Here is a 71,425-nt window from a genome sequence, read left to right on the forward strand (position 1 = left end):
TGATCTCGCTGGACTCTTTCCCTGCTCTTACTTCTCTGGGTCAGTTATGGCAATGCTACCTTCTTCCTCACCTTAGGCTCTCTCACCCCTTGATCTTCACCCCTGGATGGTGCCAGATTTGCTTTTTCCACTCTTGTTCCCAGGTGGCCAAGCACTGCCAGAGGAAGATACAGAACTGGATAGACAAATTTACACTGTCAAATCTTAACTGTGTCTCGCTGCTGCTATATTAATTTTTCCTGCAATCCTAAGATCAAACTCCACCTTGTCCCGCCCCCCCCCCCCAGCAACTATTTGACTTTGTCCTTTGTTTTCAAGTCTCCAATCCCAGTTTATTCTCCAGCTTTTACACTCAGTGTGTGGGTTGAGTTCTTGATTTTATTCTCACTTTTATCTACCCACCTACCTCCCTCCCTCTCTCTATGGGGAAGTAATTGGGGTTAAAGGACTTGCCTAGGGTCACACAGCTAGTAAGTGTCTGAGGTTAGATTTGAACTCAGGTCCTCCTGACTCTTGGACTGGTGCTCTATCCACTGCTTCACCTAGCTGCCACCTTAATCTATATTGACTAAGCAGAAAATCACTGAAGATTCATATCTTCTGTCCAGCCTCGTATGGATGGCTCATCCTCCTGATGGTATTCATATTCTCTCCCAAAAAGGGATTCCAACCCCTCTGCCTTACAAATGAAGAAACTCAGACAGAAAGCAGTTAAGTGATTTATCCAAGGTCTAATAAGCGGCAAAACTGGAATCTGAACTCACCTCCCGTGACTCCAACTTACGTGTATTTTTTCATTGCAACCTACTGTCTGAGACAGTTCTGGAAAAAAGGACTAGGGACTTCCCTACTTCCTTCTGCTCTTTCCCCTAACTTCATATCTCTTGATCCCTAGGAGGAAAAGATGAAGCATTGAATTGACTGCTCTTTCCCCAGGAGTCCCCAGAAATATGGGAAAGTCCACCACCTCTTAGAGAAAGTATTTCCTAAACCTGTCCAAGCCACCCTACCCCCAGGAATCTTTAGGGCAGGTCTAGATATATTCCAAGCAGCTCCAGGGCTTAAAGAGTTGGCCAGGATCTTGAAGTGACTTTGGGCAATAAGATTCTGTTGATTAGCAGGCTAGTATTTCCCCAAGGATAGGACTAGGAATATCAACTTTTCAAGTCTCCAAATTTTTTGCTCAATTACCTTACAACCCAACAAATTCTGGAGTTGGGTAGATGGAATTTTATCTCACTCTCCCCCTTCTCCTCCACCCCATCTGTCCCCACCTTAACCCTCCATGAATTATGGGCCAGAAGTGTGGAAAGTACCTTGTGTAGGCCTTTTCCAAGGACTAAATCCTCTTATGTTCAATCTGCTAAGAGTCTGAGATAGGAACTCCCTTTACTGAGTTTACTGAAGGTCAATCAAGGACGCAAGTCTCTTCTCACTCTCATGGATGTTGAGTCAGATTATGCTGAGGGAGGGTAAAAATGAACCAGATGGTATCTAGGAGACAGGGGTTTGAACTGGCCATAGGGAAAGGACTAAGACAGGATTATGATTCCACTTAACCAAAGGTCATGACACACCTATCCAGAATATTGATAAGAACAAGGAAATAAGCTAAAAGCTAATGCACTTTATCCATGGGAGTCCTGGCCCTCCTTCAGGGTCCATTTACTCTATCTAGATATAAGTCAGGCAAGGTTGGTTTTCTGGTTTGAAAGCTCTGAGCATCTTAGAACCAAGGCACAACCAAGAACAAGAGAAGAGATGGAAAAGTTACAAAAATCAGACACAATCAGACCTTTATGTATATTCTAATACCCACTTCTAGCATACCCACTTAGGGTAACAATTCGTGTTTATAATTAAAAAACAAACAAATCTCGAGAAGACCATATGATATATTGGTTTACCAGGTGGCCTCAGAGCTGGGAAGGCCCAAGTTTAGGTCTGCCTCTATAATATCAGCTGTGTGACCCTGGGCTAGTCCCTAAACCTCTCAGGGCTCCAGGAATCTTTCTATCTAAGTTGGACAGAAGGTGCTCACCTGCACTGCTAGTTTCCTCACTGAGGAGTTTCTATTACCAATGAAGTCACAGATACTACCTTAAATTATTCTTTCCTTCATTCAACAAATATTTATTGAGCACCGTGGGAGATACAAATGAGATGTAGTCCCTATCTTCTTGGAACTGGGGCTCTGATAAGGGCAATAAGACACATGTAAATAATTATAATAGGATATATAAGAGATAAGTGTCACGGTACAGTTACAAAGTCTCAGTAGAGGGAGAAATTACATGATTGAGTTTCTGGATTGGTTCCAGATTGGTGACTGTCAGATGTGATTTTTGGATAAATGATGTGCTACTGTACCCCCATCCTCATTCCAATTCCCTGCTTAATTCTTTACCCTGGTAATCAGTGTTCCTGTACAACCTTGGTTATCATCAAATTCTTTTCTTCAACGTAGCACATCTGCGTTGCTGGAAAGGCTTTATGAAGGAGGTAGCATTGAAGGAGCCTTGAAGCATGGGTAGGAATTGGACAGGCAGACCGTTGGTCAAGGGTGAAGGAAGGCAATTAGCTTTCCAGGCAGAGGAGATGTGCCATTGGTTGAGCAAGAGCAGGGAGGTGGGAAAGTACAGGGACAATTTAAACAGGGTCTAAGTAGTATACCTTGTCTAGAGCCTAGAATGGTTAAAGAGTGAGGATTGAAAGGTAAGTCTGGAAATGTAGACTGGAGTCAAGTTCAGTGTATTTGCCTTGCTATGTGGTTTATGAGCTGCAGTGGAGACAAGAGCAGGCTGGTGCTTGAGGAAGATTCATTAGGCATCAATGTGTAGGATGAATTACAAAGAGTTGAGATTAGAGGTTTTTGTTACTCAGTCTTTTCACTCACAACTGACCCTTTGTGACTCCTTTTGGGATTTTCTTGTCAAAGATGTTGGAGTAGTTTACCATTTTCTTTAGGAAATCATTTAGAAGCCTGGGGTAATATTCCAGGCCAATGCTAAGAACTAAAGTGTCAAAGGGGATTTCAATTGTTCTAAGCCAGAATGAAGCTATTAATGTAAATAGGAAAATTCGGAGGTGAAGCAGGTTTGGGGTGAGGGAGGTGATAAGCTCAGTCTTTGATGTGTGAAATTTGATTTTCCAGTAGGAAATGCAAGAGGAGATGTCCAAGGGGCACTTGGAGCTACCTCTTGGGAAGAGTCAGGCCAGAGCTATAAATTTGAAAGTTGTTGGGTTAGAGTTGATAGTTGTAGCTTAGAGAGTAAATGAGATGGAAGGGATAAAAATACAGAGTAAGAAGAGAAGGAGGCTGAAAACAAAATTCTGGAGGATACCAACATTTAAGGGAAGAATGATGAGGAGAAAGAGGCAGAGTGGTCAGAGAGATAGGAGGTGAACTGGGATGAAGCCCACAGAGGAACATTCCGAGAAGGAAAGGAGAGTCTGTAGAATTAAATGCTACAAAAAGAGTCAAAGGAAGAAGACAGGGAAAAGTGGAATTATCTTTTAGGAGGTTATGGATGACCTTTGAGACAGTAGTTAGAATGCCCTTCTCCCTCATCAATACCTACTGTATTTTTTTTAAATCCCAACTAAAATCCCACCTCCTACAGAAAGCCTTCCTTGACTCCTCTTAATTCTAGTGCCTAACCTCTCTGAATTATTTCCCATTTATCTTGTTTGTAACTTGTTTGTCCATATTTGTTTGCTTTGTATAGCCCATTAGATCGTGAGCTCCCTGAGGGCAAGGTACTGTCTTTTGCCTCTTTTTGTATCCCCAGTCACTTAGTAAATGTTTGTTAACTGAGTTCTAGTGTAACAGAAAAAGCACTGGATTATTCCTTGTGTGACCTTTGGATCTTAGCTGTAAAATGAACTCTTGTACTAGATAATTTCTAAGGATCTTTTGAGTCCCAAATCGATGAACCTCTTGCTGACTGTCAGGAGAGTGGTAGAGGCAGAAGCCAATTTTTAAAAAGTTGACTGGGTGGTAAGGAAGCCAAGGCAGCAAGTATAGACTACTTTTTCAGGAAGTATGAGAATGAAGGAGAGGAAAGAAATACTAGATAGAGTATATAGCAGGGTCTATGGAAGTTTTTTTTTCTTTAAAAATATTTTTCCAGTTAATAAAAATCTATTTTCTTTCCCTTCTACTCTCTGATCCACCCCCACGGGGAGAACAGGGTTGGGAAGAGCTGCTCTTCTGACTGGTATGACTGATTTTTTTGGACCACTATTTCAGAAAAAACCCAGGACATGCTTCCCTTTATTCCACCTAGCTACCTGGTGGTCACCTCCTCTATGTCCTTACCAGACTGTCTTTTCAACCTTCACCCACCACCCCCTTCTCAGTTCTCTCTATTTTTTTAGACCAAGATGCCCAGGCTCTCATTTCCTTTGTGTTTAGTCTCCCCTATTAGAATATAAGGAGTAGCTAGGTGAAGCAGTAGACAAAGCACCAGGAATGGAGTCAAGAAGACTCCTCTGCCTGAATTCAAATCTGGCTTCAGACACTTACTAGCTGTGTGACTCTGAGCAAGTCACTTGACTCTGTTTACCTCAGTTACCTCATCTGTAAAATGAGCTGGAGAAGGAAATGGCCAATCACTCCAATATCTTTGCTAATAAAGCCCTAAATGGGGTAAGATATGACTGTAAACATCTGAACAATAATGTTAGAATTTTTTTTAATGTTTGGGGATGATTTTTGTTTTTTGTATTTATATCTTTAGCTTAACACAGACCTTGAACCATGGCAAGTTGTTGGTTTTTGCATTCATTAGAAAAGAAAAAAAACACCTTTTTTTTTTAACAAATATTCCTTATTGATTACATCCAAGAAATGTGTCTCATTTTACACTCTAAGTCTAAATTTTATTTTATTTTATTTAAGATTGAGGACATCTGGTGGAATAGTAGAAAGAGAACCTGTTTCTGAGTCAGGAAGGCCTGGATTCAAGGTCAACCTCTTGATTAATAAACATTTATTAACTTTCTACTATATGCCAGGCACTGTGCTAGGCACTGGGGATACAAGAAGAGGCAAAAGACAATTCCTACCCTCCAGGAGCTCACAATTGAGTGCAGAGAGTAACGTGCAAACAAACATATACTGAGCAAGCTATAGACAGGAAAAAATAGGAAGAACTAGATTTAAGAGGGATTGGAAAAGACTTTCAATAAAATAAAGGATTCTAGCTAGGATATACATAGTGGGTGTGAGACCTTGGGCAAATTACAGTCGTAGATCTCTTTTGGTCATGGAACTTCCTTACACTGATAAAATCATAAGTCTGGACAAAAAGAAAAGGTGGGTTGTTTTGGGGGGGGTTTTGGGTAGGGGGGGAAGACCTGAGCAGGCTAAAGGAAAAGAACCAGGGGGAGGGAAGAGTTTGAAAAGGCAAGAGAAAGGTGGGGTAATTGATGGTATCAGGTTTTGGTGGAGGCAAAAGATGTGATGGAGGGTTAATCTAGAGAAGCATAGGCATTTTTCCCTTTGAGACTAGAACAAAGGAAAATGGGATTAATGAAGTATAAAGACTTTTGAAGGGGCTTCTTTGGGGTGGCCTCCCTTTGACCTCTACATTTCTCCATAAAGAATTAAACAAAGTTTTATCTACAGGTGGGAGAGGTGGGGCTACAACTGGGAATTTGAAAACAGTAGTTGAGATTCCTATCAAGCACTTAAAGGGGGTGAGAGAAAGAGTCAGAGCATAGTGAGCATAGCTGAGGTCGGATGCCATGGATCTCTAGTGGACCCAGGCTAGTCTCAAGATTCCTGCCATTCCTCATCGATGCTTAGCTGCCTACCAGCCGAGCAGAGAAGGTAAATACCGAGCTTTACCAGAGAGTGTGGGCATTAAGAAAGTGGGAGAGGGAGAGAGCGAGAGGATACTAGCAAAAAGGCAGGGTGGAAACTGGCTGATGATCCCATCCAGGTTGCAGTGGGAGGCAAATTAAGGTTTGAGAGGGAGTAAGAGAGATGGAAATGAGGGGTGAGAGAGCTAGGACTGGGAGAGAGGAAGCAAAAGGTGGCGTTTTGTAAGTAGTAAGTAAAAAAGAAGTGAAATAATTCTGAACGACGGAAAAAGTCCAAGGAGTGTTTAGGAATACTTATAGGTGGCTTCTGTAGAGCGCTCACTTATCTTTATTATACTCTGTTTAATAAAGCCAGTAAAAGATAATCTTCCTTAAAAGTTCATTGTTGTACCAAGACTTTTTAAACATACATTAAGACTGTTTACATTAGAAAGTAATGGCAGATTAGTAATTATAACTGCTTATTGTAGATAAAGAGCTGCACCTATGTTTTTGACTTGAAGTCAGGAAAATCTGAGTTCAAATCCTGCCTCAGACACTTACTGACCCTGGGTTATTCACTTAACTCCTTTCAGCCTCAGTTTCCTAATCTGTGACATGGGGATAATACTAGCACCTTTCTCAAAGGATTGTTATAAGGATCTAGTGAGATAATACCTACTGTGCCTTTTAGGTAGGGAAGGTGAACGAGCATTTGTACAATTCCTACTACACGGCAGGCATTGTACTGAGCTCCTTGCCAATATCTCTGCTGAAATACCTGTGAGGTAGGTGCTGTTAATATCTCCATCTTACTGTTGAGGGAAGGAAGGCAGACAGAGGTGAAGGGACTTGACCAGCATCACAAAGGAGTTAGTGTGTCTGAGGTCAAATTTCAACTCAGGTCTTCTGACTTCAGGCAGTGCTATATCCACTGTGGCCCATCTAGCTACCCCTAGGTAGTGGGGCTGGGCAGTAGAGTGAACTCAGACGTGAGGAAACCCCCTCTGCCAATGCCAGGTAGCACCTTCCCTGCAATTTATAGTCTTAAGAGAATTGTGTAGATCACTGAGGGGCTGTGACTCGCCCATGGCCACACAGTCAGTACTTCTTAGTGCAAAGCCTAGTGCTTTTTCCACTATCCCACGCTGCCTTTCCTAGTACTATATGTCAATTATTGTTGCTATTATCACTCCTGTACTTTTTTCTTTTCATTTTTTTTTAAATGGGAGGCTTTTGGGACTAAGTGAATTGCCCAGGTCACACACCTACTAAGTGTCTGAGGGTACATTTGAACTGAGGTCCTCCTGACTCCAAGACCGGTGCTCTGTCCACTGCTCCCCCTCGCTGCCCTCCTGTCTTTTCCAAATTATCTCTGTCCATTCATACCTGTGTTCATGTGTAGATTTCCCCCGCCTTTTTCCAGTACATTTAAAAGTTTCATATATATACTCATAGAATTTTAGATTATCTAGTGAAACCCTCTCATCTTACTAACGAAGAAACTAAGTCTCAGATTTACTTAGAATGATTTATTTGTTCACATTCACAAATTTGTAAGCAGAAGAGTCAAGATTCAGTTCTAAGCCCTCAACTCCGAATCCAGTGCTTCTGCCACTACAGCCCAGGGATATTTCCATAAGAAAAGGCAAAAAAACCCACTTCTGCCTAAAGAGAGAAACTTTAGTTATTTGGAAAAGTGTAAAAGGTTAAAAAAATGAGGAAGCTGCAGATCAGGCATAGTATCTAGGGCAGAGTTTGGTCCTGATAGTTCTGGCAAGTTTAGCTCTGGGTTCCTGTGATGAAGAGATTTTGCAAGTTGGAAAGGAAGCCTCTCGGCCAGTCAGGGGTTGAGCTAGGGGGTTGGATGCACCCCCACAACTAAGCCCAACCCTATTCCTTAGGAGTCAAGGCTTTTCTGCTTATTCCTGGCATCTGAAGGATAGGACAAGAATCTGCCTCCCTTACCCAGAAACAAATGCTTTCCAGATGTGTAAGCAACTGTTGCTGGGGAGCAGAGAGGGACGTGGTCCTAAGCCAGGTCCCTGAGACCTAGGGGATGTGGAATTACAGCCAGATGGTGGGTTTTTCAGAACGGCAGATACAGCCAGGAACGAAGGAACCCAAGGAACAAAGAACTCTTCTTGCTTCCACTGAGGGTGCTGCTAATTTTCCTACTGTTCACCACTCTGCTCTCCAGGCCCACTTGTATCTGGGCTGGGCAGGAATGCCTTTCTCTGTTGGGTTGCCCAGTGCTACCCAGGATCCCTACTACTGCTGGCAGGGGCATGAATTTCTTCTCTGCAGCATCAGATTATAGGTATATTTTCTTGTTTTGCTCTGGTAGGCATGGAAGGGGTTAATCCAGAAGAACCTTCATAAGGTCAGGTTACTTCCCCTTAAAAATATGGAGAAGTTTCCTATTGAGATGGGCTGGGGGATAGGAGGAGTCTAGTGAGTGTGGGTGTCAGCTACTCCTTTGCAGGGGAGGGCTGGATCTTGGCCTGGCTCAGAAGACCTAAGAGTGAGTTTAGGGGGGAGGACAAGGTGCTGGGGCCACAGCAGCAACAGCAGCTGGAAGAGGGAACGTGAATGTGAACAGCCACAGCTAGAGACGGGGAAGGTGAGTAGGAGGCTTTGGTTTTGGTTTGCTTTATTTGGATCTGCTCCCCTCTTTGGGGTCCTGGCTCCTCCTCCCTCTGCCTGGTGCTTGGGGGTGCTGGTGAGAGGGCTGGAGCAAGAAATCACTGCAGACTGACTCTAGGGTGGGATCCCAAGGATGCTTGGGTTAGGAGCATTTTGTAGGAGTTGAACAAGGGGAATAGAATCAAAGATGCCATTTGTCAGGTGAGGAAACTGAGTCTCTGAAAGGTTAAATGACTTGCCTGAAATCTATCTAGTCCATTAGGGACAGAGCCAGGACTAGCACCCAGGATACAGTGGCCAGAGCCCTGGATTTGGAGTTGGTGTACTTGGATTCAAATCTGTCCTTGACTACCTACTGAGTTGAGCTTTAACCTCTTTGGATCTCTGTTTTCTCACCTGTAAAATGAAGTGGATGGAAAAGATGGCCTTTAGAGTCCTTTCCAGCTCTAAATGTATTTAATTTCCACTATACACCTATTTTCCTAGGGAGATGAGTAAATGAGGGACGAAATGGAAGAGAGAGAGAGTGTGTGTGTGTGTGTGTGTGTGTGTGTGTGTGTGTATGTATGTAGCACGTGAGGTGCTACATAGAAGTATGGGACTGCAGTGGGGTTCATGTAGGTTTATAGGGACAGGAAATGACTTGAGGGATGAGGGCCCCTATAGGGTAGAGGATAATGCTTAATGCTGGGAGTTGGGGCATGTAAATTTTAGTAGGGTCAGTCTAAGAGTGTGATTTGAGGAATAGTATAAAAGGAAGGTGGAAAGGAGGAAGGCCTTAAAGACAGTCTTGGAAACTTGGACTCTGGCCAGTCCCAGTTGGAAACTGACACCATTGGAAGTAGCTTGTCATTACATTTACCCAGAAGTTTCTATTCTGGGTGGTATCTTTCTCCACTCCAGCTAAATTCAATTCGACTTACATTTGCTAAGTGTTTTGCCGTATACTAGGAGCTGGATTATTCTGTCCCTACAGAATTATATAAGACATTAACCAGCTGTTAGTGTTTCCTTCAGCCCATCACTCCACCCCTAGTCCATTGCTGTAGTTACCTTATCAGCACCAAGGTCCTTGCCTTTTTCCCTACCTGCTTCCTCTTACCCTGAAGTTCTATGGTCCTAATGCTTGTTGCAGATCAGGGATGAAAAAAAATCTATGGCTCAGGGAATCTGGGTTATAGGTCCCTCGAAGTACGGTTGGGATTAAGGATAGCTGCTGACTAGGACATGATAAAAATAACTATGGCATTTACATAGTACCTATGTGCTAGGCATTTTACAAATGTCGTCTGTTTGGATCCTCATAAATGGCCCTGGGAGGTGGGAGCTAGTATTATCCCCATCAGGAAACTGAGGGGGGAAAGTGACTGGACCAAGGTCCAGTGCTCCATCCTCTGCACCAACTAGCTACTCTTAGCAATCAGGACCACTTTGAATGAGTACTGCTCATTTATTAAGCACCTACTAGGTCAGGCACTGTCCTAGGTGCTGGGGATACAAAAACAAAACTCCCGGAGTTTGCATTCCATGGAGTGGCAGCAACATGTGCCTAGATATACAAATCCATAAAAAAGGCAGTTGGAAGGCATAGATTCTAATTCCCTAGAGAATTAGGAAAAGCATCTTGTGGGAAGTGGCTCCTTCAAGCTGGGCTTTGAAGAGAGCTGAGAGTTCCAGGAGGTAGAAGGAAGAACATTCTTGGCCAAGGGATATGTATCAGTGGAGGGAATCTGTAGTTTGTTGTGTAGTTGAAATGACAGGTTCAGGCCTCAATTTAAAAAAAATCAATATTATAGTGAAGGCTCAAAGTCTACAGTGGATAATTTGTGGGTATGGTGGGAACAATTTTCATTTAATTTTTTTTCTTTATTACATGTAAATGAGAGTTTTAATTTTTTTTAAATTCAAATTCTCTCCCTCCCTCTCTCCCTTCCCCTTCCTTGAGAAGGCAAACAATTTGATAGAGGTTATATATATGCAGTCATGCAAAACATTTCCATAAGAGAAGGAACATTTTTGAACCTTGTCTGGGGCACCTACTCACTACCCAGCTCTTTTGTGTCTACTGAGGAGGACCTTTACACAGTTCCTGGGACTTCTTGGGATCAGCAGTAGAACTGGGTCCATAAAACCTTCCTCCTCCCTAGCTCCACACTCCACACCCCCTATCATCTGACCTTCATCCTATTCAGTTGCGGTGGAGTGGGCTGGATGCTGGCTTTCTGATGAGGGACACTTGGTTCTCACAGTACAAACATGTTTTTCTGAAGCTCCCATAGGAAGTGCCCTGCTGGGCTGGCCCAGGGCCCCATCCTGACTCAGACTTTGGAGCAGAATGCAGGGAAACCATAACCGAGCTGCTTCCCATTCCCAGGTCGGCACTCTCTCCACCCCGCCCTCCCCCCAGGTGGCCACACCCATCTGCGAGAACCAGAGGACTGTATGGTAGATCTGGTAGTCTAGGTCTATGTTTATCAAACCCTGCCCTCACCAACTTCTACCTATCAGCATCATTTCTGCTGGCCATGCTGCTGGAAGACATATCCCCAGAGCCCAAAAGATAGTGCCTTCAGACCTGATTCTTGGGGGAAAGGCTAGCCATTTGCAGGTAGGGTAATGGATAGAGTATAGGACTTGGAGCCTGAAGGTCCTGGGTTTAAGTCGTGCCTCAGACACTCAGTCGCTGTGTGACCCTGGGCGAGTCACTTATTCTTCCTCAACTTCTGTCTCCTCATCTGTGAAATTGAACTTGATAGAATCCAAAGTCTCTTCCAGTTCTAAAGTCCATGAGCTTATGATTCATACTTGGGGATTCTAGGGACACCAGTAGGAAGCTTTGCTGAGTCATGTCAGTGAGTGTGTGATGGTGGACAGAGCCCTAACAGGTTGGGATGGGGTGGAGTGGGGGTCTAGATCCTGGAATTCTAGACTGAGCTCTGACATTTCTTACCTCTGTGATCTTATGCAATTCTCCTAAGCCCAACGTATTAGTTTAGGGGTATAGCAAGAAAGAGTACTGGCCTTCAAGTCAGAAGGGGTCTGGATTCAAATCCTTCCCTTGACATTAGTGGTTGTATGACCTTGGGCAAGTCATTTGCCCAGGCTCTTTAAGCCTGTTTCTTCATCTATAGAAAAGAAACTAATATCTGTAGTATCCACCTCACAGGGTTGTTTTGAGGACCAAAGGAGATATGTTTAAAGGATGTTATCAGTGTGAGTTGTTATTCTCATGTTTTATTCCCAATCTCTTTACCACCTACTGGTATTTTGGTGTTAAAAGGAGATTTGACCAGGAACAGTTTGGAACCATTTGGACGGTAAGGATTGCCATGGTTGAAAATATTGTTACTGGTCATCATGGGCATCATCCTACTCCACCCATCAGCTCCCCTTTGGATGTTTCTTGCCTTTTTCCCCCCAATTCAGCTGATAACTTGTCTTCTGTTCTCTGTCCTGTTGCTATTACATGGTCCTGGATCTTCCAGCTTGGCAGCTTAGACAGATATGCTGGGGTCAGGGTCACATTAGGGCCTAAACTTTGTTCTTAAGTTGCACTGATACAGAGGCTTCCGCTTTCCTCTTTTCCTTCCATTTCAAGGAGACCTAATTGCCCCTGGGAAGTCAAAAGTTCCTAACCTCCATAGGCTAATCTCCTTGACCCAGGACAAAACATTGGCCATTGCCTCCAAGAAACAGGGGGAAAACCCCTTGCAGAGACAAAAGAGCAGGAGGACTCCTGACCACAGCTCGGATAGCCCATCTCGGATAGCCAGAGAGAGATGTGGGCACGTAGGGCAACATTCTTGCTGTTGGGAAGTGACCTTCTCTACTAGATCGCTGAGATCTTACCTTATCCTGCCTTTTCTGCTGTTAAGACAACAACGAGGATATCCTGAGTAGTTCTCCTAGACTTCAGCCACTGAGTTTCAGAGAGTGCCCCAGCTGGCATGGCTTGGGGGATGTGGGTGGAGCTGGATTTCGGAAGCAAAACCCTGGACCAAAGCCCTGAGATTTAGGGTTATGGGGCAGGGCTGACTGGCACCTCAAAGTGCATAGGTCTGAGAGCTAAATCCCCTCCATAACTCAACTCCTGGGAGTCTGTGTGAGGGCAAGTGTAGACTAATCCCGATGTCAAACAAGAAAACTGGCCCTGTCTCCTGTGTTTTATTTTCCTTACTGACTTTTGCACATGTCTGATTGGCTCCTAATTTGAAGAAGGCTATGCTCTTCAAGATAGAGGTCTCATCGACATAATCTTGTTCAAATACCTCATTTTACAAGCGAGGGCCCAAGAGTTCATGTGACTCAGTGAGTTAGAGGAAGAACTGGGTCTTCCAAATCCTAGTCCAGTAAATTTCTTTTCTTCATCCCACGCTCCCTCTCAAACCCATCATAAACCTGCCTGACTGTTTTAGGGATAATAAATAATTCTGGCCCTCCATTCCCCCTTTCTTAGGAGGATTGAGTGGGAGGGCTGGTTCTGTGACTTTATTAAGAACATATAGGGAATAAGGAAATTCCCTCTCCCTGTGCATATTGGCACTGTCTCTGCAGCTCAGAGCCTTTAGAGAGTTGACTGGACCTTGCCCAGGGTCACCCAGCCAGTGTGTCATGGGTGGGACTTGAAGCCCAGGCTTCCTGACTTGGAGGCTAGCTCTCTATTCATTTTCATTGCCACTCATACTCTAAAATTATATATTTTAAAAATAAATATTTTCCTGTCTTTAACCCTGGCACTGAGCAGCACTCAGGAACATAGACCACCTACCATTTTGAGGAGTAGGGTATTTGCCCTCCTTTTGATGGGAGCATAAGTATCACTATGCTGGTAGTGAAGGTGCCTGTAGGAAGCTCCAAAGTGGACTGACTGCCTCCTACTGCTGCAGGGGCTTCCTCCTAGGTGACTTCAGCTAATTGTGGCTCAGATGTCCGAATTCCAATTTTGCTAGTTACTATCTCTGTGAACTCAATCAAATCTTTTCAGAGAGGGCAAGGCAGGGCAATTGGGGTTAAGTGACTTGCCCAAGGTCACACAGCTAGTAAGGGTGTTAAGTGTCTGAGGTTGGTTTTGAACTCAGTGCTCTGCTCACACTGCGCCACCTAGCTGCCCCCATTAAATCTTTTCATTCCCCCTTGACCTCCCTCTTCCTATCTATAAAATCAATTAATCAACAAGTATTTATTTATTAAGCCCTTAGAATGTTGCAGGTCTGGTGCTAGCTATGAAACAAATCCTGCCCTCAAGGAGCTTACATGCTAGTGAGGGACATTGCAGGTTTATAAGTAGTAAATGCAGAGTAGATAGAAATTAACCTTAGAGGGGGAGGCATTGGCAGCTGGGGTCACTGGGAAAGTTATTGTTGAGTCTTCATTCTTTGTGACCCCATTTGGGGTTTTGTTGGCAAAGATACTGGAGTGGTTAGCATTTACTTCTGCAGCTCATTTTATAGTTGAAGAAAACTGAGGCAAACAGGTATAAGTGACTTGCTTAAGGTCACACAGCCAGGAAATGTCTGAGAGTGAATTTGAACTCAGGTTTTCTGGACTACAGGCCCAGAGCTCTATCCATTGTGCCACCTAGCTGCCCAAGGCCTCTTACAGGTGTCATTTGAGTTGTTTTAAAAGTAGTCAGGGATGATAAATGGCAGAACATGCAGACATGAGGGACAGACAATACAACAGCCAATACTATGACAGAGAGTGTGGGGTTCTAAAAACAGTAAGTAGACCAGTGTGGTCTGAGAGAAGCGGTTAGGCTAGATGACCTCTATGGTCTGTTCCAGTGTCAAATCCTATGATACTAATTCCCACTAAGGTTTCTCTGTTAACCTGAAGGTGCTACCTTCACCTTAGGTTTGTGGAAATTTCATTTGTCTTTGTACCTCAAGAGATCATCTTCTGAAAAAGAATGGGCAGGAGGTAGGTAGAAGGACCAAATTTCTCACAAACAAAAGGGACCGTACCTTACCCCCAAGTCTTACCTAGAGTTTGTGATCAGAGAATCCCCATCATTAATCCAAGGATCTGTCTATATCTGAGCCTTCTAGTAAAGATTCCCATCTTTCCCTGGCTCACCCATATGGATCCTAGCTAGGGTCAAGAGAGCTGGAAAAATCATCAGCACTTATCAGGTTCCAATTTCTTCATTTTGTAAATGTTCATGAGCTCTTTTCCTCCCTTAGTGCACTAGTGCCCACAACTCACCTCTTCCCTCCTGCCCCTACCAGCAACTTTTTAGTGATGCTTACCTATTGGCAAACAGCTTCATTCTCACCTCCTAGGGAACTCATTTCCTCACTTCTCTGAAAGGCACACTCAAGTAGAGTTGGATAATTTGCTCCAAGGTCAGCATATTGCATGCTAAAAAAATAGGAGTCCCAGATTTGTTCTTTTTTGGAGGGGTAGAGGGGGGAAGGCAAGGCAATTGAGGTTAAGTGACTTGCCTAAGGTCACACAGCTAGTAAGTGTCTGAGATCACACTTGAACTCAGGTCCTCCTGACTCCAGGGCAGGTGCTTTATTCACTGTGCCACCTAGCTGCCCTGGGAATTGTTTCTTTTCTTATTGCACTACCTCCAGACCAATCAGACTAGCCTGATATTTTTTTCCTCTACATGATATTCACCTCTGTGTTTTTGTATCTTCTTGGAATGGGCTCTCCTCGTCTCTACCTCTTAAGAGTCTCTTGCCTTCACTTTCTCCTTCAGCTCAGGTGCCGCCTTCCACATGAAGACTTTCCTGATTTCCTACTTCTTAACACCCCCTCTTGAAATGGCTCTGTCTGATTTGTGAATATATCAGAGGTACTTACATATTTCTTGGCTTCATATTCCTTGCCCCTAACCTACCTGGACCTGTGATTTCCTTGGTATAGGTAACTTCAGGTGAGGGACTTCCCTCTGACTACAGTTTATATTGCTGTCTCTGCAATTTATAGCCTTAAGGAACTTCTCAGACCACTGGGAAGTTAAGTAAGTGGGCCATACATTCAGGATGTGTCAGAAGCAGGACTTGAACCCAGACCTTCCTGGCTTTGAGGTGGACTCTCCAGACAGTAGACCCAACTGCCTCTCTTTTTGGGCACATAGCAGGTGCTTAATAAATGTTTGCTGAATTGAGTTGACAGTGACTTCTCATGTAGTAGTAACTTCAAATGTTCTAGTCCTTTTCACCTTGAATTATCCTGCCCTGAAGAAATTCCCAAAACATTTAATCTCCATTTCTTTCCTTCCCTGAACCCTGAATGCATGTAAGTCCAAAGCACCTGGTTTGGCCCTTGATTATCGATTATCTTAGGTTGTTTCCAAGTTATTTTGCTTGGATTAGGTTTTACTGACTAGATTTTATGCTCCTTAAGGACAGGGATAGCGTCTTCTATTTTGAGACCCTGCCCAGCACCTTGTACAGGGTTGGTCACAGGGCAGACACTCGGGAATCGTTTGGTTGATGGAAAATTGGGGCATGTCCTTAGTGGGGCAGCTAGGTGGTACAGTAGATAGGGCACTGACCCTGGAGTCAGAAGGACCTGAGTTCAAATCTGGCCTTAGACACTAGACGTGTGACCCTGGGCAAGTCACTTAACCCTGATTGCTTCCCCTACCCCTACAAAAAATCCTTAGTCATATGTTAGCAATGCTATCTTCTAGTTGAAAATTGTGTGATCTATGTGTTCCTATCTATACCCTTTGGGATCATATTCCAATTTTCAGCTAGAGGATAGCATAAGTAACACTGTTCAGAGTTGGAAAGTATTTTACGTGAGTTATCTTTCCATTTAGGGGGCTAGAATGTTGGGAAGTATGATATAATGGGAAGAACTTGGGAATAAAAATAGCACCTCACTCCCAGGGTTGTGAGGAGAAAATAAGAATATTTGTAAAGCTCTTTGCCATCTTTAAAGGGTGGCTATAGAAATGCTGTTATGATAAAGATGATGCTTGAACTAAGCTACCTTGCAGGGCTGTGAGCAAAAGCACATAGTAAATGCTTGTGCACTGTCTCAAAGCACTATAAAAATGTGGGTTGTCATTATCACTATCATCAATAATAATCCTCAAGTCAACGGAGATGTAGAAAGCTTAGAGACGATGAAGATGCCAGCAAAGAAAATAATTAAGAGCCCCCAAAAGATCATTGTGCCAAAAGAATTGACATCATTTTTCCAGGGGAATGGAAGGCTGAAAAAAGCAATGGTCATGTGATATGGTATGTTTTTTTGGGGAGGCCTAGGAAATGGAGTAGACAAGAAAGAATGAGCCACAGCCTGCCCCTCCCCCACCCCCTTTCAACTAAAACAAGTATCCAGAAAGCACTTAGGTTATTAGACTGAGCTTAAGGCTTGTGAGGAAATTGTTAGCTAAGGAAGTTGCAGAATCTCCACTAAATCAGAACCCAGGTCATAGGATCAAGAGCTGGAGAGTTCCTTAGAGGGAGAAGACATTCTTCATTTTACAAGGAGATAAAGTAACTAATCACATGGGTACTAAGGAGCAGAATCAGGATTTGAACTCAGGCACCTTTGACTCTAACCACAGTTCTCTTTCTGCTATATCATGACTTGAGAAAAGGTTGGTATTTATCTTTCTAGGGTAACCTCTTCCAGAGGAAGTAAACTCTATTCAAATCCCTCTAAATAGCTAGATTCAGAATGAAGAAGCTGGGTTTAAACTGCGTGACCCTGGGCAAGCGACCATCTCTCTGGGCCTCCGTCTCCTCGTTTGTAAAGGTGGTGGTGGTGGTGGTGGTGGTGGTGGTGGTGGAAGACCCCTCAGGTTCTTTCCACCCTTCATTCCCTCACCCTTTTTTCAACCCTTAACTTGTGTCTCTTGCTACCAGATTTTTGTTCCTTTGTCACTCAACTAGATCTCTATTACTCTAATTGGAAGCCATCTCCTCCTTAGTCATTTAAAGCCGGGCTCCTGGCCTCCTGGTGGCATTCTTCTAGCTGTGCTTCAAAACTCCTACTGCCCTTTGGGGTGCTTTTTGCTGACTGTAACCTGACACCTTTTTGCTCCCAGCAGGGCCCGTGTGCTGCTGACCAATCACTTTGCCTTGATCCCTTCTCCGGAGCCCTAGGGAAAGTGTGGACCTGAACCATTGAACTTGACCTTCGACTGTCTCAGCTCTGGTTAATTTTTACCTCTCAATGCTGTTCATGGTCCTCCCCTTACCCTGCTACATAAAAACCCAGGACTGGTGCTGCAGACCTCTCCTCTGAGACTTTCCACCACTTCCCTGCTCTCCCATATCCAGTCCCCCTTCACCTCCATCCCCTACCCCCTCACACTGCCACCATGGCCAAAGGCTTCTTCATCTCCAGGACGCTGGGCATCATCGCTATCCTTTTTGCTGTACTAGCTGTAGTAACCGTCATCGCCTTGGCAGTTGTATACTCACAGGAGAAAAATAACAATGCCCAGAGAAAAGATAACCCCACCAGCCAGATTCCCACCACTCCTGCCACCCTGGCCACAACCCCCGATCAAAGCCTCCTCTGGAACAGATACCGGCTGCCAAACTCTCTGATCCCTGAGCATTACACTGTGACGCTAAGGCCCAATCTGACCAAGAATGACGAGGATCTATATGTCTTTTGGGGTGAGAGCACTGTCACCTTCCTTTGTAAAGAGGAAACAAATGTCATTATCATCCACAGTAACAAACTCAACTATACAATGAAGGATGGCCACCATGTGAGTCTAAAGGGGGTAAGTGGCTCCCAGCCCCCTGAAATTGATAAGACTGAGCTGGTGACAACAACCCAGTATCTGGTTGTACATCTGAAAGGTAACCTGGTAGCTGGCCATTACTATGAGATGGAGAGTACTTTTGTTGGAGAGTTGGCTGATGACCTGGCTGGCTTTTACCGAAGCGAGTACACAGAAGATGGAGTAAACAAGTAAGAATTGGGGCCTGGCTTTGGAGGTATCTCCCCCTTCCCTCCCCCCTCTCCCTACCATGGGTTTTCATTATGGAAAGAGGAACTACGAGTTTGGGGTTCTGAAGAGCAAAGATTACAACAATGGAGTGGAAGTTGACCTGGGATGGGGTACAAGTAGGAACCTCCCACCCTTGGGAGGCTTGGTCATGGGAAGAAAAGATCCCCTAGAGAAGAGGAGAAAAAGGACCCTAGGGTGTTTCCCATTGTGGAAACCAGTGAGCCTTTGTGGTTTGGATCTGACAAGCTAGGATGTCATGGAAAGTCATTGTGGTGCTGTGAAATGAGCACAGGAATGAGAGAACATCTGAGTTTGGATCTTGGTTCTACTATTTCCTTACCTATTTGCCTATGGTCAAGTCCCTTAATTTCTCTGGGAATCAGTTTTCCCATCTGTCAAATGAAGATAATCAAATTTCCCTTATTGTGAAGAAAGGGCTTTGGAAACTGTAAAAGGCTATTATTTTTGGGGGGGGTAGAGGTGGGGGTGGGTCCAGACCTATGATTTAATAAGGGGAGCTCCCAAATGAGGAGACTTCTACCGTTGCAGGTTAGGTACTGTTCTGCGATTAGAGTCTGGGCAGCTGAGATGTTAAGTGGTTTTCCCAAGGCCACACTGCTAGTATTTGTCAGAAGGGCTGGAGCTTAGGGTGTTCCTATCCCAAGGTCAGTTCTTTATATAATCATGAAGCATTATCATTATTACTCTTAGGGAGTCTTAGATTTACTCTAAGAGTTTCTCATTATCTGTAATAAAACCTGATCCCAAGGGACTGACTATAGCCCTAACCAAGTGGGAAGGTAGATGTGGAGTAAGAATGAATGAAATGAAGCAGCCTTGGATCTAGCCTAGGTAGTCTACCCCCTACAAGAAAGGTTCCAAATGGGATGGGCTCTGGATGTTTGTTCCAGGCCATGGCAGCCTTGGGGAGAATGGCAGTTTGGATCAGCCTTGTAATGTCCCTGAAGGACTAGAGAGAGTTCGGACTAGTTCAAAGTTTGACCCAAGGACTCTAAGCCCAGGGACTTAATTTGGTTTGATATCCTGAGCACCATCCACATCTACCATATGCTCCTGAATTAATCTAGTTTTCCTGAGGTTCTCTGGCCTTAAAGGTGATTGTAGGGAAGGCACTAGAACAACTGCATATATGCTCCCCATCCTCCCACTCCACGTTTCTGGGTTGGGTTGTATCTAAACTCATTACCTTTTTGCAGGGACCCCAGAATCCATGTTAGTTCCTCTACTAACCAGTTGAGACAAGAGGAGACCTCTCTGGTTGCTGTGATGTAACATCAGTAATAGCAAGGATTTATGTAGCCCTTCAGGGTTTGCAAAGTGTTTCACATACGTTACTTCGATCCTCTCGGCAACCCTGTGGGGTGTTCCCATTTTACAGAAAAGAAAACTGAGGCTGAGAAAGATTCAGTGACTTGCCCAGTGTCACACAGTTGTTTCAGTTGTTTCACTCATGTCTGACTGTGACCCCAGTTGGGGTTTTCTTGGCAGAGATGCTGGAGTGGTTTGCCATTTCCTTCTTCTCCAGCTCATTTTACAGATGAGGAAACTGAGGCAAATGGTTAAATGGTTAAAATCCAGGGTCACACAGCTAGTGAGCATCTGAGGCCAGCCAGATTCGAACTCAGGAAAGAGGAGTCTTCCTGACTACAGGCCTGGTGCTCTATCCACTGAGCCACCTTTTCCTTCCCCTGGTTCAAGCCTCAGGTGCCTGAGGTTTAGCTCTTGGGCTTCACTCTCTTAACTGCAAAAAGAGCATAATACTCTTAAGGTACAATGGGAAGAGTGGAGTCAGAGGAGCTAGATTCAAATCCTGCTTACCTTGTTACCTATATGACCTTGGGTAAGTCACTGTCTGGATTTTGAGATTCTCAATGAGGGTTTTGAACTAGATGACTACTACTTAGCTCACAGTGTTGTGAGGAATGTAGTTTGAAAACCTTAAGGGTGAGTTCTTGTGATTTTTGTGTGCTTTGCCTCACTGTGGTTCAGAGGTACCCAGAATTCTCAAACCCTATACCAGAGGGCAGTATAAGCTCTGGCCAAATTCCCACTCTAGAAAGGTCTGGGCAATAGAGTGGAATACCTGCTTAGGTAGGTACAGTGCCTGGCACATAGTAGGTACTTAGCAAATGTTTATTGATTTAATGAATAGCTAAATGTAGGGAAGTTCATTCTCAGTGGACTTCCCATTTGGTGATGAACTCTCACCATGCAGCGTCAATAACTCCAGTCTATTCTCACTCAGGGTGGTCGCCACAACACAGATGGAACCTACTGATGCCCGTAAATCCTTCCCATGCTTCGATGAGCCAAGCATGAAGGCTACCTTTGACATCACACTGATCCACCCCTCTGACCATGTAGCCCTCTCCAACATGCCTGCCATATGCAAGTATTCCAAGATGGGGCCTGCTCTCCTCTCTCTTCCATTCAACTCCCTGCCCCTGGACCTCTTGACAAAAGACCAAGCAGGGACAACTGTTACCATAATGATAAAACTTCTACCTGGAGCACAATTTGTTGAGGAGGCAGGGGTGGCAGTGGGGGCTAGGGATGGGATGGTTCCAGAAGAAAGTCTCACTGCGGGAGCCTGGCTCTTACCCCCAAAGGGTTTGGGAAAGGCAAAGGGCCCGGGAAAGGGGAGTCACAAGTGTGACTCACAGCAGTGACAACCCTGGGAGGGGGGTGGCTATGTTGCTGCTCTAGCAGGAGGCGCAAGGTCAGCATTCACCTGGGGCAAAGTTCCATGCTCTCTCTGCTACTTATAGGTCCTGGGCCAGTGATAATCCTCAAGAGTGGGTGAGGGGTTTTGGAGGCCATAGAGAGCTAGTAGGGACAAGAGACAGGCTGCTTTTTTACCCTCTTCTTATTCGTGTCCAGCTTCTGTCAAACAAGATGATGGCTGGAACGTCACTCAATTTCAAACCACCCCCAGGATGTCCACTTATCTCTTGGCTTACATCGTCTCCCAGTTTGAAGCTGTGGAGGAGATTGAAGAGAATGTACAGGTATAAAATTCAAGGCCAGGGCCAGGGCTTCATAGAAACAGACCTGGAAGTTTCTCAGTCCAGGTGAGGTCCAGAAGAGTTAACTAATGTGTTTAAGGTCACATAGTAAAAGATCTGGACTAGAACCCATCTGCTCATTTCCAGCCCAGTACTCATGCCTCCATCTCACACTCGCCAGCAAACTTACAATATAAGACTGGAGGCTGCTGGGAAAGAGCAGAGACAGAAAGAGGGCCATGCCAACATAAGAACCCAGAATCTTAGCCATTCAGTGTCCTTGTCAATAGCCAGGCTTCATGTCCTTCCCAGCACCCCAGACCTCTCCCAAGTATCTGTTCCCCCTCTCCCATCACCCCCTTGTTTCTCTTTCTGCCCTTCTGTTGCCTCATCGTCTCAGAGCTTCAAAGCCTTCTCTCCTCAGGGCCAGAGCTCCCTACCACCACCCTACTGGCCTGTACTCATCCAGGGTCCTTTTGGCTGAAAACAGTATAAATAAATGTCTATTTAGTAAAAGATGCTAATGCCTAGGATATTATTCCCCGATCCAGGACTTTGACCCTATCCCACTCTCCTGATTCTGGCTGTGGTTTGGGTTGTTTTATTTTTCAGTCTTTAGCTGGTTCTATTCCTTTACAGGTTCGAATCTGGGCCCGTCCCAAAGCAATTGAGGCAGGACATGGACAATATGCCTTGAACGTCACAGGCCCCATCCTTAGGTTTTTGGCCAGTCATTACGACACACCCTACCCATTGCCCAAGTCTGGTGAGTAGGGCCAGCTATGCAGCAGTGTGTACCTTCCTGGAATCTGTGTAACCCTTTGGGTTAGGATATTAGGGTGCGAGCAAGTTTGCTCAATGAGCCTTTTTCTTCTTCAGATCAGATAGGTCTGCCAGACTTCAATGCTGGAGCCATGGAGAACTGGGGCCTTGTGACCTACCGGGAGAATTCTCTGCTGTATGATGAGCTGTCTTCCTCCATTGGCAACAAGGAACGTGTGGTTACAGTGATTGCCCATGAACTTGCCCACCAGGTACCACATTCTGCCATGACCCCTACATATCACTTTTTACCCCTTCAGGGGAAGGGAGGGGCATTTAATCTTTGACACCCCCTTAATCTGACTAGTCCTATGTTGGGTGTGTGTGCACTAATGCATGTCTAGTTGGGCCCCAGATGTGTAGGTAAAGAGAACTTAGAACTAGAAAGAAGCTTTAAAATAGTTTACTCTATTACCCTCATAAGGAAGTTGAGGATCATAGAGGAAATGTGATTTGCCTAAGGTGATGCATTTGGTAAGTGGCAGAGCCAGGATTTGAATCCAGGTTCAGCTGATGAAGGGGTCCAGGGGATAGAGATCACAGATCCCTAAATACCTTTTACTCCTTAAGTGGTTTGGCAACCTGGTCACTATTGCATGGTGGAATGACCTGTGGCTGAATGAAGGCTTTGCTTCCTACGTGGAGTACCTGGGGGGTGACTTTGCCGAGCCTTCCTGGAACTTGGTGAGTAGATGTTGTATGTTGAGATTCTCCTGTGTCATAGGCTGGCTCTATCCCTCTAAGTGCCAAAACCAAAAGGACAGCTGAGTCTCCTACCCCCAAAATTCAGTTAAATTCAATAAGCATTTATTAAGCAAAAGATCACCTAATTTGTTAGGGACTGGAGGAGTGCCAGACAAAAACAGTCTGCCTTCAAAGGTCTTACATTCTGCTGAGTGGGATGTACAGATTGTGTGGGCAGATTCAAACAGAATACAGTTATCCCTTCCACATCATCACAACTTTCCCCATCGTGGATTGGCATAAGAAGTTAAATGGGAATTTTGGGGGAGCTACAAAGACATGCAAAGGCCAGCAGATGTCACAAAATTCAGGCTTCTTTTGGTACAAAGGGAGGACCAAAAAATTTTATGCAGATTTTTCAGATCTCAAGGGCACACTGTGCCCCTAATCCCTGCGATGTGGAAGGGATAACTTTATATACAAAGTAAATACACAGTAATATATGATGGGGGAGGTGGGATACCGGGATGGGCTGATCTGATTCCCCTGACAAATGAAATCAACCCTGATTGGTGGATGTTTAATGAGGAGGAGGGCTAAAAGTCTTCAGCTCCTCCTGCTAAGAACTTTGTTTCATCTGAGACTCAGCAGCCTCTAGCAATCTGGGCAAGTCATCTCCATCGAGACGTGGCTAGTTTTCTCCTTCACAAGCTGGGTCACCCTAAACTGTAATGGAGGGGATCAAGGACAGGTGGTTCTAACCCCAGACAAAGACTCACTGAGACTAGATTCTGTTTGGGGTCCCGCTCCAATTTAGCTAACCCACAAACTAACATGTGCCTTCAGGGCTAGGAGCAATCTCACCATTCAGAGAAAAGGGTGCATTGTGTATTAATTTGTTATTAATACAGTATATAGTAATATAGTATATCTCAGACCCAGATTGTGAAGGGCTTTAAATGTCAAAAAGAGGAGTTTGTATTTTACCTCTAGAGGTAACAGACTCAAGCTTCTAAAAGTAGAGGAGTCACTCGATTAGAACTGTGCTTTAGGAGACATCTGATAGAGATCCAGAACCAGTCAATGAACTTATGAAGGGCGTAGGATTGAGGGGGACTAGGGAGGGATTCTGCCTTCCTCTGGTTCAGCTGGATTGAGGGCGGGGCTCATTCTGGCTTTGCAGAAAGACCTCATAGTGCTGAATGAAGTGCACGACGTGATGGCCCTTGATGCCCTGGCCTCTTCCCATCCAGTGTCCACCCCTGAAGATGAAATCAACACCCCATCCGAGATCAGTGAGCTCTTTGATTCTATCTCCTACAGCAAGGTAAGGCCTCTTGGCTGGAAGTACACAGCACCAGCCTACTCTGATTGGAGGGCAGATGGAGTTATTTTGACACCTTCATCACGGAATCCCTCATGGGATTATAAGATGCAGTACTTTAATAGAACTTAAATATTATCTAGGCCAATCGCTTCATTTTACAGATGAGAGAAAATTGGGGGCTAGTCGTTCAGTGACTTGCCCAAGGTCACACAACTAAGAGCTAGATTTTGAGTTCAAGCCCTCTGCTGTCCCATGATCATAGATCTTGGATCATAGATTGGATCATGGTTCATAATCACAGATCTAGAACCAAAAAGGAGGTCCTGCTGCCTCTCAAACAATCTTCTCAGTACAACTCTTGAGTCAGCCTCAAGTTAGCCCCGGGCATGTTCTATGTCTGTCTTGCCCCCTTCCTTAGGAGCTCCTTAGCACTGGGGGAACACTTACCTGGACCCCTAGACCCAGGCTGCCAGATTGCCTGCCCATAGGCTCCTTGAAACTTTGCTTTCCCTAGCTGCATTTTTGAGGTCCCATCTTTCATCTTCCCAGGGAGCCTCAATTCTTCGGATGTTGTCCAGTTTCCTTACGGAAGACCTTTTCAAAACAGGCTTGTCAGTGAGTACTGAACTGCAACCATTCCTTTGGGGACCCCTGGTTTTATTCCTAGTCTCCTTTCAGGTCTCCCTGTCCCAAGGCCTTCAATCACAAGAAGCATTGACCAATAGTACAACTTAGGATAGATTGAGAAACTTTGGGACTTGGAGGAAGTCTGGTGGGAGGGGATTTTTCTCTCAAGCCTAAAGCCCTTGCCTTCCTGGGATCAAAAATCTAGAGCTAGGAGAGGTGGAGGAGGTCACCTAGTCCAAATCCTTCATTTTATTCTTGAATAAATCAAGGTTGCCAGACCAACCAAAAGGTAATACAGGTAGTAAGTAGCCGAGCCAAGACCCCAACCTAAATCCTTGAACTAAATCTGAGAGTCTTGCCACTCTAACTGATTGTCTCTCCACAGTCCTACCTGCATGCCTTTTCTTACAATAACACGGTCTACCAGGATCTATGGGATCATCTCCAACAAGTGAGTGAACAGCCTATGTCCTTCTTGTGAGAATTTCTATCCCCAAGTAGGGGCATCATATAATTTGCATTGCTCAGAATCACCGAGCTGTAAGGGCCCTTTGGTGTTTTTAGTTTCAATCTGTTGTTTCAAAGGTAAGGATATTGAGGTCCAGAAAGATGAAATGTCTTGTTCCAGGTCACCTGGCTAGTCATTAGCAAGGCCAGCTCTAAGACTCCAGTGCCCCGACTCCCAGTGCTGTGGAAGGCTAGGCTATTAGGCCTCCACCCTGGCTCTCTGACTCCCCTACAGGCAATACTAAGTGCTAAGTTAAAGATTCTCAGCATGCCCAGGAGTCCATTATACTATGTGTCTGAGTATGGGGGTAGATGGCAGCTTGTTGTAGAAGAGACATTGGTCCTCAAAGGACAGAGAACAGGGCATACTCATACTGACTGACATTTCCTAGATGATATTACAGGATGTGGTCCTTGAAGGAAAGAAGACCCATGGAAAGACAAGGCATAGATATTCCACTCTGTAAGAGTACTCAGGGTGTTTTTTAGGGTCCATGGGGGAGATAGTGAGAGGAGTGGAAATAGCTCTGCCCTGAAGACTTCTATGGGCCCACACTTATATCATTTAGGATCATTGGATCATATAATTTAGTCAGTCAATCAATAGACACATCTTAAGGAGGAGCGCTAAGCACTGGGGACCCAAAAAGAGACAAAAGACAGACCCTGCTCTCAAGGAACTCATGTTCTAGGAGAGAACACAGACACAACTATCTACAGAATAAATTGGAGAAAATTAATAAAGGAAAGACATTGGCATTCAAGAGCTTCAGGGAAGGCTTTATTAAGGAACTGGGAGGCGCCCTAGAGCTCATCTCTTTTAGCCTTTATTTTTCAGATGACAAAACTGAGGTTCAGAAACATAGCAACAAATTGGGCCAGAATGTTTGGACTCAAGTTTATAAAAACAATTCTTTGGTATACATATAATTTTACCATTTATTGAAGACAAGCAAATTTGCATACTAATGGACATAGAGCATCTTCAATGTTTTCAACTTTTTTCAGAGTTGATCAATTTTATAATCCTCAATGCTAAAAATGCTGCTTCACATAAATACATAGTACAAAATGGCAGAAGTATGTTTAGGGCTGTTTCATGAATTGTTAGAAATTCTGTCCCAATCCCAAGCCAAACGATTTTTTTTTGTTTTTTTTTTTTCAAAACGATTTTGTATCTACAATAAAAAGACTGCAATTTGCAACACACAGTAGTCTCGAATCTGAGTCAAGGCATTTCTGGCAATGTTTGTTGGTGTTGTGTGGTGTGATGCCATGTGCAGTGCAAGTTGTGTGGCAGTGAAGTTGTGCGATCCAACAGGAGCAAGTGTTGCCAGAAAAACCATGGATTCATTACATGTTTGATTTTGAATTAAAATTTTTGGTCCAGTCTAATGAATCTATTTAATCCATTAACATTCTAGTGCCCTTTGCCCACAGAAGACCTTGGGATAGGCATGGGGTAGCTTCAAAATTGTATTTTCTGTTTCACATGTGGAGATGTGATATAGAGGCTAGAAACTTCAGGGGGTAAGAGAGCCTTAGCAGCTACAATCCTCTCAACTTCCAGGCTCTGGCTTCCTTTCTCCATTCAGGCTAGAGAGGAGCAGGGTAGAACCAAGAAAGGGAAGGGAAGTCTGCTTTACTCTGCCCAGAGATGATCTCAGGCAATTCTCTCTGGGAAGTGGGATCATTTTTTTTTTGGAGGGGGAAGCCAGGGCAATTAGGGTTAAGTGACTTCCACAAGGTCACACAGTGTGTCAAGTGTCTGAGGCTAGATTTGAACTCCGGTCGTCCTGACTCCAGGGCTGGTGCTCTACTCACTGTGCCACCTAGCTGCCCCTGAGGTGGGATCATTTGACACCTCAAATCTGAAAAGACTTTTCCATCACTTAATTTTCATTCCCATGTAGGCTGTGGACAGACAGTCTGAGGTGACATTGCCTGCCTCTGTACAAACAATCATGGATAGGTGGATCCTCCAGATGGGCTTTCCTGTGCTGACACTGGACACTGCCACTGGTGCTCTCTCCCAGGAACACTTCCTGTTAGACCCCACCTCCAATGTTACTCGTCCTTCTCAATTCGAGTGAGTGAAGGGTGAATCTAGGTTGGAATTGGAAGGACAGTGGAAGTGGGAAAAGAGCCCCCCCCCCATCATTATTCTTAGTAACCAAATAACCAAATCCCTCTCTAAAAGATTATTCCATGGAATTTTCTGTGGCTTGTACCAATGGTCCCAAGCAATGAAGTCCTTAAACCCTCTCTCTGACCTCCCAGGAGATGATTCCATTAGAATCCATCTGCCCCTAATATCTATTGAGGCTAAATGAAAGTGTCACTGATTCTGGCAGCTTCTTATCCATTACTGTCCCTGGCCACTGCCAATGGAAGAAGTAGTAAACCCATGGCTCAGAAGCATATCTCATTTCAAGTCCACCAGTCAAGGTGCTACCTTTCCCTCAGGTGGGGCTATGTTGAGAATTGTTGGAACTTTTGTGCCTATGCTAATCACCTCAGACTTGTGGAACAGGTGCCAGTTGTTAAAGGGGAAATTCTGGGCTGAAGCACCTCCCTGTGGGTCTCAGATCTACTTTCTCTGGGATGAGGGAATGAGTACGCAGAAGAACACAAGGAGAACCCACCTGTCTTTCTCACTACAGCTACCTGTGGATAGCGCCTATCTCAGCAGTTACAAGTGGAGGAGAAAGTTATAATGAATGGCTTGATGGATCCAAGTCAGGTATTCTTGCTTTGCTCCTGGGTGGGTGGGGAGGGCATTTCCTCCATTTTTTTCCCCCAAGCTCCCCTTTAGGTATTTATATTCTAGCCTTTCCTCCATGTCTCCAATTTCTTGAGTGAAAACCTCATGATTCTGTGATTGTAGAAGTCCATTTTCCTCCAGCCATATACAGGCAGAATTTAGATTTAAGATGATAAGAGCACCACATGGTGCTCTCACACCCGTTATTTCATATCCTCTTCATACCAGGCCTATAAGGTAGGTAGTGCAGACTTTACAGAGGAAAAAAATCAAAATCCAAGAAAATAAGGTCACATGATAGTCCCAGAAATCAGGACTTTGGTCTCTTTACTGCTTCCTTGCCCCATCCACAGGCAACATGGTCTTGGAGATGCTATGTCTTGGGGACCCTCAGTGCACTTAAGAACTACCCATTCTGGGTGAACATGTGGGCAGGTTGCGTGTATGAATGTGTGTGCATGTGTGTGCATATGTGTGTGTGTGTGTGTGTGTGTGTGTGTGTGTGTGTGTATGTATGTATTCATGTCTGAGTTGGGGTTGCAGGTTACACTGACGATGATAACTGAAACTTGGTCACGTGAAGTTCTCATGCCAGCCTCCCAACACATCTCTTTCTTGCACCCCCAATAAATACATCTTTCTCTGCAGCCACTTTTGAGCAGTTTAAAGTGACAGGGGATAATGATTGGATCCTCTTGAACATCAACGTGACTGGCTATTACCTGGTGAATTACGATGAGAAAAATTGGAAGCAACTTCAGAATGAGCTACAAACCAATCCTGCTGTAAGTGTTTGAAACCCTTGGTTCCTACCTCTACTCTGAGAAACCAATGGGTTTATGTTTCTGAGAGATCTAAGAACCCATATCCTAGAAATTCTGCTTATAAATTTAGGTAACTTATGGCAAAACTCAGGGAAATGGAAAGAGTGTCTTTCATGCCCTAAACTTTCTTGGTACTCACATTCACATGGTAAATCCCAACAATATTTTATTTCCCTCCCTTTAGAACATTCCACTCATCAACAGGGCTCAGATCATCCATGATGGCTTTAACCTAGCCAGGTAAGCATGCCCTCTATCCAGTAGGGCAAACCCCAATGGGCCATCTAAGTTTATAGGAATAGCGCAATAGGAAGCAGGGATAGCTAGAGTCTTAGATTAGGAGACAAAAAGCCTAAATTCTAGTCTTGACTTTCCAACTAACTAGTCAGGGGATTTTTGGCTAAGTTTCTTAATCTGTCAGTTCCTTAGTTTTCTTCTGTAAAATGAGAAGGTACAAGTACATGATCTTTAGCATCCTTTTGAAACTGTGTCTGTGATTCTGGGGAAAACTCCATGGCCTGGAGATCTCTGGAGCAACAGGACTAGATGCAGAGTCTAGAGATCTCAGCTCTGACACTTTCTGTATGACAATGGGCAAGACATTTAGCCCCTTTAATGCTCAATTTCTTCATTTGTAAAATGAGATAACATTTGTCTTGTCTTCTTGACAGGCTTATTATAGGGAGAAATGTTTTATGAGCCCTAAATTCCTATATAGGGGTGAGTTAGGAAAGGGAGAGTAAAGAAAAGGCTTGAAACCTTAAAGGCGTAGCTAGGGTGGAGAGGGGAATTTTTCACTTGGGGCTGGAAGCACTGAGGTCCTGTGTTTATGCTCAGGGCCCAACATATCCCAACAACCCTGGCTCTGGAAAATACACTCTTTTTGGAAAATGAAGTGGAATACATGCCCTGGGAGGCTACCCGCAGCAGTATTAGTTACTTCACTCAGATGTTTGATCGATCAGAAGTGTACGGCCCCATGAAGGTAAGAAGAGTTAAGCCTCTGGGTTGAGACCTTGTCATCGTGGACCTGAGCTGGGGTAGGCTAGACCATACGGAGAACAAATATCTGCCTATATATCGTATGATTTCTAAGGATAGTTGGATTGCTTCTGGGTCCACCCACAGTGCCTGAAGCAGTGCCTGAAATTCCATCATTAGCGCTTCATTTCTTAAACCAAAAGTTTTTGTCTTTTAAAACAGAAATATTCTTGGGTGGTCATCACATACAAAACTTTCTTTAATCTGTTATATACTTCAGAATGAATAAATTAGATGCTTTTATGTGTGCTGGTTTAAATAAGGGGGCAGGAGAAAACATGGGGTCCCTAGGTACCTGATATGAAGGGAGTGAGTCACCACAGGGGAGGTGGACAAGGGGACGAAGGAGGGAAATAGACTTTGCAAACGTTAATTCTTTAGGCCTAAAGAACTTCTGAATTCTTTGTTGCACTTGGGCACTTGAGAAATTTTGACTCAGGATACCAAAGCTGCATTTCCTTCCTTGTGTGTATTCAGAGAAGGACCATCTATGGCTCACTATGTATGGTCTTTGGGGATGAGCAGAGAATAACTAGCAAATTGACATCTGGGACAAACTACACAAATATGTTTACACATTTAACATTTAAAGACAAATTCAATTGGGGGGGGCATGGGATAAGGGGAGAGGTCAAGAACCCATAGTGGGAGACCTTGGAATGTGAGGCCACTGCTGGGGAGATGTGGTGCCTTGTAGACTGGAGAGGTAAAGTGTGAAATAGGGTATGCATGAGCTAGGGAGTATCTCACTTCAAATAGGAAGCCATCTGGTAACTTTCTATTTAAACTAGTAATTCTTAGCGAAAAGTGTGGTATTAACCCCCAGCCTCGGGGTTAGGAACAACTAGTAGCTGTGTGATCTTAGACAGGGGTAATTAATGTATCAGTGCTCTATAAGCATCTCCCTAAAATTACAAAATCTCAGTACTAAAATCTCAGTAATGAAGGAATATAAAAGCTGCTAGCATCCTCTACATTTTGTTGCAAAACCCCAACTGCCCCTCCCTAGTTACAGCTCTAGGTCTGAGGCTCTTACAAAGGAGGGTTTATGGTGTCCAATAAAAAGGGGAGATAAAAATGAGGCTGGTTTGTTGCATTATGCTATTTAGAATCAGAAAGATTAATACTGGAGAAGGTGCATGAAAAGCTTTTTGAAAATCTTATTCTTTCCAAATAGAGATATCTGAGGAAACAGGTTACTCCATTATTTGAGTATTTTAAGACTCTCACCAAAGATTGGACTGAACGTCCTCCCACGCTGATGGAACAGTGAGTATAGACATGGGGAATATGGGCAGGGAGGAGTCCTAGGTCACAAATGAGGGGACCTACCTCAGGGCCCATAATCTTTGTTTTCAGACCCGTTCCTGAAACATGTCTTTTATTGCCCTCAGCTTTTGGACTTAGGCCAGAGAGATATCCCACAGAACTGGGTGCTGAAAAATTGTCCTCATCCTTTAAAATAGATGCCTTCACTGGATCTAATCATTCAATCAATAAACATCTGCACGCATGCAACATACCAGATAAGAGGCCATATGTCAGTGGCTAGAGGGCTGGTTGGTCTTGAATCCAGAAAAACCCAGGTTCAAGTCTCACCTCTGATACATCTTGCAGGCTGTTGGGATCCTGGGCAAGACGATTAATTTCTTAATGCCCAAAGGTGTGAAACTTATACAGCCAAGTGGGACCTGAACCAGATTAAAATAGAATTGAGAAATGTTTAACAAAATAAATATGAATAAAAATACAATGAAACTTCAATTTGCAGCCAGTAGGGATAGGTTTCTATTTGAGTTTGACACAGCTGCTAGGCAACCCTAAGACTGAATTGCATAGAAGGCCATGGTCCTGCAGTGGTTAAGGGAGTTTCACCATCTGAAAAGACTCTAAACCAATGAAGTCACAGGTCCAATCCCTATCCGTCTGTCAGGCACTGCGCTTTTGCTGAGGATACAAATCAACTAGCGGCACCTACTATGTGCCAGGCATTGTGCTAAGCACTAAGGACACAAAGAAAGGTGGAAAAAAAAATCTACTCTCAAATTTCTACCGGCTGGCATAATCGTTCTAGTAAATAGTATCTGCTCCAATTACTTCACAGCTGCTATCTTGGGAAGAAGAGTCCTTTTATGAACAGGAAAAGAAGTCATCTAGTTACCACTGAAGGTGGCTTGGTGGTGCAGGGTGGGCTGCTGAGTTAGCTCAGCTTTGCTGCAGGGCAAAGAAAACTTCTTAGCAGAGTTCTGTGTTTGTTCAAAGAACAGAATGTCTTGGTCCACTCAAGGGTCTTCTATTTTTAAAACAATTGGAGCTAGAGAGAAGTACAAATGCTGGGGGTGATTCCACTGCATGGTTCCCTAGCCTTCTTTGCAAAGGTGGGAAGGGTTGCTCTTAGACAAGGTCCTTTGTTCACAAGAGAGACACTCTCCCCCATCCCCATTTGCCTACCTATATCCTGATTGCATCTTCTTCCTTGGATAGATACAATGAGGTCAATGCAATTAGCATAGCCTGCTCTAACGACCTTGCTGAATGTGGGGAGCTGGCCTCACAACTATACAGGCAGTGGATGAGCGACCCCTCAAACAATCCGTAAGTATTGTTAGTACGGGAGGCTTTATGCTATGTTATGGCTTTATGCTAAATAGTAACGAGGGGTGGGGAGGGTGGTGGTGGGAATAGAGTGGGGGGAAAGATACCTGTCCTGTGGCCACATCTATAGTCATAAAAATCATGGACTATGAGGGCTGAAAGGGGCCTAATTTTGTCTAATTCAGAGCTTCCCAAACTTATTTGGCCTACTGCTCCCTTTTCAAAAAAAAAAAATTACTCAGCACCTCCCTGAATCTATAGTGTTTTTTTGAAAATTTGTGATATTCAAAAAAAAATTATTAATTTTTTTTAATAATGGATCTTAAATTTAATAATTCTAAATTTGTAGGGCTTTTTCCTGCATTGAAATGTTGATGATGCAATATTGCGTCTAGCAGCGGTGTAGTATCATTGTAAACAAGTCGTCACATGCACATATTCCTGCTGCTGCATGCTGGACTTTCCAACAATAGGTGACGCATTCCCTGCCAACACTTGCTGTTAAGACCTGTCAGCAGACTTGACCACTGCTGGATTATAACTTGCATTTTGTGTGTTTATTTGGAAAATAATGTAACAGATAAAAAGTTAAGTTAAAAGATAAAGTTAGATAAGTTAAAGATAAAAAGTACAGTTTTTCAAAATTCTCTTATGATTCCACTACCCCCTTATTTTTATTCAAAGCCCCCCCCCTTCCCCAATTGCACCTGAGGCTACTACTACCTTCCTGGGTCATTCCAGGACACCCCTTGGGGAACTTAATGAATCCCTTAATGTCACAGATGAGGAAACATTTGAAGAAAGGCCAAATAACTTCGAAGAACCAAAGCTAGGACTGACTACTGACTGGACACCATGTCTGACTCTGTATCTAGTGATGTTTCTAGCTATCTCAGGTGGCATTACCTCCAAGAGTCTAGGAGCTCGAAAAGACCCTGCCCCCCCACCACTTCCTTCCTTTGCTAAATGCCATCATTTGTCAGTTTCTTAACTTGCTATTTTTTGGTTCTAGGATCCACCCCAATCTGAGATCTACCATTTACTGCAATGCCATTGCCAGAGGTGGAGAAGAAGAGTGGGACTTTGCTTGGAGCCAGTTCCAAAATGCCACCCTGGTAACAGAGGCTGATAAGCTTCGCTCAGGAATGGCCTGTAGCAAAGAAGTGTGGATCTTGCAGAGGTATGTGATGTGTGGTTATGTGCAAGAGCAAGTGAAAAGCAACAAAAAGCAGATGAAAACGGAGCAGGGGACAAGCAAGTGGCCAACCTTGAGGACAATTTCTTCTCTTACTCTCCCCACCCCCCCATTCATGTATCTGACACATAATAACAGCTTTATAAATGCTGTGTGTATATGTGTGTGTGTGTGTGTGTGTGTGTGTCCAATAGCCACAGCATAAATGGTCCTCTAGTTGTTCTGGGTGGCATCAGGGCATGAAAGCCTAGAGGATCCATGAGGATTTCATGCTCTGAGACAATGCAGAATCTTTTGGAGTCCTCTTTTGGAGCCTACCCCAAAATGCAGATAGCAGGCATGGAGGATTTTTTAAAATGCTATCATGACCCAATCTAAACAACTTGATAGAACAACTGAAAGACTCAGAAGTGGTAAAAATAAAATACAACTGATGTAGTCCGTGAAAACAGCTACCCTATGTTCTGGGAGTCAGAGACCTGGGCTTTAACTTTGGTTCTACCACTGACTTAACCTGTGAATTTCGCAATCTGTCAAACATAAGGGCTCCTACAATGCAGGGGCATCGTACCACTATTGAGGGTTGGAAGACAGGACAGGGTTCCCAGACAGGGTAGTTGAGGGGGGAGTACCCTTCAAAGATCTGAGTACTGGAGAGGGTCAGGGCCATCTGGAATAAATTTGTAGACCCAAGTATTCTTGTCAAGTCAAGGTGGCAAACATTATGCTTTTCAGTGGAAGAGTTCTTAAGGAACCTGCAACCTTACAGGGGTGCAGGTTATATAGGATGTTTTGGGGGTAAAACATTTGCCAAATATGCTAATTAGTTGTTTTGGGGTGGGATTAGGGAGTGGATAAGGGTGGGCAGTTCTTAAAGGAACATGCACATTTAGTATCTACCGCGCAGGTATCCTATCCAGAGTAAGGTGGGGGGCTACATGGAGGTGTGTTTTTAGGTCACTAAGTCCACTGTCAAGGCTGACTAGGAAGAAATACCCAGGCTGCTTCCATCAATGTCTTGTTAGACAAGATAAATGTAAGGGAGTATACATATGTGTAGGTCTAGGATACACAGCCCATTCAGCACATACACTACTGGTCAAACAAATTCTGTATACAGCTGTCCACAGTGTCAGTAAGAGAGATAAATGTTTTGCTAGGGCCTTGCTAGAGAGAAACTGCTTGGGACAGTGTTTTGAGGCTAGGCCTGATTTTGGATGTGATTTTGGAACTGGGGTCCAAGCACAGGCACCTCATCATTAGCATTTAACTTTCCCCAATTCAACTTGACCAAAAATAAAATAACTACTTGAATAGTAGTGGCAGGCCATTCTACTCAATTAGTGTCTGCCTAGAGTAAGTATAACATAAAGAACCCCTTTGTTTTCTCCATCAGTATTGGTTGCCACATAGCACCTCTCATAGGGTGAGCATCTTGACCCCCCGATTGTGATTTTATACTCTTCTCTAAATCACAACCAGCCTATACATTCTCCTTAGGGAGGCATTAAGAGGCATAAGCTTGGTTCACCTTCCTAGCTAACATCCCTGTTCAGCTTGTTTCCTTGTGTGTTATCTTACCAGACCTTGAAAAAGGAAGGAACATGTCCTTGGTGGTATGTGCACCCCCTCATGTATGAAGTTTCCCCCCAAAATATTTTTCCTACTGGCAAAATCTTTGCTCGTGTTTTTGTTATCTATTCTTTGAGTAGAAGTTCTGCTTCCCACCTCTTCTCCTCAGTAGCTTAGCTGGGTGTAACAAACATTTCTGTCACCATTATTTTTGGATATATCCCTCTATTCAGTGAACTATCACTTGTAACAAAGAAGAAAAAATGAGGGAAGAGGGAAAAACAGTTTAGCAAAACAAACCAACCCATAGGTGGGCTTCTTTTAAAGATATCCAGCCCTTTATCAGCTATAATTGTTTCAAAATACAGGGTTTCCCAAAAATCTTACTGCCCTTTTAAGCTTTAAACTAACAGAGAACTGCATTAATACTTTTGGGACATACTGTATTATACTATAATCTATGAGCTATTCAAGGGATTTTCAAAGTAATTTCGACTGTAGGACCTCTATATTCACCTTACAGCTGACTTTAGAACCTAATCTCCTTTCCTTCCCTTTTCTTCCTCCCCGAAGATGCTACTCCCTAGGAGTTCCTACTCTTCATAGCATACAATATTAGGTACTTGCAGATGGCAACTGTCCTCTGAGATTTAATAGAAGGTCTTGGAGAATTCCTATAGCAATAGTCCATGAAGTCTCTGGCCCTGAGTCACTCTGGCTTGGCTGGGCTGGTCAACAAAGGTTTTATGAAAAAATAAACAGAAAAGTACTTTGGCTTCTGGGGAGAAAAGTACCCTTGCAACCTTAGTTCTTACAGTTAATTTTTAACCCAATAAATCCATAGAAACTGACTTTCTCTGTCCAGATACCTGTCTTATTCTCTGGATCCCACGATGATCCGGAAGCAGGATGCAACAAATACCATCACCAGCATCTGTAGCAATGTGATTGGGCAAAGTCTGACCTGGGACTTCGTTCGAGGCAACTGGAAGAAGTTATTCCAGGAGTGAGTCTGTTGGAAGAAGGGCTTTGGGGGGCAGGGGGAGGCATTACTGGATTGGGTCTGCTATTTGTGTGAAAGGGAAAGTAATTTCCAATCTCATAGCCGAAGTTTGTTTCCTCATCTGTAAAGTTAAAGACTTGGACTAGATCTCTTCCTTCAAACCCTAAATTGTTTAGTGCCCTTCCCTTCCTGTGAAGGGGCTTGAGGTTGGGGAGCTGGAGAGCCACCTGTGTTGATGAAGACATTGGCCAAAGAACATGACTGAATTAGAGGCTTGAAGAACATATTAGTTTCAAGGTGGTAGTGACTGATTACAGATCAGATTACACGGGTTTAGAAGAAGAAGCTGGGATTCAATGGAAGCTCCAGTCTTTTGCTGATAAAAGCTTCTACGACCTCACTTTATCCTGAGGAAGTGTGAGCCCCATGGGCAAGGAGGGAAAGTAGAGAGCAATTGTTCTGACTTCTTCATCCCTCTGTGCAGTTATGGTGGTGGCTCCTTCTCCTTCTCCAACCTAATCCAGGCTGTGACCCGGAGGTTTTCCTCAGAGTTTGAACTACAAGAGGTAAGGCTCTTTTATCTACACCTGGGCAGTCCCACAACCACCCCATGCCTCAGCAATAAGACTGATTCTTATTTTCTCAAGGGATCATTGCATAATCCCATTGGGCAATCATGGTATGATGGGAATATAACACCGAGTTTGGAAATCCAGGACCCTAGTACCTTCTTGACATTGGTCAAATTAGTTGTCTCGGGCCATTAGTTTTCTTATTTGTAAAATGAAAGGACTGGACTGAGGCCATGTGGTGCAGTGGAAAATGATGCTGAGAGTCAGAGAACCTGGGTTGAAATCCTGGCTATCACTTACTATCTGTGTGATCTTGGGCAAGTCACTTAACCTTTTTTAGGCCTCAGTTTCCTCATTCCATGAAAACTAAGGGGGCTAGACTAAATGACCTGTAATGTTCCTCTAGCTCTAAACCCTGTGATCCTGATTTCTCCGAGGTATTGGCATTTCCCTTGAAGGACATATATTGGGGGGGGGTGGTGTGTATGTGTAGGAAGGATGTACTGCAGCTTAGATTTTCTCTGCCTATGGAAGTGAAATGGTCACTATCTCTGGAAAAGGTAAATCTTAAAGGATTTCGGGGCCCCAGGGGCAGATCAGCCTTCCCCCTAAGATAGTGGCTTCCAGGACAGTGAGAAATGCAGCCAAAGCAAAGGAAGGTGTGATTAATCTTCTCTTTTCTCTGCAGCTTGAACGATTCAAAGAGGACAACATGGATGTCGGCTTTGGTTCAGGAACCCGGGCCCTGGAGCAGGCTCTGGAGAAGACCAGGGCCAATATTAAATGGGTGAATGAGAACAAGCAGCTTGTGCTGGAGTGGTTTGAAGAGCACAGTAAATAAAATAGGCTTCCAGTTCGTGAAGGTAGTAGCAGTGTTCCCCTGTGTGATCAGTGCTGAGTTGCATCTCTCTTGAAGGCCTGAGCCCAGTCAGAAGTGGGGTGAGGGACAGAGCATTATAAAATCTTCCTGGACCCTCTTCCCTGCCTCCATCTTCAGGCTCATAATACCATTCTTGATACTTGGCATCATGTGCTCCCCTGCTTTTCTTCATGCCAGACCCTCTTAGCATTGACAGGATCTGAAAAGCCCAGGTCCTGGGTGGCATCATGGACTCATCTTACCAGGGAGAAATTGTTTCAGGGTTAATCTCAGGGAAGCCCATGTCCCATGGGCTGAATCACTCAGATAGGAAGTGGAGCCTTCTCTGGCTGCCATCCCTTCTTCCTCCCCCTCACCTTGAAAGTCCTAGCGTCTGAGAAATCAATGGGGAAATTATCTGTATATTTTTTTTCTAAGGGAAAATGTAAATAAATGATTTCTCTATGAGCTTTCTAGTCTGTGTGTTTTTAATAGTAGGAAAAAGCTTAAGACAGCTGTACTGACATTCTGGGGTTGGGGGAGGAGAGGAGGGAGATATAGTACAACGAGACACTTTCAGCTCAGTGTGGCCCATTTCTCTTGGAATCTGGATCTGGAACCTTTGGGAGTAGTGCCTGGATAGGAGTCTAGATGTGAGGGAATCTACCACGGAAAGGTGACTCCCTCCATAAGATTGTGGGAAGATTGTACCCACAGTCCTGTTAATGTGGGTGTGGTCTCTATCCACTGGCAATGTTTATTGGACTCTTAAATCCATCTGCAATGTTTATTCTAAATCTCTATTGCAGGAGGAAGGGTTGGGGTGGTCATGTATTTGGTTGGAGATGGTGGGAAATTGGGGAAGAGAGAAAGGACACAGCTGCCAATGTCAGCTCATCTGTATTGGGTCTCCAGAATTTCACACTCTGTTAAGTTTATTGGGTGCAGAGACCATGTGCCATGTTCTTTGTGTGCACCACAGGGCTTAGCAATGCTGTGCTTTACAGTAGGTGCTCAGAATATTTTTGTTAAATGAAAGTCCTAAAAGTTTTATTTTATTAACAGCTTTATTATGAACATGAACAAACACAAACAGCTCTATACAAATAAGAACAGAAAAAATTGCATTTGAAACTTGTACTTTATTTTCATTTTAGAGTAATGTGGTAGTAATAAAACTGCCCTGCTTATCTGTGTCTTTTCACATTCTCCTGTTCTCTTCCAGGTAAATGAAAGTCCTTTTTCAGGAATTGGATAAGGGTAGGATATGGTGTCCATACCCACAAAAAGTTCAGGAATGGGGTCTAAGAGAGGAGCTGAGGGAAAATAACAGTTTATTAAAGATTTGCCATGTTGGTTAGACTCTTAGGGAGCCTAAGCATTTGTGCCACTTATTCCAGTGGGCCAGATCAATCTGAACTTAGCTAGAGGGAAGGTGTAATGTCAATTGACAATAATCCTAACCAGAGGCAAAGCTGAGAACCCAATGTGTGTGGGTGTGACCCTCCAGACATGTACTAACTGTTCAACAGAGATAGTTTAGAGGACATCTTCATGGCATGGCTTGAAGGTGTTAAAGAGAAAGTTTGGGATGAGTGACTGACTATGGCTGACAAAGTGCCCTCTGCCAGGAGGGAGAGGCTGTGTAGAGTGTTGGACTTGGAGTCAAAAGACAGAGGGGTGGGAGCCAGCCCTACCGCTTAAGATCTGTGTAGCCTTGGTCAAGTTACTCAACTTCTTCATTTCTAACCATTTTAGGTGGAAAAGGAATTTGGGAACTATGATTTCATTTGGTATTCTCAGTGCAGGAACTCCAGCTGCTGATTTGGATAGGCCATTCATCCGACATTTTCCAGATTTAGAGCCAGAAGGGATCTCAAAGGTCATCTAGTCCAATTCCTTAATTTTCCAGATGAGTAAACGTAGTAGGCCCAGATTAGGGAAGCGACCTATTTCAGATCACACAGCTAGTGGCCAAGAGAGGATTTGAACCCACGTCCTCTGACAAAAATTCCACTGGGTGTCCTTACAATCTGTTGTACTGAGAACTGTTTGGGGTCACTAACTGGTTTGTCCATGCTAATATATGCAAGAATCTGGCCTTACCAACTCCAAGGGACTCTATAGTAGTATGCTGTCTGCTTTGTAGACAAAGGAACAAGAAACAAGAGAAATAAGGCCTGTGATTTCATTGGCCTAATAAATTCCTGACGTACCGGTGGAGGAAAATCCTTCACCAGTGGAGGTCAGCACCTTCTCTAGAAACTAGAACCAAGAGCATTTGAGGTTGAGCAGCCTGTCACATGGCCTGTGGGTATCAGGGAGGACTTGAACCCTCCTGCAGGGCCATCTTGCTGTCTATCCACTGTGCCATATGGCCTCTCATAACCATAAAGAGTGTAAGTCATTAAATGCAAGCTGGAGGTGGTGTCCGTGTAGATTATGTGTGTGTGGTGGTGTTTGTGGTTATGTATATGTATTTGTGAACTGAATTGGGTTCTTGGGAAGGTCCAGAATGTCAGAGCTGAAAGGGACCTTGGAGTTCATTTAATCCAACCCTTTTAGAGAAGAGGAAATGAGGTTAGAGAGAGTTGGAATCACTTGCCCAGGGTCACACAGGGAAGTATAGAGTGGAGGCTAAGGCTGAGGCTCCTGATCCCTCCATCCATGCTGCCTCCCAATCCGATTTGTGGCTCAGCACTAAGGGTTGCAGATGAGCCACAGTTTCCCCAGCATTCATCCGCACATCAAAGTGGCCTTGAGCACCTTGGGGGGTGGGGCTTGGGGGGAGTGGGGAGGATGGGGCAGGTGTTGGGGAGGTGACAGGGGCTTAGCGCCAAAGAGAGTGGTTCAAAGCAGAGCCAGCTGTGGCATTTCACCCCCAAATTAAAAAAACCCTTCCTGGATCTCTTCCTTATTAAACCAGCCCCATCGCTTTCCTGGCGCCAACCCCCATCGGCCTATGACTCTCGCTTAGTCCTTCCCAGCACTTCCCCAGGCACTAAAGTCAGGACCTCCCTCCCTCCAGTGTCAGCTTTCTTTGTTTGGGGGCGGGGGGTTGGGGGGGTGGCAATGTCTATCTGTCTTTAAATCGTTAGCTCAGGTAGGAAGGTTTGAATTTGTTTTTAGGGGAACCTAAGAAGCCACAGCTGGGGCCTGTATCCAAAGTCCCTGGCATCATTTTTATTAAGGATGAGAATTTATCAGCCCCCAATAGCTTTATCTTTGTATCCAAGGTCCCTGGCATCATTTTTTGTAAGGATGGGAATTTCTTTATCTGCCTCTAAGTATTTAACCAGAGAACATTTAGCTAACTTCAGAAGTTCTTAGGACTTCAGTACAAGCTGCCGGTAAAAGAGTTTGGAAGCAGGACTTGGAATTTTAGAACAGGAAAAGATCTTAGAAATGATCTAGCCCAACTCTGTCATTTCACAGTAGAGGGAATTAAGGCGCAGGGAGAAATGACTTGCTAGTGGATAGTGGGGCAGAGATTAAGAACAAAGAATTCCAGTCTTCTCAAGTAAAAGGGAAGCATCAGAGTTGGGGTTTATGAGAGGAACTCTAAGAAGAGAGTGATTTGGCATGAGAGTGAAGGAAAACGGGAAGACAGGAAGCATTGGCTAGGTCATTATCGTCTAATCATGATCAAAAGTTCTAAAAAAACAAGGAAGCTGCTGTGATTCCTTGTTCCAAGTCACAGGAAAATAGGTGTCTGATTAGTGCTGTGGGGTAGAGATGGCTCATGGGCCTGGATATCAGCTTCCTTTGCATTGCTTCCATGATTATCTCTCACCTCTTACAGAAGATATGTACTTCAGAGACTTTAAATGAGCAGCCAATTGACCCATTAAGCTGTGGGGAATAGAAAGAAACTTGAGAGACTGTTTTGGAGAGCATGTCCTGTGACCTGGATTTCAGCAATCACCGGCTCAAAGATTTAGAGCTAGACATACGACCTTTGAGATCATCAAGTCCAGTCTCCTCATTTTTTTTTACAGATGAAGAAACTGAGGCACAGAGAAGTTCATTGACTTGCCCAAGGTCACCTAGATAATAAAGGCCAAGATGGGATTTGAACTCAACTGCTCTTTTCCCACTATGTTATACTATCTCCATAAACTCCTAGAAATTCGGGTTATTTTATATTTGCTTAGGGCTGGCTCTTTGCATTGAAGGTTGAGAGAGCTGGGTATAAAAACAACTCACTTTTATATAGCTCTTTTTGATTCACAAAATATTTTCCTCATTACAGTCCCATGAGGTAGGTCATGTCAGAGTCTCTGAGCTTCAGTTTCCCCTCTGTAAAATGAGAGTTTTGGACTAGTTGATCTCCAAGGTCCCTTCTAGTCGACAAGTTAACAACCATTTATTAAATGCCTGTGACATGCCAGATGTTGTACTTTGGATTAGGGATTCAAAGAAAGGCAAAAATAAACCCCTACTCTGAAGGAGTTTACATTCTGTTGGAGGAGACCACTTGCAAATAGCTATGTACAAACAAGTTATATACAGCATCATCTGAAGGCAATCCCAAAGGAAAGGCATTGGCATCAAAGAGGACCGGGAAAGACTTCTTGTAGAAGGTGGGATTTTATGTTGGAGAAGATGTGGGAAAATTGGGACACTGATATACTGTTGACAGAGTTGTGAACTGATCCAACCATTCTGGAGAGCAATTTGGAATTATGCCTATAGGACTATGAAACTGTCCATATCCTTTGATCTAGAAATATCACTATTAAGTCTGTATCTCAAAGAGATCATAAAAAAATGAAAAAGGACCCACATGTACACGAATGTTTATAGCAGCTCTTTCTGTGATGGCAAAGAATTGGAAATAAAGGATGGATGCCCATCAATTGGGGAATGGCTGAACAAGTTGTGGTATATGAATGTAATGGAGTACTATTGTACTATAAGAAATAGGGAAGATACAGACTTCATAATAACCTGGAAAGACCTACATGATATGATGCTGAGTGAGACCAGCAGAACTAGGAAAACATGCACAACCACAGACATTGATTCTGTGATGACTAACTTTGATAGACTTGGCTCTCCTCAGCAACACAAGGCTGTAAGACAGCTCCAAAGGACTCATGATGGAAAAAGCTCTCCACATCCAGAGAAAGAACTGAGGAGTCTGAATGCAGATTGAGGCAAACTTTGCTCTTTTTTTTCCTCTTTTTATTTTTTTTGGTTTCTTTTCTCTCATGATTCATTCCATTGGTCATAATTCTTCTTTGCAACTTGACTATTGTGGAAATAAGTTTAATGTGAAGGTTTATGTAGAATCTGTATTGGACTGCATGCCGTCTTTGGGGGGAAGGGGAAGGGGAGGGAAGGGAAGAAAATTTGAAACTCAAGAACATGTAAAACTAAGTGTTGTAAACTAAAAATAAAAAATCTAATTAGAAAAAAAGAGATGATGAGCAGGCAGATTTCAAAAAAACCTGGAAAGACCTACATGAACTGATGCCGAGTGAAGTGAGCAGAACCAGGAGGACATTGTACACAGTAACAGCAGTATTGTGCAATGATCAACTTTGATAGACTTAGGTCTTCTCAGCAATGCAATGATATAAGACAATTCCAAAAGATTCATAATGGAAAGTGCTATCCACATCCAGAGAAAGAATTATGGAGTCTGAATGCAGATCTAAGCATATGATTTTTACTTTTATTTTGTTTTTTTCTTTCTCATGTTTTTTCCCTTTTGTTCTGACAACACAACTGTTCTTTCATGACATGACTAATGTGGAAATATGTTTAATATGATTGTACATATATAGCCTACATCAGATTGCTTGCCATCCTGGGGAAGCGGGATGGGAGGGAGGAGAAAAAAATTTAGAACTCAAAATCTTATAAAAGAGGATGTTGAAAAAAAAGTGAGATGTTTTTAGTTGAGGCTTAAAGAAAGCCAGGAGGAGACCAATGTCTTATATTCTGATTCTAAACTGCATCTTCTCTGGTGATGAAACTGTAGTTTTGAGGTTAAGAAGAACCCTAGTGGGGCAGCTAGGTGGTGCAGTGAATAGAGCACCAGCCCTGGAGTCAGGAGGACCTGATTTCAAATCCGACTTCAGACACTTGACACACTTACTAGCTGTGTGACCATGGGCAAGTCACTTAACCCTGATTGCCTTGCCTTTCCCTCTCCAAAAAAAAAAAGAAGACCCCTAGTTCTTATGAGGAAGGGAATGGAATTCCTAAGGTTTCGGACTATGGGGAACTCTCAAAGATCCCCCTAAATGATTCTTACCATTCAGATGCAGCTTCATAAAAGAGAAAAATCAGATATGTGAATAAAAGATCAGAGTTGCCTCTACGTGTGGCTGCCTGCCTAGAGTTCTATATTTAGAGGTTATAAGCAGCAGTGGTGGAACTCAGCTTCTGAAGCCAACAGCCTGATATGGTACATGGCACATGATGGATTGGTACGGAGGTTTTTCCTACTTAGTTGGCTGCTATGGTCTAGGTCTGCTCTGAAGGTCTTCCATATCATCACTGAAGAGCCTAGGTAAATGTTTCAAGTTTCATGTGAAGGAACAGTGGACTTGGAGTCAGGACAGCTGGATTTGAAGACTCCGTAAAGTATCTCATATTAAAACCAGCCAACCAACCAACCGTGGAAAACAGATCAAAGAGAGATAATGTAAGAATCGATGAACTACCTGAAAGCCAGGACCAAAAAGAGTGCCTGTATGTATTTCAAGAAATCATGAGAGGGGGGCGGAGCCAAGATGGCGGCTGGTAAGCAGGGACTGGAGTGAGCTCCGTACCGAGCCCCTCCAAAAACCTATAAAAAAATGGCTCTGAACCAATTCTAGAATGGCAGAACCCACAGAACAGCAGAGGGAAGCAGGGCTCCAGCCCAGGACAGCCTGGATGGTCTCTGGGTGAGGTCTATCCCACATGGAGCTGGGAGCTGGGAACGGAGTGGAGCAGAGCCCAGCCTGAGCGGCGTGGAACATCCAGACCAGAAGCCGGGCGGAGGGGGCCCTAGCGCCCTGGATCAGTGAGCTGCGGCAGTTACCAGACCCCTCGACCCACAAACACCAAAGACTGCGGAGAAGGTTAGTGGGAAAAGCTGCTGGAGTAGAAGGAGTTCGTGGTTCAGCTTCCAGCCCCGGGGGCAGCGGAGGTGGGGCAGCTACAGCTGTTGTTACTTCCGGCTCCAGGCCCACCTGGTGGGAGGAATTAAGTGGCGGATCAGAGCAGGAGTGCACAGCCTGCCGAAGATCTAAGCCCAGTCCGGGTTGGGGGTTGGGGAAGGAGCAGTGCTGGTGTGGCAGAGCTGGCACCTCCCCCCCAAACGTGGAACATAGAACTCTGTAGTCTACAAGCAGTCATACCCCACTGAAAAACTCAAAGGTCAAGTTAGTTGGCTGGGAATATGGCCAGGCAGTGAAAACACACCCAGATTCAGTCTCAGACTTTGGATTCTTTCTTTAGTGACAAAGAAGACCAAAACATACAGCCTAAAGAAGTCAACAAAGTGCAAGAGCCTACACCAAAAGCCTCCAAGAAAAACATGAACTGGTCCCAGGCCATGGAAGAGCTCAAAAAGGATTTGGAAAAGCAAGTTAGAGAAGTAGAGGAAAAATTGGGAAGAGAAATGAGAAGGATGCGAGAAAACCATGAAAAACAAGTCAATGACTTGCTAAAGGAGACCCAAAAAAATACTGAAAAATACACTGAAGAAAACAACACCTTAAAAAACAGACTAACTCAAATGGCAAAAGAGCTCCAAAAATCCAATGAGGAGAAGAATGCCTTGAAAGGCAGAATTAGCCAAATGGAAAAGGAGGTCCAAAAGACCACTGAAGAAAATACTACTTTAAAAATTAGATTGGAGCAAGTGGAAGCTAGTGACTTTATGAGAAATCAGGATATTATAAAACAGAACCAAAGGAATGAAAAAATGGAAGACAATGTGAAATATCTCCTTGGAAAAACCACTGACCTGGAAAATAGATCCAGTAGAGATAATTTAAAAATTATTGGACTACCTGAAAGCCATGATCAAAAAAAGAGCCTAGATACCATCTTTCAAGAAATTATCAAGGAGAATTGCCCTGACATTCTAGAGCCACAGGGCAAAATAGAAATTGAAAGAATCCATTGATCGCCTCCTCAAATAGATCCCAAAAAGAAATCTCCTAGGAATACTGTCGCCAAATTCCAGAGCTCCCAGATCAAGGAGAAAATACTGCAAGAAGCCAGAAAGAAACAATTTGAGTACTGTGCAAACACAATCAGAATAATCCAAGATCTGGCAGCTTCTACATTAAGAGATCGAAGGGCTTGGAATGCGATATTCCGGAGGTCAATGGAGCTAGGATTAAAACCTAGAATCACCTACCCAGCAAAACTGAGTATCATGTTCCAAGGCAAAATATGGATTTTCAATAAAATAGAGGACTTTCAAGCTTTCTCAGTGAAAAGACCAGAACTGAATAGAAAATTTGACTTTCAAACACAAGAATCAAGAGAAGCATGAAAAGGTAATCAAGAAACAGAAATTGCAAGGGACTTACTAAAATTGAACTGTTTTGTTTACATTCCTACATGGAAAGATGACATGTATGATTCATGAGACCTCAGTATTAGGGTAGTTGAAGGGAATATGCATACATATGTATATATATGTTTATGTATATATATATAAGTGAATGTGTATGTATGTATATATCTATGTGTATATGTATGTATGTGTATGTATGTATATATATGTGTATATGTGTGTGTGTATATATATATGTAAAAGAGAGAGAGTAGACACAGGGTGAGTTGAAGATGAAGGGAAGATATCTAAAAGAAATAAAATGAAATTAAGGGATGAGAGAGCAACATACTGAGAGAGGGAGATAGGGAAAGATAGAATGGGGTGGATTATCTCGCATAAAGGTGGCAAGGGGAAGCAGCTCTGTGGGAGGAGGGGAGAGGGCAGGTGAGGGGGGAATGAGTGAACCTTGCTCTCATCAGATTTGGCCTGAAGAGGGAATACCATACATACTCAGTTGGGTATCTTACCCCACAGGAAAGAAGAGGGAGGAAGATAAAAAAAAAATAAAAGGCGGGGGATGATGGAGGGGAGGGCAGATGGGGGTGGAGGTAATCAAAACAAACACTTTGGAAAGGAGACAGGGTCAAGGGAGAAAATTCAATAAAGTGGGATGGGTTGGGAAGGAGCAAAACGTAGTTAGCCTTTCACAACATGAGTATTGTGGAAGGGTTATACATAATAATACATGTGTGGCCTAGGTTGAATTGCTTGGCTTCTTAGGGAGGGAGGGTGGGTGGGAAGGGAAGAGGGGAGAGAATTTGGAACTCAAAGTTTTAAAAACAGATGTTCAAAAAAAAAAAGTTTTTGCATGCAACTAAAAAATAAGATACACAGGCAATGGGGCGTAGAAATTTATCTTGCCCTACAAGAAAGGAAGGGAAAAGGGGATGAGAGGGGAGGCGGGTGATAGAGGGGAGGGCTGACTGGGGAACAGGGCAACCAGAATATATGCCATCTTGGAGTGGGGGGGAGGGTAGAAATGGGGAGAAAATTTGTAATCCAAACTGTTGTGAAAATCAATGTTGAAAACCAAATATGTTAAATGAATAAATTTAAATTAAAAAAAAAAAGAAAAAAAAAAGAAATCATGAGAGAAAACTGACCTGACCTATTAGAACCAGAGGAAAAAGTGAATATGTGAAGAATCTACCAGTCACCTCCTGAAAGAAATCCAACATGGAAACTCCCAGAATGTCATAAGCAAAATCAAGGGCTTTCATGAAAAAGAGAAAGTACTTCAAGCAGTCAGAAAGAAAGAGTTCCAGAACCAAGGAGTCATGGTCAGAATCACGCAAAATTTAGCAGCCACCACTAGAAAGCAGTAGAGAAGTTGGAATGTGATATTCTAAAAGGTGAAAGATACAGGTCTACAACCAATAGTAATAATAATTAATAATAACAGTAGCTAGTGTTTATATTGTACTTAAGGTTTGCAAAGTACTTTACATATGTTATTTAATAATAACAGCAAAACTGAATATAATTGTATAATGGAAAAATAGACCTTCAATGATATAGAGGACTTCCAAGAATTCCTGTAGATGAGTAGAAACACTGAAATTAGAGTCAGAGATTTAGACTATTAGAGCTGGAAAAAACTTTAGGGATTATCTAGTCCAAGTCCTTCATTTTAATTCTTGAGGAAACTGAAGCCTGGAGATACTGAATGACTTGCTCAAAGTCCTAGGTCAAGTTAGTGGCATAATAAGAGATTTCAGAGAATTCAGGTCTCCTGACTCCCAGACCAGTAATTCAGCTCTAAGAGTACCAGGAACAATCAGGTAATTGGAGGTAGAGTCTGGAGAATGTGTGGAAAGGGGTCTGAAGATTGCTTATATGAATACATTAAAATAGCCATCCTCTTATTTTGGATTGTTTGCAAATATATCAACTAAAATTTTGATTTCCACCTCTGGAGTGAAAATCGCTCTTAGTGCCCTAGTTGAGACCACCAGAGGAAGGGAGTCATTTGTTAAGCCTTAACAGGGAGAAGCTAAGGCTAGAGTTTGACATATCTACCAGCTTGGTTGTGATATTACGTGGCAATGACTGCCATGGTAGTTACTTACTTTGGCATTGCTTCTCCCTGTTAAGGCTTAACAAATGACTTCAGACCCCATTTCCAGTGGAAATGTGTTCTCTATGTTTTGCTGTCAAACCATACCCCAATCTATGGTATAAATAAAATGTGCTTTCCCAAAGGCTGTATAATTGTAAAGAATTATTTTAGCCCCAGAAAAGAGATGAGGAAATATACAGATCTTCTCTCTTTAGTGAGGCAAGGGACTATGGGTATAGAATGTTCCACATGCAGTAAGATCTAGCCACTGTCATTTGGTTTTGTTTAACTATTTTTGTTTGTTATAAGAGAATGCTCACTGGATGGTGCTGGTTGTGATGGGGGAGGAAGTACATCTGGAAATGACTGAGATATAAAAAGCAAAGCACATCAATAAGACAAAAAAAAAATCAACTCAGGAAGTTTTAAATAATTAACAGACAAATAAAAGAAGTTTGAAGTAGAGAAGAGCTTGACAGAGCTATAACCAAGATAAGCTGATCAGGGCTTTGTTCCAAGGTACTGAGTTTAGGGGCTGCTAAATTTAGAAGGCGGCAGATAGGTGGCAAAGTGGATAGAATGCCAGGCCTGGAGTCAGGAATCCTCATATTCCTGAGTTCAACTCTGGCCTCAGACATTTACTAGCTGTGTGACCCTGGGCAAGTCACTTAACCCTGTTTGCCTCAGTTTCCTCATCTGCAAAATGAGCTGGAGAAGGAAATGGCAAACTACCCCAGGATCTCTGCCAAGAAAACCCCAAATGAGGTCATTAAGAGTTGGACATGACTGAAAGTTTAGAAGATGTCAACAGCAGCTTCAATACTTCAAGGTTGGGGGAATATGCCCTTGGCCCATCTTTACCCTTATAAAAGCTTTCGCAGAAGTGGCCACGTACTGACATCACTGGCTTTTCCCTCCAACCTCTTGGGGTGGTGTCCTGCTTCATCCTTCAACTGAAGGCATCTCTCATACTGCTTCCCCTGAAATTACTATTCATATTAAGAGGAAATATTTTCTTAATACCCCTTTAAGGGTGATGATAAATTTAAAGAACTAGTAAATGCTATGTTCAAGTAGAGAAGAGGATTTGTCCAGCTGAAAAGTGATGAGGACCAACAAACAAGCAGGGAGACTCAATTTTATGCGCTATAGATGTTCCCAAACAGATCTGTTACATCAAATCCTGCAGAATCCTCCTTCGTGTACTTCTTTGATAGGTTCCCATAAATGCATGGCCACTGTTCACCATAAATACTGAGTACATTAGCTGAAGAGTGTAATAAAGTTTTATATATTATGGCATATTTATTACTTATGCATTGACTTTATTAATATCTATGACATTATTCTTTTTAAAAGAAGTTTTTAATCGATATTTTCTGTTCCTTACATCCCTACAGTATCCCATTTCTTTCTTCCCCTCTCCCTCCCAGAGAGCCATCTCATATGACAAATAGTAGTTTTTAGAAAGTGGGAAAAAAAAGTCAGCACAACTGATCAATATATTGAGAGAATCCAAAAACATATGAATGTGTAACACTCACGGATGTCCCACCTCCAAGAAGGGGTATGTTGGGGGTGTCTTCTCATGTCTCCTTCTTTGAGTACTCCTTGATCTTTCGGTTTACATTGTTATACTCATTCTGTATATTGTTTTCTTGGCTCTTCTGACTTCAATCTGCATTCTTTCAAATAGATCATTTTATGTTTATCCCTATTCATCTCACACATCATTTCTTATAACACGGTAATATTCAGTTACATTCATATACCACAATTTGTTTAGCCATTCCCCAATTGATAGGCATCTACTTCGTTTCCAATTCTTAGCTATATGGTATTATTCTTATATTTATATTTGAGATCTAAAAACTAGTTGTGTTAATATCACTCACCTTGTGGTATTACATTGTGAGTGGCTGTTTATGTAAATAAAAATCCTATATAGAGAATAGGGACTTAACAGCCGGAGTGCTGAATAGTGGGAATATATTTCCTCTCAACAGAGTTTCCTATAGCACTCTAAGAGAGTTTGATTATAATAATATGGTGGTGTAGCTGTACGAACCCAGACCCTTCAGGGTAGGTGCGGTTTGGAGAAGAGACCATGCAGCAAGTGAATGGATATCATCACATGCCATGTGAGTGGAAATACATATTGTGTGACACTGTGTCACTTACCATGACTCCCTTATTACATTACTGGGGTGTGTGTTTGTGTGTGTGTGCGTGTGTGTGGTTTGAGTATACACCACTGTGATGTTGCCATCTCTGCATGTTACATTGAGCATATTTGAATTTGCATGGTTTGTGGTGCTTGCTTCAGGCACAAAAATTCCTACTTACTGGTCTGCAGTTCACGATTATTGAAAACAGTTATCAGTTTCACAAATGTAATCCTACTTGCTTTCCTTGTGTTTGAATCTGGGTGCAAGCTGACCGCTCCATGTTCAGTTCCTGCTCAAGACATACACATCAATAGCCTAATTCAGCAGGCTACCCACCCAATTGTATGTTAGAAGCTAGTCAATATACATTTTTCATCCACTTGTTTTTTTCTGTGTGAATTACCTGGATGCTCTATTTTGAGTAACCTTGGAATTATGTCATGTATGTATGTTTCAATTGAAAGAACTGGGGCTGTTTAGTTGGAAGAAGAGAAAACTTGATGGGAAGGGGCATTGAATGACAGTTGCTTTCAGATATTTAAAGGGCACTTAAGTACAAAAAACAAATAGTTGGGTTTTTTTTTTCCTGCTTAGCCCCCAGAAAAGTCAGATTTTGGACTGACAATAAAAAAATTCATAATAATTATGCTATCCAAAGATGGAATGGACTGTCTGAAGAGTGAGTTTGTTCTCACTGAAGATTTTCAAGGAGAAGGGGACTGAGCATTTACTGGACGTGTTGTAGAGGGAATTTTTGTTCAGATGAGGGCTGAGATTCTGTTGCTTTGAAAATTCAGCCTCCTCAGTGATGCCTTCCCTGAATAATCTCATATGGCTATTGTTATTCTCTTCACTCTCATCCCTGGGCCATTACCCACAATCCTTTATGCCTACCAGAATACATTGCATTAGCAGTAGGGAATAGTAAGCCTGAACACTGTTCTCTTTTTTCCAAAGGATAGTCTTCATATGAGAGGCATAGCAGAAAAGGTGCTGGCCCTGTAGTCAGGGAAGACCACCAGGCTTCAAATCTACCTTCCGACAGTTACTAGCAGTGTGATTGTGAACAAGTCACTTGCCATTTCTCGACTTTCTCATCTGTTAAATAGAGATAATAACGCCCTTGGTCACATCCCTCAAAGGGTTGTTGAGAAAATAAAATGAAATAAGATCTGCAAAGTGTTTTGCAGACTTTAAGGATTTTGAAAAAATAAAAGTGGCAGCTGATACTATTCATCTCTGCACCATTTGGGGCAGTGATAAAAGCTTGCCAAGAGCACCTACATCAAGACGCTTCTAGTGCTTACTTTACTGACAGCAGTGTGACTCCGGCAAGCTACCTAACTTCTTCAGGCCTCAGTTTTCTCCCTTGTAAAATGAAGTAGTTTGAAGGAAATGATTTTGAAGCTTCCTTCCACATCAGACATTCTGAAAGGCTACATTATCTCATTTGAGCTTCATGAGAATTCTATGGAGTTGGTAGAACAAAGATAATCGGTCCCATCTCACATACAGGAAAACTGAGGCTCAGAAAGCTTAAGTGAGTTGCCAAATGTCACCTAGCTGGTGCGTGGTCTCTTGACATCTAAACCTTGCACTACCTGTTGTGGTGAATGGATATGTTTATATTTTTCTGGTTGTGTTTCCAGGTGACCATTCTGATTAGCACATGACCATCTAAGCTTCTTCAGAGTGAAAAGAGTCTCTCCCTCTAGAACCTCCTGATGAATGGAATGCCATGCTGTGCACTCAGTGGGAGCTCAATGAATGTTGGCCTGTGCATTTATTTGCCTGGGGAGGATAGGAAATGCCTTTTTCCTAGAGCTCTTTAAGAATAGGATTGATTGCTTGCCTTCCCTCCTCTAAGGATCCCTCCCCTATCCCGCCATTCCCATTAATCTAAACTCCCGTTACCTAATCCCTCATTCTCCCCTCTAAAAATCCCTCCCTTGTCCAATCCCTCACTTGTCCTCTCCCCCCTCACTAAACCCCTACCATTTTATTTCTTCTAAATTTAGAAGACTTTTATACTCTTCTAAATATATATGTATTGTTCTCTCTTAAACCCGTTCTCGATGACAGTAGGTTACCAGAACTACCAGCCTTCCTCCCCTGTCTAAATCCTCTGTATCCTTTCTTCTTCTTGCATTTCTCTTGTATAAAACAGTTACTCTTTTTAGCTGTTTCTAAATGGTTTTACTTTCTAAATTCATATCATAGTCAGATTTGCCCCCCACTTTCTTATAAGCTCAACAATTATTAATAAGAATCTCAGACATACATTTTACATTTTATGTTATGTAAAAGGTAAGCAGTCTGTTCTTGTAAATCCCTTATAGTCAGTCTTTGGTCTGTACCTTATGTGTCTCTTAGTTCTTGTATGTCGAATCTTCTATTAAATTGAGGATTTTTTTTCACAAAGTCTTAAAAGTCTGGGGGTTTGTCAAATGTCCATTTTTTTTTCATTCAAGATAATACTGAAATTTGAAGGGTATGATATTTTTTTGGCCAGAGCCCCAGATTTTTTGCTCTTCAATATATTGTGTTCCAAGACATGTGGTCGTTTAATGTCTCTGCTGCTAGGTCTTGTGTAGTTCTAAATGTGGCACCGTCATATTTAGATTGTTTTAATCTTGATGCTTTTAATATTTTATCCTTGATCTGGGGATTTAGGAATTTGACTGTGATATTCCTACGAGTTTTTCTCATAGGATCTCTTTTAAGTGGTATTCGATGGATTTTTTCTATTTCTACTTCCCTGCCTTGTTCTAATGCTTCAGGACAGTTTTCTTTAATTATTTCTTGTATTATTGTATCGAGAGTCTTTTTTTGATCATAACTTTCAGTTACTCTGATTATTCTTATATTTTCTCTTTTTGATATATTCTCCAAATCCGTTGTTTTTCTTATGTTTCACTCTCTCTTCTATTTTTTCATTACTCATGTTTTGTTTAATTATTTCTTGATCTCTTATAATTTCATTGGCTTCACTTTGCCGAATTCTAATTTTCAAGGTGTCATTTTCCTCCTTGAGATTCTGGATCTCCTTTTCTAATTGGTTGACTTTCCTTTCATAACCTTGTTTTTCTTGGATTATTTTTATTTTTTAGTTTTTCCTCCACGTCTGTCATTTGATTTTTAAAGTCTTTTTTAAAGATCTTCTATAAATTCTTTTTGGGCAAGTGACCATTTAATGTTGCTCTTTGGGGATTTCTTTACTTCAATGTCCTCCTCTGAAGATGAACACCGGTCATCTCTATCCCCGTAATTGGTTTCTATGGTTGGATTCATTCTCCTTTGCCTATGCATTTTATTTGTGGTAATAACTTGATTTTTATAATCACCTCTAACCCTGGGGTATGGGAAATGGTGCTTCTTGCCCCAGATCTTCAGTTCCTTCTAGCCTGGAACCAAAGCCAAACCTCCAACTTCCTGTAAGTGCCCACAGCCAGGGGCTTTCTGCCCCACTGCTTCTGCACTCACTGGGCGTGTGTTGGTTTCCTCTCATCTCCACTGCTCTTCACAGCACATCTGGGTCCGGCGTTCCTCATCAGGAGAGGTTCCTGCAATCTTCTTGGGCTCAAAGGCACGAATCCCCTCATTATCCTGGGGTAAAATGTTCCAGTGGCTGGGGCTGAGGCAGCCTCTCAAACCAACTAACCCCAGGGCTTGCCACTTGTTAAAAGGGAACCTAGCCTGGAGGTGTTTACTCCTCACCAGGACCGAAATCAGTCCTAGGGTTCTTCTTCAGATTGTCCCAGACTGTCCCAGAAAGGTCCTCGTTGTGCCCCTATTCTTCTTTGTCTCCACCCCCACTTTGCTTGCCCTAAGGTGCTATTTTAACTCTTTTGTGGGGGAGAATCTTGAGAGCTTGGAATTTAATGACTTACTCTGCCATCTTCCCAGAATCCTCTCTCAAGTAATAGGAGGGTAGGGTGTTTGGTGGAGGAGGTGGGTAGGCAAACAATAGGAAGGTGATATGGCAGGTAGAAGTAAAGTAGAGGAGGCAGGAGCTATAGGAAACAAAAGATAAGTACAAACATAAAAAAAGATCAGGAGTAGATTATGTTTGGGAAAGTATATGTCTACGCATGTATATATGTATAAGTGTATGTATATATCTGTATGTGTATGTATATATCAAGAAACTTATCTGCATTATATTGTAGCCTTCTGGGGGGAGGGGGAGGGGAAAAAAGAACAAAGCTAAAAAGTGCACAGCAGAGAACAAAAGAAAACACAAGGAAGCAAAGAAAAAATGGACAATTCTGAACACAAGGTGCATTATTTATCATACAGGCTTTCTTGAAATGAAAATTTATTGTTAAATATCTTGAATCCTCTCCTATGTTCTACTATGCACATGACATGCTTTTTTTTCCTTCCTTACTTTATATTCAAGTTTAAATATTTAAGTTTATGATATCTTTTTGTTTCTTTTCTCTTTTGTATTTGTGTTCTGGTAAAATAAAATAAAAAAACTGTCAAAAAAAGAATAGAATTGATTTATAATTGTGTGGGAAGGTTTCAGTAGAACTTGACTAAACACAAGGGAATGGGTTATAAAATGAATTGAGGACAGGGTCAAGGAAGAAAATTGAATAAAGGGGGACAGGATGGGATGGAGGGAAATATAGTTAGTCTTTCACTACATGACTATTTATGGGAGTGTTTTGCATAGTGATACATGTGTGGGCTATGTTGAATTGCTTGCCTTCCTAGTGAGTGGGGAGGGAAGGGGGAGAGAATTTGGAACTCAAAGTTTTAAAAGCAGATTCTCAAAAAAAAAGTTGTTTTTGCATGCAACGGGAAAATAAGATATACAGGCAATGGGGCATAGAAATCTATCTTGCCCTACAAGAAAGTAAGGGGAAAAGGGATGGCGGGGGGAGGTGGAGTGGGGTGACAGAAGGGAGGGCTGACTGGGGAACAGGGCAATCAGAATATATACCATCTTGGAGTGGGGGGGGGAAGAGCAGAAATGGGGAGAAAATTTGTAACTCAAAATCTTGTGGAAATCAATGCTGGAAACTAAAAAAAATATTAAATAAATAAAACAAAGACCTCTTAAAAAAAAAGAAAATGAATCGAGGCTCTATCCAGCTTCCTATTTTATGACAATATTGCTAGGATGACTTTCTGGGTAGGTCAAAGCATGGCATGATGAGGAATTTCTATCTGTGTTGGTGGAGATGATGCCATTCAAGTGTGGTTCACAGATGACACAGGCTTTCCAGATCACATATAAGTCAGAGAATACCAGTTTCTTTAGAACCTTCAGCCTGGGGAATATACTGACATAACTGATAAATCCTCATGACACACTAGTAAGGTAGGCAGCAAGCAGCTTGCATTTATAAAATAAAAAGAAATGGAGTTAGGTAGGTTAGGAAGGAGAGCCTTGGGCATTAGAGAGCAAATCAAAGACAGAATTAAGAATAGTGTCCAGATTCTGGTTTTGCCAGACGATTGTCCCCTCTTCACTGGTCAAACTGATTCACTGGGTGGCCAGCGGGAACTGAGATTAGATCCTGGAGCACAGCCATAGACTTGGGACATGAGCCCCACCAAAGGAGACCTAAACATCTGTGGCACAATCTCCTTTGAGATTTGTTTGTCAATAACAGAAAAGACTTTTGCAGCTTTTTCAGTATTCTGGCACCGTAGGACCTAGTGACAGCAGGACCAGAGATGCTTAGCAAAAGCAACAACTATTTACTAGCTTTTCTGAACTGGTTCACTTCTCCAAAACGAGAATTATTGGATCATAGGATCATAGCTCCAGAGACGTGGGTTCAGATCTAGCCTCTGAGGCTTACCACTTGTGTGATCTTGGGCAAATCCCTTAAACTCCTTGGGCCTCAGTTTCCTCATATGTAAAATGAGGGATTTGGACTAGATGGCGCGTGAGGTCTCTTTTAACTCTAGATCTATTGTTTCCCCTCTCCACAGTCTGGTTACTCTGCACCTAGACCCTGGGCATAGCCAAGCAGTCCAGCAAAAAAACTGTCAAAAAAAGAATCCCCCACTGAGCCATCAGATCCTGTTAGCATATAAATTCTTGCCATGAAGCCTTGTGTCTGGGACAGAGAAGTGAGGAAGGGAGAGACTAATATGGCCTATAATTCTGTAATGACTTGGTCTAACGTGATCATTTTACAGATGAGGAAACTGAGGCTGGCGGTTAAGTGACTTACCAAAGTCAAGCAGGCAGAGCCGTGATTCAAACCCAAATCTTACTCCAAACCCAGCATTCCACTGTACCATGCTGGAGGAAAGAAACTATAATAAACTGTTGTGAGAGCTCTCTAACCAGCCTTCCAGTGACCAACGTTTAGAGGAGAGGCATTCTCACAAACAGCAACAACACCACCTCTCTAAAGCCTGATTGCTTTGGCACTAAATTCTTGGACACAGTCAAGTAGGTCAACCATCCTTCCCAACTGAGCCAGCAGATAGATTCTTTCAGCACCTAAAATGGTTCTGTGAAGCCCAGTTTGTGTGGGCAGAGAAGTGGGGAAGGGAGAGGGAGAGAGGAGAGCATCAAATCTCCTGGAGTTAGAGTTTAGGGGAAGATAAGCCCAAGTAGCCATTTTCAGATGGAACGTGCCCTTAGGGCTGGATCTTAGGGAAAGTCTGAGGACCTCCAGAGACTTCCCTAAAGCCTGTAAACTGAAGGTAACTCTAGTAGCAACCGGTACTTTCTCCAAAGGATTAGGAGTTCATTATGTACTAAAAAGGCAAAAAACCAAACGAACAAAAAACATTTGACAAACTACTAAAAAAGATGGAAATCAAGCTTTTATTTCCTTCCTTCTTTCTTCGCTTCTTCTTTCTTCACTTCCCCTTCCTTCCTTCTTTCCTTCCTTCCTTCCTTCCTTCCTTCCTTCCTTCCTTCCTTCCTTCCTTCTTTCCTTCCCTTCTTTCTGAACAGAAAGTGTTGGTATCCTTAGCAACCTACAGTAACATTTGAAAGCCTGAACAAACTTATCATCAGCTACCGTGCGACTAGAGTTTTGAGGGGAAAGGAATAAGCTGTTGTATCATGTCTACTATGTATCGGCCGCTGTGCTAAGGGCTTTACAAATATTATTTCATTTGGTCCTCACAAAAACCCTGGGAGTCAGGTGCTATTATTATTCTCATGTTATAATTGAGGAATTGAGACAGAGGTTGAGAATTGAGGAAACTGAGACAGAGATTAAGGGCTTAGAGTCACACCGCTAGTTAATGTCTAAGGACAGATTTGAACTCAATTCTCCCTGACTGCGGACTCGGGCCCAGAGCCTTAACCACTGTACCACCAGCTGCCTCAATAACAAATAAATAAGACTGGATTTGGAGTCTTAAGACCCGGGTTCAAATTTCAGCTCTGCCTCCCTTATCGCTTGTTATGACTTCAGGCAAGTCATTTTGCTACTTTTTTAGCGCATCTGTACAATGAAAGGGGTGCAACTGAATGGACTCTAAGGTCCCTTTGGGATCTAAATCTATGAACTTATAGGGGGATGCAATGAGGTATGCTTTCAAAGTATTATTCTATGGTATCTAGTGAGTATAAAAAAAATAACTCAGAACAGTAGTTGATAAGATAGATTTAATTCTTGCACTTCATGGAGATGGGCTAAGACATAAACAACACGCAGATGATTAATTGAGAAATACCAGCTCTTTCTACCCAAGCTCAGAGGCTCTGAGCCTAGGGCCTCAGCACTCAGGCAACCTGTCCTCTCTGAACACAAGTGAAGGGTCTGTTTCCTGCGGGGAAGCCAGGCCATTGTAACCCCAGCAACCCCACTGCACTGGCAGCTCTGGCTGACATCTCTGGAGTGTGGGCTGTGACTGGAAAGGTCCTGTGATAGCTGGCAAACTGGGTTCCGGAGAGGTGGAGATGACCTAGGACCAGAAGAGAAACAAATAGTTGATTAGTGACACAAATACTTGACCAAGTGTTGGTTGGTTTCCTAGATTTTCATGGCTCTTGTAGTTCTTCAAGTACTGGAAGGTGGTTCCCATAACCCTTCTTAGGGTGTTCTTTTTTTTTTCTTCAGATTCCTGATCCCACGTGTCACTACAGTTTCCAAGTTCCTCACCATCCTGGTCATCCTTCTTTGAACAAATGACCTAGCATTTCCCAGAAGCACCCTGGTGGATTGTCGAGGGGAGGACTTGCTAAGTCATAGATGGAATAATGGGGAATTACAGAGGGACTCTTTTTTTCCCCTCCAAAGGCACTTGTCCCTGTGGGAGCCAGAGTTAACTTAGGGCTTCTGTCCCTGTCTGTCACGTAGCCTATATTTGGGCATGGGATTCCCAGGAAAACATATGAGCTCATTATCCGCAGAAAGCTGAGCAACATGGAAAAAGAATGGGTGTTTCTTTGCCTTGCTATATCTAGGTGGTGCCATGTAGGAGTATCTGGGTGAGTCTAAAGTAATGACAAGAGACCTCTGGAAACTCTAACAGGCTCCCAGAGGAGAGAATCATAAGATTTAGAGCTAAAAAGGACTTCAGATATCACCTACTCCCATCCCTTATTTTTTTTTTTTTTACAGATAAGGAAACTAAGACCTGAAATAAAGTGACTTACAAAGTCACAGAAGTAATAGAGAACAGATTTGGGATTTGAACCCAGGGCTCTTTTCTCTGCATTCACACTGTATTTCCTCTGCTGGCATGCTTTGCTATTTCCATCAGAATCCTTACTCCCCAACCTATAAGAGCCCTCACATGCCACTAGGCCATGTACCACAAGAACACCTGACCCTCTCCCCAACACTGAGTCTTCCTGTCTTTATCCTCCAACCTGTCCCCACTAGTCGTCCTGAAAGAAGAGAACAATGGGGCACTTGGATGAGGAAATCTGGATGGGGGAAGCATCGCTGGAGAAAAAGCTACTTTCTACTGGAAGGATATTCCTAGTCCCTTTTGCCCATCGCATCCTTTGAAACACTGCCTTGCACAGAGTAGGCCCTTGATAAATATTGGATTGAATGAAGGGGAAATTAAACCAGGGGCTAGGACTAGAAGTCTTGGTGTGACCACCAGCCCAGGTTGAGGGTTCTGGCTTAATCGGTCCTGACAGTTTCTGGCTAAATTGGGTCCGGGGAGGGGGGGTGGCCAAAAGACCTGAAGAATTTATTTAAACCATTGAAGGTTCATGAGCGCCTTCCAGTAGAAATGGGATAGCTACGTGTCTTAATTTGTAAAATGATGGGGTTGGGCTAGATCATATCTAAAGTCTCTTTTGATTCTGATATTCCCTTATTCTATAAAGATTAGATTAGGAGATAGACCAGCCCCCAAACACTCTCCTCCCTAGTTCCAAATTTGAGTCTTTGGAAATTGTCGCTCAGATAAATGGTTTGAATTTCTCATGGAGACATATAGAAGAAGAAACATTGTACCTGGTATAGAGTAGTCAACTCAGAGGAGTGTGGAGATATTGCCCAGGAAGCAGGTTCAGTGGCTTTTTCCCAGCTTAACTTGGGTGGGGTCTGTGTTCCAGGGCAGGCTGGGGAAGGATTCCCAAATTCTGCAGCTTGATGTCTTTCTCCAGGCAGGTCTAGTCTGGTTGGTGATCCCAAGCAGCAAGAAGGTGAACCCCAAGACATGGCATTGAGATTCTGCTCCCCACACTGCTTGGGCTGGGGCAGAACTAACGGGCAGGAAAGTGGGGACCCCCAGGCTTCAGGAAGCTGGGGAGAGTAGGTCCTGGGAGCTTGGGAGACTGGGCTGAGGCTCTGGGTCCGATTTGGACAGCAGCCTAGCCTGTCAGGACAGAGTGGGCAGCACTGCATTGCCCCTTCCCTCCTCCGGCACCTTAGGCTCTCTTCACTGAGTCCCAGAAGAGCTGACAGGTGACCAATGTAGCGGATAGCCAGCCGCAGGGTCTCAATCTTAGTCAGACTCTGTCCAACAGGCGCCACTGAGGGTGGCAGATAGCGCCGCAGATCATGCAAGGCCCGGGAGAGGTTGCGCATCCTCAGCTTCTCACGCTCACTGGCACTCTGCCTCTGCCCATTGGCTGTACCACCTCGTTCCTTCCTGTTACTTTGGAAAGGGACAGATGTAGGGGTCTCTTGAGTGTGGCAGGCCAGAGGTTGGGGAAGGCTTTCTGTAGTGCTTGGGTGTCCATAGGATGGAGATGAGCTATAGGAATCAGAAGAGGAGGCAGGGGAGGTTGAGTCCGAGTGGCTTCCCCAGCCCCAGCCCCAGTCCTGGGGTAGCAGCCAATCCTCCTGCCTGGGGAATTGCTGTCGAGGAGAGTTAGCCATGATTGGGGGGCAGCTCCAGGGAGAGACTGGGGAGCAAACCAGGCAGGCTGGAGTTTTTATTCTGAGACCAAGGTGTGAGATGGCCCCCTGTCATGTGGCAAGGAGGTGTCAAAACCCACAGAGCCCAGGGAAAGAATGGGGCAGGGGGGCCCTGGGAAACAGAGCCCATTTGCAGAGGTGTGGATTCTGACTCCTTGGCTGCTTTAATTGAACCTCCATAGAGTAAGGAAAGTGTGGAAAGGACAATTCACATCTGAACGACAGCTGTTAACATTCTCACCATCCTCCCCACCCCACTCCAGGACACCCCACTATTTCTATTCTCCCCACCAACCCAAGACAGCCCAGATCTGCCTTCAGTAAGTCACCCCGGGAAGGAGGCACTATGATCGAGGACCCCGGCCTTGGGAAGCACCATGGTTCATTTTCTGTCCAGGAAGGGGTGAAGGCAAAGGCCCCAGGTCAGGAACTCAGCTACTAGAACGATGATTACCAGGATAATAAAATGACTTATCATCCTTTCCCCCATCATCTCTTGGCATTGATTGAGTGACATCATCTCTTGCACTTGGCTTTGTGCTGCAGGTCTGAGCCTATTCCACTCACAGCTGGTGAAACTGAAGCACAGAGTGCTGTTACTTGCCTAAGGTCACCAAGGTAAAGAGTGGAAGGTTGGCCATGTTTAGAGCAAGGAGCCTTGGGTTCCCTTTAAGCACACACCTTCTGATGTGCTAAGTGAAGGCAGACAAGATATGACTTGGTTCTAGACAATATGTCTTAGTTTCTACCTGTGCCTCGCATGGGCTATATACCCCATAAAGTGCCTAGCACAGAGTAGGTGCTTAATAAATGTTGATCGGCTTGAGAAAGAGAAATTAGATTTTTCATACACTGTCGAGGAATGGGATAAAGCTCTGTAAGATGACTGGGGGAAAGGAGTGGAATAAAGTCTTGTTGTTTAGTCATTTTTTTTCAGTTGTGTCTGACTCTTCATGACCCCATTGAGGGTTTTCTTGGCAAAGATACTGGAGTGGTTTGTCATTTCCATCTCCAGCTCATTTTACAGATGAGGAAACTGAGGCAAACAGGGTTAAATGACTTGCCCAGGGTCACACAGCTAGTGTCTGAGGTCATATTTGAACTCAGGTTTTCCTAATTCCAGTGCTCTGTCCACTTTGTCACCTAGCTGCCCCAAATGGCAGTAGAAAGACATTGAAAACTTTTGATCACAGCAGCAAGACTCTCCAAAATATCAGGACACCTGGCTTTTCTATTGTGTTATATCACTAACTCACCATGTGACCTGCAAAGTCACTTCTCTATTTTCTCCTCTTCAAAGAGGGAGGAGTTGGATGATCTCTGACGTTCATTCTATGTCCTATGATTAATATTAAGGTCCTATAATTCCCTAGGATTCTATGACCAAAGAGGCGTGTTAGGAAATTTAAGCTGGTGATTTGCACAGGATGGTTTGTAGGTGGGAGGCTGTGGAGGCAAGGAAGACCAGCCAGGAGGCTATGGTAACATTTTGGGCACGAGGCAGTGAAGGTATGGACCACAACTGTGGCAGTGGGAATGGAAAAGAAGGGAAGGACACTGCTGTGAAGCTTAAGAGCCTGGTATCCTCTCACCCTCTGGAAATTGCCAAAAGCAGACTTAAAGATCTTGGGAAATAGCTCCAAAGTAGGGCCCAGCTCTGTTGTACTTTTACATCGGTCAGCCAACCTTTGGTATATTGGGTCCATTCAGTTCTGGGTACCACATCTTACAGAATGACAGTCATTTCTCTTAAATGGACTATGTCTAGAAGAGGGTGACCTAGATGATGATAAGATTCGAAACCATGTCACAGGACCAAGGAAAGCGAATCAGAAGGAGATGAAAGATGGGGTTGGGGGAGACATACCGTAATGGTTTTCAAACATGTGAAAGACCATCATTCAGAAAAGGGATTCGATTTATGAAAGCAGAGATAGGTCCTGTAGGATGAAGTTACAGGGAGTCAGATTGGGCTTAATTAATGCCAAAAATGTTCGAACAGTCAGTGTGATCCATCTATGAAATGGGCTGCCTCACGAGGTATATGCTTTTCTTTTCTTTTCTTTTATTCTTTATTGATAAACTTTGCTTTTTTTGTGTGGCAGACGAACCCACAGGTATTCACCAGCCACCCACAAAGCACATTCACCAAAAGCAGTTAAGCAAAACAGCACGAAGGAATGATCCAGACCGATAGTCTGAGTAACCTTAAACTTTTGTAGTTTGCTGCTTGTTAAAAGAAAGGTAAGTTGTGTGCTAACATTGTTCATCGTACTTGACCTGAACCCATGTTGACATTTAATATTTTCTTCATTTACTTAGTTGTAGTCCTGGTGTATGTTGCTCATTTGGCTAAGTTTCCTTCATGAGGAATCACTTCACACAAATCTGGCCTTATTTCTCATGTTTCTGGAAGGCAGTTAGAGTAGTGCACTTGGAATTGGGAAGACCTAGGTTCGAATCCCTTTTTAGACACTAATTCTGTGACCTTAGGGAAATTATTTAATCTCAGTTTCCTCCTTTATAAAATGGGGTTATAATATTGTCTACCTCAAAGGGTGGATAGAAGGAGCAAATTCGATGCGCGCAAAGCATTTTAAAAACCTTCAAGTGCCGTATAAATATTAGCACTTATTGTTGGAGGCATAATAGATAGAGAATGAGCCTCAGAGCTAGGAAGACCTGGGTTTGAACCACATTGTTGACATTTATGGGCTTGGTGACCTAGGGCGAGTTGTTTAAATTTTCAGTGATCTAAGCAATTCTTTAAGACTATAAGTTGCAGAGAAGATGCCAACCTGTACTAGTAAAGGGAATTCCACACCTGGGAGTTTCCTATGCCAACGAAATCACTAGTCCAGTCTGTATCACTACCATTGTCATTGGCGTTGTTCTATTTCCTTGAATACTTCCTTGTAGAGCGATAGCATTCTATTACATTCATGTAACACAATTTGTTTAGTCATTACCCAATCTGGAGGGACATAAATTGATCCTGACTTTTGGCTATTACAAATAATGTTGCTTTAGATGTTTTGATCGGATAAGTCTTTTCTGGGAGTCAGTAATTATCTTGGTTCATAGACCCATGAGTGGGATCAAAGGAATCAAAGATTAGGACAATTTTGTAACTTTCCTTGCCTAATTCGAATTTCTTTTCAAGATGGTAGGACCAATTTTATTGCTCTGACAGTAGTGAATTAGCATGTCTGTTCTCCCTCAGATCCTCCAACACTGTTTTTTGATTTTTTTTGACATATCAGGCAATTTGATGTGGGTAAGACAATGCCTCGTAATTGTTTTAATTAATATTTCTCTATTTACTATCATTTTGAACACTTTTCCAAATAATTATTGCTCATTTGTTGATCAATGAGTTTGAATTTTGTCTGAGATACTTATCAGATGTGTAACCCTGGGCAAGTCCCTTAATCTCTTCAACCTCAGTTCCTTCATCTTTAGTATGGGGATAATAATAGCAGCTACTTCACAGGGTTTTTGTGAGGCTAACATGGGATAATATTAGTAAAGCACTTTGCAACCCTTGGCATGCTGTATAAATTTGTTAGCTATACTGATTATTATTGTATCAGCTTTTCTCAAAGATAGTTAACACAATACTTTGGATAATCAATGGAAAGACTGGTTCTCCATTGATACCCATGTAATGTCAGGAAAATTTGAGGAAGGTCCCTCTCTCATTGGGTGAATGGCCTGTGGAGAATTTATGGGAGGACAATGACAAGAATCACCCAAGATAGGCAGGCATAGATGGGTTATCTGCATCTTTGGATACCTACATTGGTGAGAGCACAGACCCATCTGAGTCTTTGAGTTTAATATAAAGATTCTTTCCTCAGTCCAAATGATTTTTTCTTATTCTATCTGCATTGATTTTGTTGTTGCAAAAGATTTTGTATTTTTATATATCTAAAGTTGATTAGTTTGTTTTTCATAATAATATTGACTGGTTACAAATTATTACCCTGTCTATAGCTTTGAAAAATATGACTTTACATTCTTTTACTTTTTTCATGGTATAACTTCATATATGTATACACAAGCACATATATGCATATGTCTATGTCTATATCTTGTGTCCATTTAAAATTTATTATGTCATGATATATGATATAAACTAGTGGTCTAAGCTCTTTTTTTATGAACTACTATCCAATTTTTCTACCAGTTCTTGTTGAACAAAAAAGTTATTTCCCCAGGAGTCTTTGTTTTGGGGTTTGAGCAATATAGTTTCCCCCTTAATAGTATTTTATTTTTTTTTACAAGTACACGCAAAAATAGTTTTCAACATTCACTTTTATAAGATTTTGAGTTCCAAATTTTTTTCTCCTTCCCTCTCTCTCCTCCCCCTCCCAAAGATGGTAAGCAATCTGATATAGGCTATACATGTATAAGATTAAATATTTCCACGTTATTAATGTTGTGAAAGAAGAATCAGAACAAAAAAGAAAAACCATGAGAAAGGAAAAAAATGAGAAAATAGTATGCCTCAAAATGCATTCAGACTCCATAGTTCTCTCTTTGGATATGGATAGCATTTTCCATCACAAGTCATTTGGAATTGTCTTAGATTATTGTATTGCTGAGAAGAGCTAAGTCTACCAAAGTTGGTCATAACACAATATTGCTCTTACTGTGTACAATGTTCTCCTGGTTCTGCTCACTTCACTCAGCATCAGTTCACGTAGGTCTTTCCAGGTTTTTCTGAAATCTGCCTGGTCATCACTTCGTATAGCACAATAGAATTCCATTACATTCATATACCTCAACTTGTTCAGCCATTCTCCAATTGATGGGCATCCCTTCAATTTCCAATTCTTTGCCACCACAAAAAGAGCTGCTAAATATTTTTGCACATGTGGGTCCTTTTCCCTTTTTAAAGAGCTCTTTGGGATATAGATTTAGTAGTGGTATTGGGTCAAAGGCTATGCACAGTTTTATAGCCCTTTGGGCATAGTTCCAAATTGTGAGCAACTCAATTTTTAAGGTACTGAGAGATAAACTGTCAATGGAAAAGATCACACTTGGCACTATTCCTCTTCCCCCTCCCCCAAAAAAGATAACTGAGATGATGTCAATTTCTAACCTATATATCTACTTTTTCTGTAAGTTTTATGGGAACGGCCCAGTATAAGTAGAGAGCATCCTTGATTAATACATGGTAGTAAGAGACTGACTTTATCCCTTTCTCCACTGGCTTTCCTCATTTAGGACAATATTTTCCTGGACTGGACTCTGAGGGATAATAGTCTTGAAGTCTATCCCTTCCTATTCAATGAAGAAGCATGGAGAAGGAGAAGGGCACAACCATGGAAATGCCTAACTATGTTCTAGTCACTGCACTCAGCACTTACAAACACTATATCGCTTGATCCTCACAACAACCCTGACAAGGGGTGCTATAATTATCCTCTTTTTTATAGTTGAAACTGAGGCAGACAGAGGTTAAGTGACTCGCTTAGGGTCACACATGGCAAGTGTTTGAGGCTGGATGTGAACTCAGGTTTTCCTAAGTCCAGGCACTTACTTATTGAGCATCTAGCATCAATCAAACAAATACTTGGCTTGCAACTAGTGAGAGCTTCCTTTAGGTGGGCAGTAGTACATTGGTTATAATGGCTGTTAATAATAATAGCTGGCATGGATATCATGTTGTGACTTGCCAAATGCTTTCCATCTTTGTTCCCATTTGGTAATCATGGTGGCCCTGTGAGTTAGGTAGTGCAAGTACGGTTATTGCCATTTTTGGAAGAGGAAACTGACGGAAGGCCCAGGAGTAGGAGCAACCACAGAGCAGTAGGAAGGGGGACAGGTAAACAGTTTTACTGAATTAGATTCAGAGAAGAGAGAATTCAATCCACTATTAGTCACACTTATTCTAGGAGGTCAGAACTGTGAGCCCTTTTGGCTTTTTCTACATCTGGTCCCAGAATCTCTAATTGCTCTTGTGTGATTTGGGGGACCTTCACCTTCCTGGGTCTCAGTGTCCTTTTCTGTAAAACAAGAAAGTTGGATTTGATGATTTCCAGTTACAATGACCTATATTCTTTGATTCACTTAAGTGTACTTAAGTCTGTGTGGGATTTAAATACGTATGAGAACCAGTTCCAGGCCTGTTAGAAAGGGTCTTCCTTCCCAGCTAAGAGAAAGAGAGAGTACTTGGATCACAGGATCTAGGAATAGGAGAGAAATTGGAGATGATCTAGTTTAACCCCTTCATTTCACATATTAAAAAGTGGGAATTTTTTAAAGCTTTACTGTGGATAAGGGAGCACTCAAAGAAGGGTTAGGATCTCCTCTTCAGAGGGGCAGAGATGATAATGATAATAGACAAAGATGAATTACTGATCTCTTATTTTGTTTCTGTTTTCTCCTCCAAGATAAATGATTTTTTGGTTATGAACTCAGAATGAAAACGATTAGCAGGGAGTGGGAATCCCAGATAAAGGAGGGGATGGTCTCATACAGCATCTGACTGCCTTCTCCAGGAGTTCAAGTTACCAATCCAAGATGAACTACATCCCAGGACACAAAAATAACCAGAAGGTTATTTTTATACTGGGCTGCTGTCACGGATTTTTTTTTTTTTTGGAGAGGAGAAGGCAGGGCAATTGGGGTTAAGTGACTTGCCCAAGGTTACACAGCCAGTAAGTGTGTCAAGTGTCTGAGGCCGGATTTTAACTCAGGTCCTCCTGACTCCAGGGCCGGTGCTCTACTTACTGTGCCACCCAGTTGCTCCTACTGTCAGGGATTTTTGAAAGACTAACGAGAGTGAAAAAATGTGTAACAGGATGGGAGAAAGGTAAATTCTGAGCCAACTTTAGAAAAGGAAAGGAGAGCAAATCCTGCAAACTATAGGCCAGTGGGCCTGACATTGACTCCTACCAAAATTCTAGGACCTATTGACTCAGAGGTCTGTTACAATAGTTTGGGGATTTAAAGAATGAGTCACAAAGGAGTCAGGGAGGCCAGTACTTGTTTATTGCTATTACAGAGCAAGAAAAACATACAAACATTTCTCTCTAATATCTAGGGGGCATAATCTCTTCCTTATGCCATCTAGTTCTCTGGATGGGAAGGAAGTTGGAGCACTAGGTTATTAGGCTTACAGCTTAGTTCACACAAATTTAGTCCTAACAAGTTCCTATGTAACTTTTGTCCTACCAACTTCAAGTCCAAAGCTGGCAATCCCAGCTTCTGCTGACTTGCTAGGCTTATGTCCTGGACCTGGATCATTGCTACTCAAGGCATCACTGCTAGGCTGGCTAAAATAGTCAACCTTGATTCCTGAACTCCGGGATGGTCATGGCTCATACTCCACTCTCTGAACCTATAATGGAAAAGCACAAACAAACAAGATCCAAGCCTATTTCTGAGGGTCATTTGGCCTGACGGTGGGGAGGAGAAGTAGGTGACCCTCATGCCCTCCCTTCCTTATTGTATGATGTGAATGAGGAAGTCCCCCAGCCTCGGATGTGAATGCAGCAAAGAGCCACCTGATTTGCTGAGTTAGGTCTTTTTAAAGACCAACATTTCCAGTTACACAGCCAATAGAAAAGATGAATCCACACCACATGGTAGACAAACACAGAATATCCAAGAGTGCTCCAGTCTTCTAGAAGAAGGTCCCCACCATTTTCCATGTATATGACACCACACATGAATGTACAGTGTTGTTCCATGTGACCTTAGATGGTCTACCATTATGCCAAAAAAAATAGCAGAGCACAGAGAAGTAGGAATATCTAGAATAGGGGCAGACTGACACGAAATAGGCCAGGACCCCCAAAAGAGAGATTTTTTTTGGCACAATAACATTAACATTACAATAACATTAAATAACATGACAATAACATTAAAAGGATAGTTTACTGAATATTGAGAAAAGGAAGTAGTGATTCTAAAGAGACTGGGACAGTTTCTTTAGAAGAGAGGAAAATTAGCTAACCTCATTTCCTTTTCTGACAAGATCACTAGGCTGATAAGATAGGGTAATTCTGAAGATAAAAAAATGCTTTGGTTTCAACAAAGCATTTGACAATTTCCTTGTGATTTCCTTGTAGATAAGATAGAGATATATAGGCTAAATAAGTTAGTTCAGAATGGTTAAATGGCCCAAATAAACAGTTATTAATGGGTCAGTATTCAACTTGGGGGAATGTCTCTAGTAGAATTCTCCAGGGCTGTTTTTTTCACCATTTTTTTTCAGTCATAGAAGGTATGCTTGTCAAATCTGAGATTATATAAAGCTGCAAGAGCTCTCTAACATATTTGGGGAAATCCAAAACAAGTTTAACAGATTACAGTGGAGAGCCAGATCTGATAAGATTTAACAGGCATGACTGTAAAATCTTGTATTGAGGTTAAACAATATCAGCCTCACAAGTACAGGATGGGGAAGCACGGTTAGATAGAATTTTATCTGAAAAAGATCAAGAGTTTTAGTGAATTACAAGTCAACAGTGTAAGATGGTAGTTAAAAAAAAAAGCCAATGTTCTCATAGGTTACATTAACAGGGCCATGGTGTTCAGGATGGGAAGATCATTGTTCTAATACTCTGTCCTCGTCCAACCTCATCTGGAGTGCCATGTTCGGTTCTGGACACCATATTTTAGGAAGGAGAGAGACAAGCTAGAGTACAACTAGAAGTGGGTGATCGGGAGAGTGAAAAGAACTGGAGAATATGCTATGTGGAGAGTGGTAGAAAGAACTAGGGATGCAGAAAAAAAGGTTTCAGTGAGACAAGTGCATAGCACTCAGAGATTAATAGATGCTTGCTGACTTTCCTGAAGGGCTGACATATAGAAAACAGATTTATTTTGCTTGGTCCCAAAGGGCAAAACTGGGAACAATGGGTAGGAGATGAAGGGAGGTGGATTTAGGCTTGTTATATGGAAACATTTCCAACTATTAGAGATGTACAAAGTGAAATAGGTCACCTCAAGCATGCCAGGAATTGTCTCTCATTAGATGGCTTCAAGAAGAAGCTTACTTGTCTAGGACGTTGTACAAGGGATGCTTGAACTAGACGGCTTCTGAGGTCTGTTCCAACTCTTAAATCCTATCTTTCTACAATTGTGTGAAATAAGTCTCTCCCTACTCCGGTCCATCCTTCTCTCAGCTGTCAACGTAATCTTTGTAGAGCACAGGTCTGACCACGTCACTCCCCTGTTCAATAAATTCCAGTGACTCCGTATTACCTCTGGATGGGGTATTCAGGGAGGACTAGCACCTTGGCTGTGAGGGCTGCTTTTCAGATCTGCTCATTCGCCTGTGGTGTCCACTGCTCACCCGACTCTCACCTGTGGCTCCAAGAAGCTGTAGCATGCTCAGTGGAACCATCTTAGTAAAACCATCTCAGCAGATGAATTAAACCAAGTTGAAGGTAACTGACAGGCTTCAAACCCTTCAGTGAGTTAGGGGAATGTCTACCCCAAGCATGTGAAGCTTTCCGCTAGAAGAATGAGCAGATGAGAACAATTTGTTCCAGCAGCCCTGGAAGTGGCTAAAGCATGCATTGTGGAGTGCTTGGTTAGACATCGAAGATGCCAAGGTCATCCACTGCACCCCAGGCCATCACTAGTCTTTTTGACCTTTGTCTTGCCACCGGACTCTGATGACTCTGGAGAACAGAGTGAAGTTGACAACTTTGTTCAGCTCTGCCTCAAGTAAATCCAGTTCACTTGCATGTCAAGTCATCACCCTTTTGATGCTGCTGGTTCTCTTTGAAAAATGAAGGAGGAACAGCAACCTGAAAAATCAAATCTAGCATCTTTTATTTGGCATTCAAAGCCCTTCATAACCTGTCTCCTACTACTGTCCCCTTCCTCCCCCCTCACCTTTGTAGTCATCTTACACCTTATATTGCCCCTACTGTGTATTCTTCAATAGAGTGGGCCTGGCCTTTTTACTATTCCTAGAACAAGACACTCCATCTCCAGACTTTGGGCATTTTCACCAGTGATCCTTCATGCCTGGAATTCTCTCCCTGCTCATCTCTGCCTTCTGGCTTCCCTGGCTTCCTTTAAGTCCTAGTTAAAATCCCAGTTTCTACAGGAAGCCTTTTCTAGTGTTCCTTAATCCTTTTTTTGGGGGGGGCAGGGTTACATCTTTATTTCACTATAATTGGTTTCCTTTGTAATCCCATATATGTTATGTTATAGATTTTTAATAAGTTGATTTATTTATTTTTAGTTTTCAACATTCACTTCTATATAGTCTTCCTTAAATATTTTTCTTCCCTCTGTTTATTAACTCCAATTTGTCGCATATCGATGTGGATGTCAGATATAGATCTCTCTCTCTCCCTTTCACTTTCTCCCCTTGCCCCCAGACTGTCAGTTCCTTGCGAGCAGAGACTGTCTTTTGCCTTCCTTTATATCCCCAGTACTTAGCATAGTATCTAGTATCTAGTAGGCAATTAACAAATTTTAATTGATTGACTGACTGAAACTGAGGATCAGGGGTATTAAGTGTCAG

At 42.9% G+C, this 71,425-nt stretch overlaps 2 protein-coding genes across 2 annotated transcripts; one reads left to right on the forward strand and one right to left on the reverse strand.

Moving 5' to 3' along the window:
* The first annotated feature begins 8,302 nt into the window (after window positions 1-8,302).
* Window positions 8,303-38,277, forward strand: LOC118828563 (alanyl aminopeptidase, membrane). Its single transcript, XM_036735253.1, has 21 exons — window positions 8,303-8,431; window positions 17,474-18,351; window positions 20,658-20,800; window positions 21,293-21,420; window positions 22,057-22,183; window positions 22,297-22,451; window positions 22,810-22,923; window positions 24,107-24,250; window positions 24,800-24,865; window positions 25,263-25,328; window positions 27,298-27,473; window positions 28,048-28,127; window positions 28,797-28,933; window positions 29,157-29,212; window positions 29,810-29,957; window positions 31,191-31,282; window positions 32,498-32,608; window positions 33,621-33,788; window positions 36,241-36,381; window positions 36,863-36,944; window positions 37,639-38,277. Exons 2-21 carry the CDS (start codon window positions 17,747-17,749, stop codon window positions 37,789-37,791), a joined length of 2,892 nt encoding a protein of 963 aa, XP_036591148.1. The 5' UTR covers window positions 8,303-8,431; window positions 17,474-17,746; the 3' UTR covers window positions 37,792-38,277.
* A 20,038-nt stretch (window positions 38,278-58,315) lies between these two features.
* Window positions 58,316-60,885, reverse strand: MESP2 (mesoderm posterior bHLH transcription factor 2). The gene is made up of 2 exons (XM_036734298.1): window positions 60,016-60,885; window positions 58,316-58,504 (listed from the first exon to the last, which is right to left on the reverse strand). Exons 1-2 carry the CDS (start codon window positions 60,883-60,885, stop codon window positions 58,316-58,318), a joined length of 1,059 nt encoding a protein of 352 aa, XP_036590193.1.
* Window positions 60,886-71,425: the final 10,540 nt, after the last annotated feature.

Source organism: Trichosurus vulpecula, chromosome 8 (assembly GCF_011100635.1).
Source record: "Trichosurus vulpecula isolate mTriVul1 chromosome 8, mTriVul1.pri, whole genome shotgun sequence".
Taxonomy (NCBI): domain Eukaryota; kingdom Metazoa; phylum Chordata; class Mammalia; order Diprotodontia; family Phalangeridae; genus Trichosurus; species Trichosurus vulpecula.

What these genes read in the sequence shown, in the direction of transcription:
- LOC118828563 (XM_036735253.1), top strand. Translation starts at nt 17,747, where the DNA reads ATGGCCAAAGGCTTCTTCATCTCCAGGACGCTGGGCATCATCGCTATC. An exon ending in ACAGAAGATGGAGTAAACAA is followed by an intron (nt 18,352 to 20,657) that starts GTAAGAATTGGG and finishes ATTCTCACTCAG; the next exon opens with GGTGGTCGCCACAACACAGA. An exon ending in TTTTCAAAACAGGCTTGTCA is followed by an intron (nt 24,866 to 25,262) that starts GTGAGTACTGAA and finishes GTCTCTCCACAG; the next exon opens with TCCTACCTGCATGCCTTTTC.
- MESP2 (XM_036734298.1), bottom strand. Translation starts at nt 60,885, where the DNA reads ATGGCTAACTCTCCTCGACAGCAATTCCCCAGGCAGGAGGATTGGCTG. An exon ending in AGTTGACTACTCTATACCAG is followed by an intron (nt 58,505 to 60,015) that starts GTACAATGTTTC and finishes TTCTGGTCCTAG; the next exon opens with GTCATCTCCACCTCTCCGGA.